Source organism: Danio aesculapii, chromosome 9 (genome assembly GCF_903798145.1).
Source record: "Danio aesculapii chromosome 9, fDanAes4.1, whole genome shotgun sequence".
In the NCBI taxonomy this organism is placed as follows: Eukaryota; Metazoa; Chordata; class Actinopteri; order Cypriniformes; family Danionidae; genus Danio; species Danio aesculapii.
Window position 1 is genome coordinate 24,950,042 of NC_079443.1, and position 60,948 is coordinate 25,010,989.

General features: G+C 35.7%; 1 protein-coding gene across 1 annotated transcript; it reads left to right on the forward strand.

Annotated features, from left to right (window-relative positions):
• The first annotated feature begins 9,871 nt into the window (after positions 1–9,871).
• gypc (glycophorin C (Gerbich blood group)) lies at positions 9,872–44,439 on the forward strand. The gene is made up of 4 exons (XM_056465261.1): positions 9,872–10,076; positions 14,553–14,675; positions 40,670–40,699; positions 43,192–44,439. The coding sequence occupies exons 2-4, from the start codon at positions 14,633–14,635 to the stop codon at positions 43,386–43,388; spliced, it is 270 nt and encodes an 89-aa protein (XP_056321236.1). The 5' UTR covers positions 9,872–10,076; positions 14,553–14,632; the 3' UTR covers positions 43,389–44,439.
• Positions 44,440–60,948: the final 16,509 nt, after the last annotated feature.

Sequence of the window (60,948 nt, forward strand, 5' to 3'; positions counted from 1 at the left end):
ACGCGTGGTGCAGTGCAGTGATTCTGCTCTGCAAATCAAGAGGGAAATGACTTTGTCAGTGAAAGGAAACGGAGGTCAGAGTGTCACCCAGGAGTTAAACTGCCCCTGAGACCCTGCGCAGCACTAATGAAAGGTCTCACCCTCCCTTCATTCCGCAGAACAGCCTCAATATTATTGGTCCCTCTGAGTGAGCACAGAAAGGATTTTAACACATATTGGGAGCAGTCTAGTGTGCAAAACAATCAGAATCTTAGTCTGGGGAAAATGACTTGAAAAATAAAGAATAACTATGCATTTTTTCTGCACTGATAAGCCAAGACGTTTGAATCTATAAGACTCGGTAACAGCAACTGGGTGGTCTTTGGTCTCAACCAAAAAGAGCAACTTGGCCCAGTTTTTACACACTGTCGGGAGGAAATTTCCATTTAAATGATTACTGATCCCTACAGATAGAGGAGGAGAACAGAGGGTTTCTCTGCAAGGTCACAGCTACTCAGCCATGGTGTGTCAAAGAGAACAAACACATGCTGTAATTGATTTGACTGCTTCCCGTGTGGCTAAACTGAAGCTCACAGGTCTGAAGATTTATAACCTAGTGTGGTTGTCACTCACTTGACTAATTATGTTGGATAGTAAATGAAAACATTAGGACCTGATGGACAGGAAGACACCTGTGGTGGGTCTGAATTTTTGCAGACTCAACACTGCCAACATTTTCCCCAGACTAAGATTCTAACAAGACTGTACTGAATAATCAGTAAAAAAGTAATAGATAGCAGTAGGGGCTATGATAACAATAACTTCTAAAATTTATATTGTAATTGTCCTTATATCAGTTTGTGGCCCAATTCACCTATACCACATGTTTTTGGACTTCGGGGAAATCGGAGCACCCGGAGGAAACCCACGCAAACATGGGGGAGAACATACAAACTCCACACAGAAATGCCAACTGACCCAGTAGAGGCTCGAACCAGCGACCTTCTTGCTGTGAGGCAATTGCGCTACCCAGCATGCCAACGTGCTGCCCCTGTTTGAGAAATCATTTATTATAATAATAATAATAATTGTTATTATTATTATTATTATTATTATTATTATTATTATTATTATTATTATTACTATTATTATTATTATTATTATTATTATTATTATTATTATTATTATTATTATTATTATTAAGCACATAGGAATACAGATTTCAGGTCAACTACAAATTAACCAAGGTCAGCAAGACGTCAGCAAGTGTGTGTGTGCGTGTGTGTTTTAAACTGGGTGTTGGAATTGAATGAAGTTATATATGCAGAGAAACATATAAAAGTACTACAGGTATAACAGTAAAGAACAGTGACAAAGATGATAATAACAGTATTGATAATAAAAAACAATGAGGCTGGAGGATGAAGAAGGAGGTAATAGTAGTGTAAAACACATATTTATTAATTGTGAACCAAACACAAACTCTTGTGAACTAGGCATGGGACGATAACCGTTTTCAAGGTATACTGCGGTTTGGAAAAGTCAAGGTTTTGAAACTGCTGTTCTATAATACCGTTCCTAAGGTATATGTAAGATTTGTTTTATTTACTTTTTACTTTACTTTTTTTTTTTTTAGGACAACAGTATCTCCATCAGAAAAGATATCCAAAGATGCCATTTTAAATTGTAAAGAAAGAAATCTGTGTTTTTGAAACTAATAAAAATAGCAGGTCAATGATTCATTTTAATTATTCAGCCTGACATGTTTACTGCTCCAAAATATTTAAAAAATAAAATATATTGTTTTCAAATTGGAAAAAAGTTTTAGTTTTTTACCCTGACTTTTAAAAATAGATATTTTAGAGCAGTAATCACAGTACCGTGAAACCGTGATATTTTTATCCAAGATTATTATACCATCAGAATCTTATACTGGCATGCCTGTTGTGAACCACATGTTGAATATTTTGGTAATTGTCTAATGTAATCTGCATTAAACAATAATTTTCATTTATTTCTATTGCATTGATTTACCAAGAGATTCACTGATTATTTAAGATCAGTTGGAATAGATGATAGAAAAAAAGGTTAAACTGAACAAGTACAGAGAGGCTAGTGAAAAGTCTGATATGAATAGCAATATGAAAAGGTGTCATGAACTAAATGTTTAGACATACTGTAAATGAAACAATTGTGTTGTACTAAAACCATTGAAAAAAAAACACCAGAATGTTTGAACAAAAGTACATTTCGGATGGCCTGTTTAAAATAAGCACTAACAAATTTTGCTTTTGAATATCGCACCAAAAGGAAATAAAAAATAAACTGTAATCAGGCAATTAAAAAAAAGTATTTTGCAATCACAGTTATAAAGCACATCCACACAGTCAAACACAGCTCATCCCAGCTTTGGAAGGAGCAGATTTCTTTTTCATTCCTTTAGCCAGAGTCTGAAGTGTGTGCTTAAAATCATGTCTTGGCTGTTGTTGTCCATCACTGAGCCAAAACAAACAAAATAGATTAGCAGTCACCGGCCTTTAGCCATTTGACTCGCCGCTTATTTACATTCTCCTTTTGTCCCAACAGTTTAGCCCTCAAAGATGCTGAGGAATCTTTATGAGACGGAGAAAGTGAAAATAAATGAGTGTGGAGAGGGATTTAAGAGAATGAACTGAAAAAAATGGACAAGAAGGATAAAGGAAATGCAGACAAAAGGCACGTGATGCAGGGATAATTAATGGGGGAATTGACTATATGCATTAATTCCTTCACAGGGCACAAAGGGTAATAACCTACAAACACATTCAAAGCAAAACTACTGAAAGGTGAATGTGGTGGTGTTTTTAATCAGTTTGGCAAAGGATGAAATCAAGACCCTGTCAAACTATCACTTTCTGTTCAGAAATAGTACAATTCCTGAAGGGAATACACACAACACACATGAATTTAAATGTAAATTGAAATGATATTAACCAGCTGAAGAACCTCTTGGTTCTGTGATGAGGAACCAGTGCACCCCCTATTGGGTGTATGATTACAACAAGCTTTTGCATTGTTGCTATTGCTGATGTGTTTTGTGACCTATATTGATCTTTCAGATTCTGTCAATGCTGGAAAGCAGAGAAGCTGATGATAAGTGTTGATGTAATCCTGTACTGAGGTCTTAAGTGTACGTCATTATAGTCTTGTGTTGATAACACTAATAAATTGACTCCCATTAGTTGATTTCCAATACTAATGTCTGTCAATACCCCAAGGACTTCTTTTGTTTCTTATTGTGCTACCTCTTTATGTTGTCAGCAATGCATGCCTGTGGTATATTGTCTTCACTTCTGTTTTTGCCATCAACTTTTCATTTTCCAAAGCCTTCGCAGACCTTAAATTAAACTGTCAGGTTTGTAGTGATTATGGACAAGGTGAGCTGAGAAATTACACTAAAATAAACTTTAGTTCAACCCGGTAAAATATACAGTATGTTTAATTAACTGGAAAATTATTTAACCGGTATTCAAAATGTATACTGTATAACAAATCGAGTTCTGACAAAACAATATTGAAAGTGCTTTGAAAGGTTTGTGGAAGACAAACTTTGAATACATTCTTACATCCTGATTGATTGATTGATTGATTGATTGATTGATTGATTGATTGATTGTTTGATTGATTGTTTGATTGATTGATTGATTGATCAGTTTGATTGATCGATCAGTTTGTTTGGTTGGTTGGTTGGTTGGTTGGCTGGTTAATCACTGATTCAAACAAAAACGAAAATTCTATTATTAATGGCTCACCCTAATGTCATTCCAAACCAAAGTCTGAACACAAATTAAGCTCTTGTTAATAGAATCCGAGTGCTCTCTGGTCCTTTATTGGCCTTACATTTGAAGTGCAGAAGGTACCAAAAACATTCTCAAAACAACCTACGTGTCATCAGTGGTTCAACAATAATTTTATGAAATTACAGGAATACATTGTGTGCTGGAAAATGAAAGTAAATGAAAAGAAAACAACTTAATTCAACAGTTTCTTCTTCCCTTCAGCTTCAATTCAAGACGTGTCTCCATGAGAGCACTACATGTCACGCTGCTGACAGAAATCATTTACACAAAAAGACAATCATATAATTTACCCTAAACACTAAATTCTACATTCAGGTCATTACCAACAACAACATACTGTTAGTAATGTTAAAACGTATTTCAAATAATGAACACCTTGTTGCAGATAGAGAAGTGGCAACATTAATTCTTTGCACAATTTCCCCAGCATTGATTTGTGTCTGTGTGACAGAACGCTTTCACTTGCAGCCAATCAGAGTCTGTCTAAATGCTCTTACCTTAGAGAATGAGGGATCTTATTCTTGGTAATTTCTGTAAACACCCATCTAACTGATGAGAATGACATTCACAGAAACACTACAAAGCTGTTATGATCTCAAAACACTGCTTTTCTGATCTTGTAAACTTGCTGCGCAGAGAATTTCAGTGCTTTGGTGTTTTTTGTCGTTTGTTTGTCTCTTTCTTTCTTTTTTTCTTTACTTTTTAGTGTTTTTAAGCATTTTCAGTTTAATTTTATGGTGTCATATGATTAGCTCAGTGATTAGCACTGTCGGCTTAAAGCAAGAAGGTCACTTGTTCGAGTCCCGGCTGCGTTAGTCGGCATTTCTGTTGTGTGCATGTTCTCCCCGTGTTTGTGTAGGTTTCCTCCAGGGGCTCCTTTTTTCCCCCACAGTCCAAAGACTTGTGGTACAGGGGAATTGAATAAACGAAATTGGCCGTAATGGTGTCACGGTGGCACAGTGGGTAGCACGATCGCCTCACAGCAAGAAGGTCACTAGTTAGAGCCCCAACTGGTTCAGTTGGCATTTCTGTGTGGAGTTTGCATGTTCTCCCCGTGTTCACGTGGGTTTCCTTTGTGTGCTCCGTTTCCCCCACAGTCCAAAGACATGCGGTACTGGTGAATTGAATAAACTAAATTGGCCGTATTATATTGTAAAACATATGCTGGATAAGTTGGCGCTTCATTCCACTGTGGGGACCCCTCAATAATAAAGGGACTAAGTGGAAAAAAAAGAATGAATGAAATTGGCCGTGGTGTATGCGTGTGCATATGAGAGTGTATGGGTGTTTCCCAGAGATGGGTTGCAGCTGGAAGGGCATCCGCTGCTTAAAACATGCTGGATAAGTTGGCGGCTCATTCCGCTGTGGCGACCCCTGATTAATGAAGGAAATAAATGGAAGAATAATGAATGAATGAATGAATAAATTAATTTTCATATTATTCAACTCTATCCAATGTTTTTTTTTGCCGCTTACTGTGCATTATATTTCCAGGAAGCAACACAGTATTTTGCAGACTTTTACCACAGCCAGGCAAGTTTTTTCTTTGACCCTGGGCTATAAATTTACCCTTTCCTTTTCCACTAAAAGTAACGCAGATTTTCGAGTGAAATGATGGTGAGTAAACTATTTATTTTATTTGTTTATTTATTTGTTTGTTTGTTTGTTTGTTTTGTGGTATATATTTAAAGGGGCTCAACTTTCAGTTAATGCTGACCCTTGAATGTGTAAGAAAGGGTGGTAACTACAGCAGTTCTAAACATTATCAGTATATTGGTACACTTCTAGTCAAACCATCCTTCTGCATTCTTATACCAATGAAGTAAATGAGCACAGTTAAAATAGCTAAATATGTGAGAGAGTCTTGCTATTATGTGATTATAATGTATTGCAATATGGAGCAAATAAGTGTTAAAGTTAAATCAAAAGTAATACACAGAAAACCTGAAAATGAAATGGTTTAATAACAATATTTTGCTATGGTTACAACTGAGTTATAAAATAACTGTATAAAATGATAAGTATTACACTTATACTTAACTTATAATATTAATTGTACCCAGATTAAATGTAAAAAAGTTATCTAAGAGAGAGCGAGAACAATTCAGATTTAATTATATGTTATAGAAATTTTATTGTTTGTGCTAGAAATAAAGTTCATTTCGGAAGCCTACAAAATGAGGATTTTCTGGTTATAAAATAAGTTAAGAAAATTGATCGAAGGAAGAGTGAATAAATAATGACTGAGTTTGTTAATTATATATAATTAAAACAAACACTGCAGAAATTGCACATTAGAGTAAATTAAGGTTGTTTGAGTGCCATGATTGTCTGCACAATGATATTTTCTCTCCACAAAGTGACTAATGGCCCCTACTGGACCATCCCTGGCTTCCTCACTGCCATACATTTGCTTGTTGTAAGGTATGCTCGTGTAAGGAAGTCTGAGGTCTCTTAGTCAGACTAATTTATTCTGTGTTAGACTTTCTGTGCTAATGAAGGATATCATTAATTAAGAAGTCTTTAAACAGTTATGACACCACAAGAAGTGCTGCATGTTGAAGACACATTCTCAGTTCATTGACGGAGTTCAGGCAAAGAATAGGATAGCATCTGGTCCATCTAATCCAGAAATGAAAAACAGTTTGCGCAGCATATGTGCTATGCAGCAGTCACGAGTCCCCTCTCATTTTTTAGGAAGGAAAATGACAGCAATTAAAATCCCAGTCTCTTCTGACATAACCGAGTTGAATTCATATCACAATATTACAGTCAATCAAAATGGCACTCCTCAAGATGGGAATGTGACCAGAACTGGTGCGGTATCAACTGGGCTATGAATATTTAAACTGATCGAGGTATATTTGTAGATGGTTATACATTTAATTCAATAATATTTGATTAGACATACTGCTTGGCATGTTGCGGTTTGATGAATAATTAAAGCCCTTATTATGTATTGTCACACCGTGCTTAACGAGCCGAAATAATCCCATTTAAAATTAATTTCTTCATTCAAAGTACATTAAAGTTTCAGTCAGATATTAAAGTCATCATTAAAAATCAAGACCCCTCTTAAATGAAAATGCAAAACAAATCGCAGATGAAAGCTTTAAATATAAAAAGTTAGCATTGATCAAAGCAGGTGAAATGGGATGCATCAGCGTGATCTCATAAGAAAACGTAAGTATATTACGTTTTGTCAGTTTAGTGGCTAATTCACTAGTGGCTAGTTCAGTCGTACGAAATTATACGATTTTAAAAAGGAGGCGTGGCACCTAACCCTACCCCTAAACCCAACCGTCATTGGGGGATGAGCAAATCGAACGAAAATGTACGAATTACATTGTACGAATTCATACGAATTAGCCACTAAATCAAAAAGTAACGAATGGCCGTGAGATTGTGTTGGATGCACATCCACACTTGAAAGGTTGTTCACAGTGAAAAAAATGTTCTTTGAAACGTTCTTCTCATTAACAAAAAAAATGTTCCTTTAGAAGTGAAATGTTATTTTGGTAAGTGTTTTACCAGTGACAGATCATGTTTGAGGGCTCTTAATGTCTTCAAGATTTCCATTTGCAATTTACATCACAGCTCGGCATAGTTGCTATTGTGGTGTTGTTTTATTTTCAGATTTTTTAGACCAGTAAAAGAAGTAGCAGACCATACGAAATTGTATACAAAAACTATTACTGCACCTCACAGCTTCTTAAAATATTTACCTATTACAGTATGCTGAGAATGGAGGTCAAAGCTTGTATATGTGCAGGATAACACACCTGAATTAACACTCACTGGAAATCCTGCATGCAGATAGGGACAGATGGCTATGCTGCAGTAACTGTTAAATTGTAGCTTATTTTTGTGGGTGTGAGATTGCAGTTGGCCGGTGTGAGGATGAGCAGGTGTGATTGGATGCATTCTTGAAGTTTGTCTAGTCCCTCATCCACGGATTTAGCTTTCCAGTATTGTTTATTAGAGATAATGTAGAGCCAAACCAATTAAAGCTGATTAAATTTGAAGATTTTTTTGTTGTTGTTGTTCAGCAAACTACCAATGACATTGTAAAGGGGAAATAAATTTTTATCTTTTAGATGATAAAATGACAATTGTACACAATAACAAAGGTTTTAAGACGGTTATAATCATATTCAGACATCACAATACCAATGTTTTACTTTTAGAAGACTTAAAGAAAGCAACATTTGGTGCAATAACCCACATTTAAATCACATCATTCCTTTTATTTATTCTTAAGTAATATATTACAATATAATGTCACTTAAAAAAGTAACTAAATCGGTTATATTTATGAAAAGTAATGCCAGATGTATTGTTTAGATATATTTAGTTAAAATAAGCTTTTTTACAACTGTAAATTTAAAATAGGTTTAAAATGTACTGTACAGTTAAATGTATTTAAAGTAGAAGTCAGAATTATTAGCCCTCCTGAATTACTAGCCCCCTGTATATTTTTCCCTGATTTCGGTTTAACAGAGAGAGGATTTTTTTTCAATACATTTCTATACATAATAGTTTTAATAACTCATTTCTAATAGCTGATTTTTTTTAATCTTTGCCATAGATGACAGCAAATAATATTTGACTAGATATATTTCAAGATACTAGTATATTCAGCTGAAAGGGCAATTCAATGGCTTAACTAGATTAATTAGGCAAGTCAGTGTAATTAGGCATGTCATTGTATAATATTAGTTTGTCAGCAATTAAGTAAATTATAGCTACAGTGCATATATAAGTACACAAATCTATCTTTTAAATTCATATATTTAATAGGAAGCTATACAATATTATATTTGTGCATATACATTAGATTAGTCAGTACTGAAGCCAAATCTGGAGCTTATCTAACAAAATAACAATACGCTAAAGCTCCAAAAACTAGTACAGCCAAATTTATATGTTATAGAAAAATGTTAAATACAAATTAAAAAAAGAGGAAAAATCGAGAAGCAAAAAAATTGAAATATTTAGTTGAAATTTTGTTGGTTGTATTTTATTTTTGCTTTTAATCCTTGCTCTGTTGATTTTGACTTCAACTGTATATTTATATACAGTTATATATAATATTATATATATATATATATACAGTTGAAGACAGAAGTCAGCCCCCCCTGAGCTATTAGCTCCCTTGTTTATTTTGTCCCCAATTTCTGTTTAACGGAGAGAAGATTTTTTTCAACACATTTCTACACAAAATAGTTTTAATAACTCATCTCTAATAACTCATTTATTTTATTTTTGACATGATGACAGTAAATAATATTTGACAAGATATTTTTCAAGACACTTCTATACAGCTTAAAGTGACATTTAAAGACTTAACTAGTTTAATTAGGTTAACTAGGCGGGTTAGGGTGATTAGGCAAGTTATTGTATAACGATGGTTTGTTCTGTAGACTATCGAAAAATTTATATAGCATAAAGGGGCTGATAATTTTGACCTTAAAATGTTTTTTTAAAAATTAAAACAAATGAAAAGAAATTAAACAAATAAGACTTTCTCCAGAAGAAATAAATTAATTAATGTACTATCAGACATACTGTGAAAATTTCCTTGCTCTGTTAAACATAATTTGGGAAATATTTAAAAAAGAAAAATTAATAAAATGAAATTAGGATGTGAATAAACCAGTTTCTGAAATAAAAAGAAGTGATTGTGATTTAGTTTCTAAAAAGTGCTTTATAATTATTAATTAATCACTCTTTCTGCAATTACTCATTACTTTAGCCCTACTTTAAAAACTTTACAGCAAAAACATATAAATCATAATAACATGTGTTTTGAAAATAGTAAAATGATGCAAGATTTGATAATACATTTGGAACGCTTGCATAACTGTGGCTGCCTGTCTCTGCCTTTCCTCTTCTCAGCCAAACGGTCTTCCTCCTTCCCTGCGCTCTGTCTGACAACAGCTGTGTGTTATTCCATAGGAGGAGTCTGTTCAGTTGTGCCTTATTCAAGAGAAGGAGGAGTCCGTCTAGCCATTGGTGGAGCATAAGAAACCATTAGTAAAGCATATGTTAAGGGTGGAGAGGACTGAAAGGGGAAGTTCACGTGCTGTACATTTAAACTTAACGGATCTAAATACAGCCCTCTGCTATGATTTCTCAAGTTATTTCTATTCAGTTAGAAAGTGAAAGAACAACAGAGTAGTGGACATATTTCTGTTCCTAGAAAAAGAGCAGGAGAGCAGTTTGCAGGCTGTGGGAGAACTTGTTGAGGAAAAGTTGGTGAGTTAGATTTCAGTTTTGTGTTACAAGTAAAACATGCTGTCAGAAAACTGACATATACTTTGCAGATTCAGTTGTTAATGTTGTAGGTAGGTGAGTTAAAGACTTTTTAGCACCACAATTAACAAGTTCTGCTCTTCAGCGGTCCAATGCTACAGTATATCTTTTTTCTGCCCAGCTTTAACTAAGTTTGAACTTTATTTTATGCCTAAAACTGTAGCTTTTATTGTATCTAAAAGAGTGTCTGGTTCTCGACATGGCTGGGAGTAGATTAGAGCTGTTGAGTGACAGAGATGAAACATGCAAGGTCTGCAAATAACCTCTCAACAGTTGTGAGTGACATCTGTCACTGCTAATTTAAGAAGTGCACATAGTCCACTACATATACATATATCACTAGTTCAATAACAGTTGGCACTTTCACAATAAACTCGGATGGTATCTGAATGATATGGACTTCCCAAAAATGGGGGCTTCCTGTTATTCTAAACCTGTACGACTTACTTCGCTTTATAAATAGAAGACAATATATTTTTAACAACCACATTGGACCCCATTTATGTTCTTTGAATTGGCAAAATGTTTAAGAGAATATATACTGTTTTATATAACAGAATAAATGGACTTCCTATAGTTTTGGAATGACAGAGTGAGTGAATGACAAATTATTATTCCACTAACCCATTATTTTAGTATTATACGGTTATTTTGAATTATAAAAGAAATTAAAACAATTACATTTGGTATGTTAGGTAGCCCAAGTTCTGGGCTGTCAATTGAGGTGCTTTGAAATTGTCTTCTTTCCATGTGTTCTGAGAACTTGTGGCTATATTTTATCATAGTGCTTATATGAGTTTTGAAAAGACATTAACATGTCTCTATTTAAGTTTGTCTTGGATTTGGATTTAAGATCGTATTTTCTTTTTAGTTTTAATTTTGAATCTGTCACTGTATTTCATCAAAGCATTAATGAAAAATGGCTATGACCTTTATACAGTTAGATTAAAGTTTCTTTGCTGTAAATATTACAATAAACGCAAGTGTACACAAAAGTTATAGTGGAGTGAAGTTGGCATTAACACTGCAGCCTTTTAAAAATGGAGGACTAAAACATAAACACGCTTAAAACGTGCTTTACTCAAGTAGATAATTCTCATGAGGGAAGTAAATAACTGATATTAAATTCATGAGTGAAAGTGAAAGCCATCATCACTGTTTGCAAATCATCATTTATGTATGAGAGCTCCTCCCTCCTTTAGTCAAGGACAAAAACATTGTTATCAATGTTTTTCTTTTCATGGTAAAATTAGTGTCGAGCATGTCATTTTTCACAGGAAACATGTTTTTAAATGTGCTGGTGACTTGAATCTTTCTGATTTTTTTTCAGGTGGCAGTAACAACCAAAGTAATCCAATTAAAACAAAACAAAGTAGTTTAGAAATTAATTCATATATAATAAAAATGAAATTACACAGTAATAAAAATTCAAACGCAGAAGAAATGTAGATGTAAAAAAGCATGGAAAGCTGCAGCTGAAATCACTCAGTTGTTAGAAAGCAGTGTAAATGAACATTAGCTGCTTTAGTCCCAACACCTACATTACCAGATGATGAAGATGAAACTAGGGCGGACATTTCAACAATGATCAAAAACCAGCCAAGAAAATAAAGCTGCTAAATTAGTCCAGCCACACAAGGGGCGTCTTGAAGTTGTCATTTCCAAAAAAGACTTATTAAGTGTTAAATACATTTCAACGGTTTATTGCCTTCTTCTTGTGTCATTCCATTGCTACAAATAACCCATTTTTTTGGATTGTTTGGGTATTTTACCAAGATTTGAGTCTAGTTCATGTGCACAGCTCCTTTAGAAGTATATTTACCTGGAAAAAAATCATCGTTATTAATATTTTTACCTCTGTGTCTAGCCTTTTAATTGTGCAAATATTACAAACTAAATTCACAAGAATGCCAGTGTATGAATATACTGCAGAAACATGTCCATTGCTGGATTACAGGAAGGAAGCACAGGGTGTGGACAGTAAGTGAAGGAAATACTGTGAGTGTTTTCTTAGTTTCTCTATGGTGATAAAGCCCAGGGTCAGTAAAGGCCTTTTCCCTTGTTTATTATCTACCAGAAAGTTCAACAAAGGCTAGATAAGAGCCATGGCATTTAATTGAATGTGTTGCAAAAGCACTGTAAAGCATACACATCAGCATATAAGATCTACTGTATAGCTGACAGCTCTTCACAGCGTTTAGCACCTTAACATCTCTATTAGCACTGACCAATATAAGCCCAGGCTTTTTCATTTAATTCAGTTCAGATTTATAAGCTCTCTTCAGTCATGGTCAGCTGATTGCAGTGATGTACACTCGTTTAAATGTTCAGTTGATTTTTGTAAAGTGGCATGAACTGCCTTTTCATTTATTTGGTACTGAGACACTTAACTTTATCAAGCTTTTACATTAAGAATCATAGATAAGATGCTTTTGCAATGCTATTTTGTGTCCTGTTTGTTCATCCTCGTCTCTGTTTGAATAGGTTTGGTGGACTGTAGGATTATTTTAATATAACATATTAACATATTATTATATTATTATTATGATATCATATTAAAACTATTATTAAATGTGAACTGTTCAAAGTGCCTCTATTAAAGTTCATAATTTGGTGTTCCGAGCCCCCAAGAATAGGTTGACAGCCATGCAAGGTCAAAAACTTTCATTGTCTAGCAGTATGCCTTAATTTATCCTTAATTTATTCAATGACTTCCAAATTAATCACTATCAAAGTATTTTTTCTAATTTCTCTTTTTATGTGGCACAAATCTTGGTCCAATGACTCTGACTGGTGTGAGTGGTCTACTGCACTGTAAAAAAAATCTGTTGTTTTACATTTTTTAAGTAAAATAACGGGCGTTAAATTACAGAAACTTACTGGAAATTTTAATTTAAGGACATTTCTCTGATTTAACGGCCGTTATTTTACCTTTTTTTTTTACATTTGTGCATGCAGCAGACTTTGGAAAGGGAATACCCATTTCAATTACTATGGTTTATCAAGTGTTGAAGAGTTTATACAGAGTATGAATAGACAACATGACTTCAATTTTACTTTCTCAATTCAACCCTGAATTTGACAAGGAAGCATTCATTCATTGTCTTTTCTGCTTTGTCCTTTTATTAATCTGGGGGCGCCATAACGGAATGAACCGCCAACTTATACAGCATATGTTTTACGCAGTGGATGCCCTTCACTGGGAAACACTCTCACATGCACACACATACACTACAACCAATTTACTTTATTCAATTCATCTATAGCACATGTCTTTGGACTGTGGGGGAAACTGGAGCACCCGGAGGAAACCCACGCAAACACGGGCAGAACATGCAAAGTCCACACAGAAATGCCTACTGACACAGCGGGGGCTCGAACCAGCGGCCTTCTTGATGTGAGGCGACAGTGCTAACCACTGAGCCACTGTGCAGCCACAAGGATGCATTCTTCAGTAAAAAATATAAAATGCCTATTAGCTAAATACTTTCCTTCAGGTTCAACTGGTCAGTAAATCCAACATTTCACATTCTGTTTGCTGTACTATAGAATTGAAAATGACAGGGTTAGAACACAAGGTCATTCTCTCCTGTGGTAGTGGTCAAAAAAACATTTTAACCATTGATTCTTCTAAAAAGAGAAAGTATTTACCCGGGTCTGCAGAGCAACAAGTGGACAGGTACTCTTCTTGTTTTATGATGTTGTCAGCATTAAATGTCTAGACATCCATTTTAAAAATGAATCGTTTTAATAACTCTGAATTTATTCTTTATTTTGAGAGACAATATCTTTATGCAGGATCCACTTTCAGATTTAATAATTGTGCAGGATATTTTCAATCCCCTAGATGTGTTACAAATGGCGTGAAAGCTAATTTTCAAAAATCCATAGGCACTTTAACTTAAATAAATGCTGTTTAAAGCTTAAATGCTAGGTACAGATTAAGTAATCTGTAATAACAGATAAAGCAATAGTGGCCCCGTAATAAAAAATAGTTACTTAATGCAACATTACTGTTGGATCCAATATCTATATTGCAAACCTGAAAATTGTGCTCTTTTTGTAAACAAATTCACAGTAAAATGAAGTAAACAAAGGACCAAGTTCTTGCTGACTTATCTGAAACTTTGTTAAAACAGAAGTTCATCAACACTTTCCTAACATTGGCTTCAGAAAGATTGGAGAGACTATGTATCCACAACCTTGCACTGCAGAGCATCTTGTTGTCTTTGGAGTCATATTTATCATTTGGTTTCTGTGTCGACCTAAGAAAGTGTAAATATCACTGAATATTCACATTGGGGTTTTGATGATATGAACTGTGACATGCTTTATCTCAGAGCATAAACTAGAAAGGAAACTGTCCTGCTTTTTCCTCCCTCTGTTTCTTTTTCAATTGCCCTTTCTCTCTTGCTGCAGACGCCTCTTCATCCCTGAGAACCCTCTCCCACAGCTGTCCCCCTTAATCTCACTGCCAAATATCCCTTCAAACATCTGGAATGGACGACCAGAATGCACAATCCACTAGCAAAGACAATACTCGTGAGTATTTTGTAGTTTTGTCCACTATACTAAATAAGCGTCTGTGACAACAGAGTGCAGCATTATCAAATGTCTGTGTTTGGATGTGGATTGGTGACATTTAGGACAGCAGACCACTCTGGATTTCACACACTATGTGGAACTGAAACAAGGACTTGTGGTTTGTGTTTGTGGGCAGTGGCATGTAAAAATAAATGATGGATGGAGAGATAGATAAATAGATAGATAGACAGACAGATAGATAGATAGATAGATAGATAGATAGATAGATAGATAGACAGACAGACAGACAGACAGACAGACAGACAGACAGACAGACAGACAGACAGACAGACAGATTAAGTAAGTTCAATCATCTGTACTGTGACTTTTGATTGATATAATGTATGCTTTCTTAATAAAAATACATTAATATCTCTCATGAAATCATACTGACCTCAAAACATTTGGACTGTTCTATTAAAGGACACCTCATATGTTTTCCTGCCCATGTTGTAGAATATCAATAGTAACTGTTGTATCACAAGAAAGTAAATTGGCACAACTGAAATATCAAACCAGTTTGTTGATCTTTAGATGTTCCCAAATCTGTTTGTTGCCCTAGAATTTTAACCACTGGCATAGATCTGCTTGAGTGTGGGTGGGGGGGTGTCGTCGCTCTGAATGTGAGATATGAAATATGTTTACAAGACCAGGAACAGCCAGCTGTGAAAACATAGCCGACAGCATAACAAGCACAGAAAGAGTCAGAATACAGCAAGCCTCTTGATAATCAACTGAAATCAGTATTAGTACACTTTGGGGATTTCTCAGCATGAATGAATTGAGCCAGTTGATAACATCCCTTATTGACACGCACTGTTTACATTGTTTTAGCACCCAGTGGAATTATGTAAATCAGGAAGCAAAACACACACACAAAATTAGTCCTTAGTGCTGTTTGCTTGATGAAAATTTCAAAAGCACAGGCCAGGTCTCAGTTTTGGGAGAAAACAGCAGTGCCTTGGAAGTTATGTTCAATCCATAATGAGGCTAGTCTATATTAACAATTAATAGTTGTTAAAATGCAAATAGGAATTAAAAATGCATCATAAGACTAAATGACAATTAACCGCATGCAACAACCAAGGTGGACAATAACTAAATTATTTGACCTCTTACACTCTTAAAACAAATGTGTTAAAAGCAACACAACTTGTGTCATTTCTTAACACACCTGTGTGTCTAGTAAAGCACCACCCATTTTAAAACGCAAGCAATTATTCTTCTTAACACAAAAAGTGTTTTAAATTATTTAACATAATAAATCACTCAGTTTATGTCATAAATGAGCTTTAAGATTACAAAAAATATATATATAAATATATATATATATATATATATATATATATATATATATATATATATATATATATATATATATATATATATATATAGTTGAGGTCAAAATTATTAGCCCCCTTTGATTTTTCTTTTCTTTTTCTTATTTAAATATTTTGCAAATGATGTTTAACAGAGCAAGCTAATTTTCACAGTATGTCTGATAATATTTTTTTTTTTGGAGAAAGTAATATTTGTTTTATTTCGGCAAGAATAAATAAGTTGGCGGCATTAAAAAAAAAAAACATTTTAAGGTCAAAATTATTAGCCCCTTTAAGCTATATTTGTTTTCGATAGTCTACCCTACCCTTACCCTAACCTGCCTAGTTAACCTAATAAACCTAGTTAAGTCTTTAAATGTCACTTTAAGCTGTATAGAAGTTGCTTGAAAAATATATAAGTGTATATATATATATATATATATATATATATATATATATATATATATATATATATATATATATATGTATATATATATATATATATATATATATACATATATACACACACAGTTGAAGTCAGAATCGGTGATGCGGTGACGCAGTAGGTAGTGCTGTCGCCTCACAACAAGAAGGTCGCTGGTTCGAGCCTCAGCTGGGTCAGTTGCCATTTCTGTGTGGAGCTTGTATGTTCTCCCCGTGTTCATGTGGGTTTCCTCCGGGTGCTCCGGTTTCCCCCACAGTCCAAATATATGCGGTACAGGTGAATTGGGTATGCTAAATCATCCGTAGTGTATGAGTGTTAATGAGTGTGTATGGATGTTTCTCAGAGATGGGTTGCAGCTGGAAGGGCATCCGCTGCGTGAAACATGTGCTCGATAAGTTGGTGGTTCATTTCCCTGTGGCGACCCCAGATTAATAAAGGGGCTAAGCCAAAAAGAAAATGAATAAATGTATGAAGTCAGAATTATTAGCCCACCTTTGATTTTTTCTTTTTTTTTTCTTATTTAAATATTTCCCAAATGATGTTTAACAGAGCAAGGAAATGTTCACGGTATGTCTGATAATATTTTTTTCTTCTGGAGAAAGTCTTAATTTAACTTAGAATAAAAACTGTTTTTAATGTTTTAAAAGCCATTTTAAGGTCAACATTATTAGCCCCTTTAAGCTATATTTTTCCCTGAAAGTCTACAAAACAAACCATCGTTATACAATAACTTGCCTAATTACCCTAACCTGCCAACTTACCTAATTAACCTAGTTAAGCCTTTAAATGTCACTTTAAGCTGTATAGATGTGTCAGGAAAAATATCTACTCAAATATTATTTACTTTCATCATGGTAAATATAAAATAAGTCAGTTATTATAAATAAGGTATTAAAACTAATATGTTTAGAAATGTGCTGAAAAAAAAACTTCTCTAAGTTAAACAGAAATTGGGGAAAAAATAAACAGGAGGGCTAATAATTCAGGGGTGTCAATGATAACAGACACTGACAGGGGTAGCACACTGATCGAAAACATTAATAATATAATAATATAACAAAGATTTTTTTCATTATTGTTTAATTTGTTAGGATAGGACTGTATTTGGCTGAGATACAACTATTAGAATTTCTGTAATCTGAGGGTTCTGAAAAATAAATCTAAATACTGAGAAATTGCCTGTTGAAAAGAAAGTTGAAAAGAAAGTACTGAGAAAGTTGTCTGAATTAAGTTCCTAGCACTGCACGCTACAGATCAGAAATTGAGTCTTGATTCATTTACAGCATAGGAAATGTACTAAATATCTTCAAGGAACATGATCTTTAATATGCTAATGATACTATTGCCAACAATATACCTGGAAAAATGCTTTTGTGCTGCTCTTTATCCCTGCATCTTCCAATAGATGAATTTGACATGTCGGTGAAGCTTGTTAAAATGATTAAAACTGAGAAACAAAAGGATAAATAAACATACATAATAGAAACTGATTTTGTTTTGTACTACAAGAGTAAGTGAGAAAAAACAAACAAGTGAGAGACCTTTGAAAAGAGATTCATGAGAGCCACAAGAAAAATCTTTGAGCTCAAAGTAATGATGAAGCTGTTTGTCATCTTCCCCAACATCTTGTTGCACACTTTTCTGTTTTGCTTTTTTGTCATTCTAAGAGATGCTGTGTGCTTTGTGAATAGTCACTGCGCACGTTGTAAACTGTGACCAGTTGCAAGGTTGTATTTTAGGATCAATTTCCAAAGAACCCAGCAGGTCATCACCTGTTGTGTGTTGGCATAGTGCTGCTTTCAATAAGTTTTTAAGATGCGTCCAGTGTCCCTGAAGGTGGATATGAGTAATACAATCCTGATGTTAAATTATGACTTCCTGATGCGACGGCTAAAGTTTTGAACATTCTACTTTTTTGGCTTATTTTGAAATAACAATAATTAAATGGATCTCAAACAGGGAATGTGATAGACGGAAACATTAGGGAGAAGAATCTTAAGCCCAGAGAAGAAAGGGAACAAATAAAGGAAATAGGACAAGACTTTGCTTTGTTCTTGGAGGAGGATAAAACAATGTTGGAACCAGAGGGGTTGTAGATGTTTTCCAGCAGGACAAATGCTGTGTGAGTGTGTGGATGTCTTCCTCAAAGCAACAAAACAGCAAGCCAGAATGTTGATTTATCTTCTGTTCTGAAACAGCCCTCACATCCAAGTCCCACAGTATCCAGTGAATCTCGCCTCAGTCCAACAGCTGTGTGTGCATTCACCTTGCATTGACACATACCATGACATTGTTTTTAATTAAGAACTGTTAAATGGAGGACAGTCTGCACATCTGTGTTTGTGGCTGTAATAGACCAGCAGAGCTAACTCAAGTATGGATTTTTTTTGTGTTGTAGTTGTTATTGTTGTTGCTGTTGTTATCCTATTCAGTGCAAGGATGGTTATGACTTACAAAATTTGTATTAATAATTTAGATTTAATGATTTAGAATATTTGTTAGTTTAGCTTTTTTTGTCCAGATAATTAAAGAAGATATGATCTGATAAATACAAAAATTAAATACCCCCTAAAAATGTGATCTGTTAATTATCAAACATAAAATATATAGTACATCCTGTCAAATTGGTGCATTGGTCTCATCTGTAAAGAATATAAGCATCCTTTTTCAAGTAGAGAACAAACAAGTATGCACATCTTTTTCTAGCTTTACCAAATGTTAATTAATGTAAGTAGATCAAATATATTCATTTAAATTAGTTGGTAACACTTTAATTATAAACATGTCACGACACGTCTTATGAACACCTCTGAAAGTAAAGGTTTACCAATCAGTTTTCCCCTAATTCAGGCAAGCATAAATACAATAAACACAATGTAGATCATAAGATAATTTAAACAGAGTGCTGTTAACAGCTCTAGAAACTGGTGTGATAGGTAGGTATATACACTTTTCATATATGCAGTTGAAGTCAGATTTATTAGCCCCCTTTGATTTTTTTTCTTTTTTAAATATTTCCCAAATGATTTTTAGCAGAGCAAGGAAATTTTCACAGTATGTCTGATAATATTTTTTCTTCTGGAGAAAGTCCTATTTGTTTTATTTTGGCTAGAATAAAAGCAGCTTTTAATTAAAAAAAAAACATTTTAGGGTCGAAATTATTATCATTATACAGGGTGGGCCATTTATATGGATACACCTTAATAAAATGGGAATGGTTAGTGATATTAAAGTGCTGTTTGTGGCACATTAGTATATGTGAGGGGGCTCAGGAAAGAATAAAGTTACATTAAAATCAAGCACACCATTGTTTTTCTTGTGAAATTCCCAATAAGTTTGATGTATCACATGACCCTCTTCCTATTGAAAAAACAAAAGTTGGATCCAATATGGTTGACTTCAAAATGGCCACCGTGGTCACCACCCATCTTGAAAAGTTTGCCCCCTCACATATACTAATGTGCCACAAACAGGACGTTAATATCACCAACCATTCCCATTTTATTAAGGTGTATCCATATAAATGGCCCACCCTGTACAATGTTTCCTAATTACCCTAACCGGCCTAGTTAACCTAATTAACCTAGTTAGGCCTTTAAATGTCATTTTAAGCTGTGTAGAAGTGTCTTGAAAAATATCAAGTCAAATATTATGTGCTGTCATCATGACAAAGATAAAATAGAATTTTTTTGTTATTAAGAAATGAGTTATTTAAACTATTATGTTTAGAAATGTGTTGAAAAAAATCTTCTCTCCTTTAAGCAGAAATTGGGGAAAAAATAAAAAGGGGGGCTAATAATTCTGACTTCAACTGTATATCTCCCTCCACAGGAATGCTGGAGAATCAGCAGAGGACTTTTTATATTATTGCTGATGGAACCAGGCACTGTTCTCCAGCAGCTGTCTATAATCAACCTCAGTGGGCCTGCAGTCACTTGACTGGCTCATGAGAGCACATGCCCATTAGTAAACTCATTGAAAGGGCTTTTTCTCTCAGAGAATCACTGACTCTCAGCTTGAATGAGAGAATCCGAGAGTGTGATAGAGAAGAGAGAGGGAGAGGGTTTCTTTCGAAGCGAGATGCCTGACATATGGTTGGGTGAGATAGGAGCGTTACCACTTGAGCCTCGAATCCCAGGCAGATGTGACCTCAGGCCATGAAGGAAAGAGAGAGACGGGAAGAAACACCAGATTGTTTGAGGAAATCAGTTGCAGAATAGCAGTGAGAGGGGAATAGTGAATAGCTCTTTAACGGAGGCTCCCACAGGACTGAGAGTGTGTGTGTGTGTGTGGTGTGTGTGTGTGTGTGTGTGTGTGTGTGTGTGTGTGTGTGTGTGTGTGTGTGTGTGTGTGTGTGTGTGTGTGTGTGTGTGTGTGTGCGTGTGCATGTGTGTGTGTCTGTGCATGCGTGCGTGCGTGTGTGTGTGTGTGTGTGTTCAGAATCTCATGACTGGCCCCACAAACAATTGAGCATGAACTCCGTGCTATGGTCATGATGAGTCTCACAGCAGCAGAAGAAGGATGTTCGAAATTTGTTTCTGTTTACAGACTGTATTTGGGTTGGATGCAGTGACGTAAACGTTTGACTATTCAAGTTGTCAAGATGGGTTGGAACTGACAAGATAATATGTTATACTGTAACTGTATTGTAAGGAGTTTTCTTTTGGGGGGAAGGAATGTAGGTTAGCACTTATTTTCTGTACATACTGTACAACAGGGCTTTTCAATTAGTTTGTCATGGGGCCAGTTCCTGAAAAGCATCCCAAATGAGAGGCCGGAGAGATATGACTTACAATATAAGTGATGATACAACAGCAATATAAGAGCCCATTTGCTGTATTTTTGCTCTTAAGACACCCATGTTGGCTTTTTCTACATTAAAACGTTGTATTTTGCACCATTAGTTTAGGAAATCAGTTTAGGAAATTTTTAAGTGTGGTTTACTGCTGCTCAGTAACCAAATACAGCACAAAATAATCGTAAAAACAAACTATAGTCCATTTCTCTATTTTAGAAAAATAAATGAAAAAGTTTTTGATTTAAACATTAGGGATAATTTTACAATGAAAATAAATTACAGAACAATGAATAAATACATAAAAATAAGAATAAATAAAAAATAGTACTTGTCTAATGTTAATTTAGGCTTTATATTAGCTAAGAATTTAAATGAACTGGTGTTATTATCTGTGTTCATACATACATAATCATTTTAATAATTTATAATAATTCGTGTAATGTATCTTTTGTTTACATTGCACTGAAAGTCACAAAGAACTCTCACCGCTAAAGGGTGAGATCATTTCTACTGTGTGCGCCTAGATGGCGCAAGTGCGTCGGTCCGCTTGCGAGCCGCGCGCGCACCGCTCCTAATATGCACACGTCTCCATTGGAAATAATGAACTTGCGTGTGGAAAAGACGCAATATGTGAACGGCCTGCTGCTATAGTTAATCCAATGTGTGTACATATTAGCCTCGGTATAAGCTCGGAACTTTAAACTAGCGCACAGGTGGCATAACTTTATTTAGTTGCAGCAGTTTTGTTCCGTGCAACAGAAACGCGGCGTTGAGAAGCCTTTACAATTAATTAACCGTTATGAATTAAAGCACGGTTAATAGCGAAATTGGCTAATGATTTCATCCCTATTAACGATATCAGTGCATTGCAAAAAAGGCCTTTTCTACAAACATATCCAAATGTTTTCGGCTGCCCGCACCACTCGCTTAATGTTGACTTACTCTCTGCGCAGCCTTCAACTGCAGCTCGTGCTGTATTGAACAGACGCACGTCACTTCTTAACTATAGCGACCGTTTTTCGGCTGAACTAAATTGTTTTTGATGTCTTGGTTACAATATTTGAAGGGCAGGAACAAATTGCCTCGGGGGCTGGGTTTGGACCGGGGGCCGCCAATTGAATAGTCCTGCTGTTTAATGTTCAGTTAGCAACGAACTACTGAAGACAACAAATAAGATTTGTCAACTGCATTTATGAATACTTGTTATATTAAAGAGCTGTGGGATTAAAATGTATCTGCAACTGTACTTTTAACATGTTTAAAGACAACTAAAGAAGTTATTTTGAAGAAAACCAGAGAACTGGACAGCACAGCACTGGTTTGAAACAAGTCAAGAGTGAGTCAATGATGACAGAACTTTGATTTTTGGGTGAACTGTAGACAGGAAGCACAGACAAGGGTCATTTACCAAGTAATGTAAAAGGAAGGATTATCAAGATATTAGAAAAAGCAGTAGAGTAAGATTAGGTTCTTCTTCTGCCTCACATATGCTCTGCTGAAATGCTTGCGGTGTGAAACAGGGCTAATCCTTTACCTGAAGGACAGGCGGATGAAGACGGTAATATCATGTCTGTACTTATAAACTTGCAATGGAAAGTCTAAAAACTTTAAAACCCTTTCTTTACACTTTTGGTTTGGGTCCCTGTGGATATTTCCACATTCCTCTTATCTTCATAGATGTGCACTCTGTCGCCTCCAGTCCTCTTTCTCAATTTGATTTTTCCTCGCCCTCAGCACCACAATCTGATTTCTGGGCCACTGAATAACTGTATCTGTGGCCGAGTGACCTGAGGGTCGTTAGCAATTTCCTTCTCTTACATATTTTTTGCGATTCTCAATCTATTTCTCACACTTTCGCCACTCACAAAGATTAGATGTCCTGGTCCAAAGATGATAGACTGACCTTCTCAAGGGCAAGTGCTGTCTATAGAAATGAATATCATAATAATAATTATGCTGCTTTGATTATGGCACATGGCATTGTGAGATGTCTCCAGTTGATGAATGAAGCCATCTATGCAGCGGAGGCCATTCAGATTCATTGTGTCGCTGCTGAAAGGAATATGTTGGATTTGCTCTTTCTCAAGGGCGATTCACACCAGCTGAGAGTTTAAAGAGTCAAGAGATTTGAGATGCTGACAAAGCCAAGAGACCTGTAATGACCTGAGTTAAAATACAGACATGCTCGGGAACTGGAAAACTGCCATTTCAAATCTATAGCTGCCAACGTACAATACACAAATGACTGATGATGGCCACTTCAAGACAGTGTGTTTTAAAGCTGAATAGGAAGTGAGGGTGTTGCAGAAGTAAAAAGAGAGATGTGAGGCGATGTGATGATGTGGAAGAGCGAGCTGCTGGTGTTTTTAGATGAACAGCTGTTGGGCTGGATCCACTTTCAGTCCAGCATTCTTTCATAAAGTTGGTGGCCATGCTGTTGTTTTTTAGCTTTCATTTATCAAAAAAATTAATAAAAAATTAAAAAACATCCCATAACTTCCACAAAAATATTTAGCAGCACTACTTACGCCAAACTATACTAATGCTAGTACACCAACGATGACAATAACGATAACTAAGATTTCATTTAATACAACTGTGGCTGCATGTGTCTGAAAGCTTAGAAAGCTGATTTGTTGCCTGAAGGCATTTGTGTATAAAGGCTCCTCATTAAAAAAAATATTTCAAGCAAACTTCTGAGACAGATGAATGATTTAAAGGGCATGTATTTTATCCCTTTTTCAAGATTTAACCAGTTAAACTCTAGTGCTATTTTGGGATTTCCGCCTGGATTTTGCCTACCCAAATTTAAAAGCTTCCCAAAGATCCAGAGATGTAAACGCAAAAATTTGGTATCATTTTAAAGAAAACCCTTTGAATTTTCATAAAACACTATTGAAAGTGTTTAAAATAACTGTATATGTTGTCTGTGTTATAATAAACACCTAAAAAAAGAGGCGATTTTTGTATTTTTTTTTTTATAAACTTAAATTTGAAAGTGTACCTTTTAGGTTCTGTGTGGTCTAGCTTGCTGTAATTAATTTTAGTGGTTCCTGCACATGTCTGAAATCATAGGTAAAAAGAAAAATGTCTCTACCGTAATCTATGCAAAAGTTATTGTATTCCAACTGATGAGAGGTTAGAGACCGGTCATTGTTTTCATATTTCACTATTCTTTTGTATAATCAACCATATTAAAAATATGAAAAAGAACCAATGTTCAATACCATGCTCGGGTATCCAAAATACTGTGTATTTAAGTGTAAATAACTTTTGTACAGTAGAATAAAAACCAAAGTGATGCATATGTGCATAATATTTTATCAAAAAATATATAATAATAAGCTTCTACGCTTTCAAATGAAACCACTTAAGGGGGTCTGGTGCAATGCTAGCCCTTTAAATCTTAAAGCGAAATTCGATGACGTCACATCGCACCTGGTCCGCAGAGTTTAACTGGTTAAGATACGTCTTTTGTGTCTCCAGAATGTTCCTGTAAAGTTTCAGCTCAAAACACCCATCAGATTATTTATTATATCTTTCAGAATGTTGAAATGTTCTGCTCTGAAAACCATGTAGCTGTTTGTTGTGGCCTGTGCCTTTTAATGCTAGTTCTCCCCACCCACCATTTTGACATGCCTGTCAGAGTGTGCCTCAATCTCCACCTCGGCTGCATCAGATAAACAGCACAGTGACAGGAAGGAAGCAGATTTCATGTAATGTTTGTGAGAAATACTACAGTAAGAACTTTACAAATGATTATTTGATCTATTTGTTGTGGAGTTAATTCAAGCCTTTCTGCCACGACGAGTCACACACAATGTCGTTACAATCTTCACACACACAGCGGACACACACACACATTAGTGTATGCGTTTAACTTTTCACTGTTTTTGCAGCTTACCAAAGATAATTTTCATCATAGATTCCCTTTAAGTATTTATAACCAAAAAGAGAGAGATTGGGTGATAGATAAGAGAATATTTGCAGAGCAAATGTGAGTAAAGTGCATTGTGACCATGTAGTTTTACTTTGATTTTACATTGATTAATCTCCTTTGTGGAGCCATGCTTTACTCAACCTGAGTGCTCTGCATCACAAGTACAGCATTCATAGTACAACACTAGACACTTTTAACTTGACCTAATCCAACAATAAAGCTAATTTTCCTCATTAGATCATTAGTGGAAATTCTAAGATCTTAAATGGATAGCTGGGATAAGAGAGGTATGTGTATTGTGAGGTTGATATGCAATGTGTGTCATTGTGTAGTCTTTTACTGATGTGATAATGTCAGCAGAGCTGTGCCGTGGTAGGGCAGAATAACATTTCCTCCAGCATCGGTTCCCTTATGAAACTGCCCAGCTCAATAACAGAAATGTGTCCCTCTTTCCTCTCTTCAATGTAACAGCACAAGCTTTCAGCACGTTTCCCACCCTCTCTCCTCCCAGACATGCTGAAATCTCACTCCATTAGTCACATCCATTACTTCTGTTTCCTTCCCTGTCTTCTGTACTCGGCTCATTTTTCTTTTAGGAATGGAGGAAACTAACATGCGCTTTCCTCATTCTGTCTCCTTCATCTCAGCCTGGTGTGGTTATAAATTTAGGACTATAATCACCATTGAGCCCTTGTGTAAAATATGCCTGCACCTGTCCTGGTGGCTGCCCTGTCTGTGTGCTCACCGAGCTGCATGCGTGTTGCATGATGTAAATCGATGCAATAACTTGATGTGATTAACCTCCTTATGCTAGTCTCTATGCTAGAGTACTGCTCTGGCCTACTGACTGCATTTGAATCAGTTTTAATATTAGGTAGCCAACTTCAAATATAATAATTCTCATATGAAAACCCACAAAATTATTAGTAGTTTTTAGTTATTAGTTTCTTAAAGGTGCTGTATGTAAGTTTTTGACTCTTCTAAAGCATAAAAATACCATAATATGTTTGTAGATATTTAAGAAACATGCCAAGTGAACATTCTTGTTTATCTGAAAAGCAATGCTGAAGTCAGATATTCTGCTTTGAAAATGTATTTTCCGTGTCTTTGTTTTGGTCATTTTAACCTGCTGTGGCAAAGGATGTTGTCACTGGCCTGCGGCAGAACTGCATATAAACTTTTCATCACACGCATACATTAAAACACCACACTCCAAACTCACCGTCAGCTGATCACAGGGTGCACACTGTGAATTGTTGAGGACAATTAAACAAAAGGGGTTTATAAAAACCATTTAATATTAAAAGAATTAGTTATGGTGTAAAGCTTTATAGTATGCAAATGGAGTGTAAACATATATCAAAATATTGATCAAAGAAATGTTTATGGATATATTTACCTGATACTTATCTGCTGTGATGGTATGAGCCATTCCATACCAGTCTCCCTTGCTATACAAAGGGCAGGGTGAGCACAGTATGTGGTGGGGTGCAGGAGTAAGGTCGTGGAGTTGTGTGAAGCAGTAAGTTGAATAATTGGATTCCTTTATTTGTAGAAAGAAAACGTTAGCCAAGTGCTACTTGTCTTGTAAATATTTCTTTGTTTTGTTTTGTTTTGCTGGTTATAATTTTTGTGGGGATTTTTTTCACTGAGTACAGTGAAAGACACTTTGCAACACAGTGCTATTTCAACTTTGCCATTTTTTTATTTATTAATAAATTTTTGAAGATTTTGGGACCTGAAAGAAAATAGTGTCCGTGACACCTGCCCAATGCCACTTTAGCTAATTATATTTCAGCACCCTGGCTTGCCTTGATGAAAAATTGCGTATTTCATTCATTCATTTAGAAAGGCTCTCAAAGTATGCGTCTTTGACCGAAATGCGACCACCGGTGAACAGGTGGCAGATTCAGAGTTCCACATGAGGTTAGGAATTGATATAAATTAGGAAGTGATATAAATATTATGAATATAAACATTAGGTGAGCCAGTTACATTGCAACCCCATGTTCTAACAACATGCTTCATGGCGAGATATGCAGTGGTGAGCAATTTGGCTGTTTGCAAATACAGCCATTCAGAAGCACAGAATATGCACTCACTCATGAAATCTCTTTAATACACATTACCCCTTGTTAACATTAATAAAGTGTCACATTTGAATTATAAGGATCTATCTGATATTTTGGTCAAAATTGAGCTTATTTACATTATAGGATGTTTTTTTATAAGTTGTTTACATTTTAAGTCTTTATTTAAAAAACAAATGTTATACACATACTGTTTGCTATATGGAATACAAAAACTTTGAAGCTCAAAATCTCAAAATCATTCAGAACGCAGACAGAACCTTATAATTCCAAGGTGACGAAATGTACATGCTGAATCACTCATGTGCTCAATTTCAAATGGTTTATTTATTTTCAAGATCTGAGGTGAACTAGCTGCTGCTGCTTTCAGTATATGGCAATAAATGTCATATAAAATAGCATTCAAACTAGGGTTGGGCCAATAGACGATGCCATCGTCCATCGCCGATTGTGTGTAACTTATCTTTATTTATTTATGATTTGTTTATGGGTAAAACAAAGACTATGCAGGTCAGGTAGTTGAAACAATAGGCTACAAATAATTAATTCGTTATGAATTAATTAATTATTCATAAATAATTAATTTACCTCCATCTATGATGACGATGCCATCATCCATCACGATGTTTCACATTAGACATCGTACCATGCCAAATTGGGCGACATCGGTCATAGTTTTCTGTTGTTCAGCTGCAAGAAATAGAAGTCTTTTCTAATATAACAATTCAAGGTGTTGGTTAGAACTAAAACTCCTTTTAATTTGGAAAATATTCCTTCTATTGCGTGCTGTTGCTTTTATTTAGAACACGGCACTCGCTCCTGTCCTCAATCTGGCAACCTGCGCTTGAGTTTGTTTTGAACCAGGAGTGCAATACCTAGTTTAACCACTGGGTGTCAAACTTACATACTGCACCTTTAATTTTTGCTCATTCAATTACAAGAAATCAAAAGATTTAAATGGTATAACTGGGAAGATTTGTTTCTTTATAAAATGGTTTGTTGTGTAAGATGTTGTTATTCTTTTATTGCTGTTCTTTTATTGTTATCGTTGTTTAAATAATTTACCTTAAACTTCTTAGGATAATTCTTGTTAAATTAGTGCCTAAACAAGAAATAATTGTAGTAGGATGAGAGAAAATTTCCACAAGCACATTTTGCACTGATAAACAGATAGTGGCTTGGTATGACAATGATTTCTGTATATGCTGTACTAATTATAATATATTTGTACTAATTTTACTGTATTTACTGTACTGTGTCATAGTCAGTTTTTGCTGTGGTTAGTCATCGCATGAGAAGGCTGATGAGCATTTCTTAGCCTTGACACATTTCCTCAATCATCAAGTTTTCTGAAATGATCTTGCAGAGCAATCCCATTCCCAACAATGCAGTGTAGAAATATAGTGACTAGTTTTCTCAAGTCTGATAGAAATGACTATCATAAAACCTGTTTAAGAGGAGGATTTAAAGGTCTGAATAGCCTTGGTGGTGTAGAGAAATCTGAAGAGCTCCTGACCAGTAAATGAGAGATTTATTGATGGACAGCGATGCTTTCACTCAAGGCTGCTTTTTGTGGATCTGTGCATTGCAGACATTGTAAATAACATGTTGATCAATATTTCCTCTTTACAATCTCAAGTCGAATAAGGGGTTACAAGTAATTCTGAGCTTAAGTCATCAATCAGATTACTGTGAAGACAGTGGTTCAGTTGTCTGTTAAAGCTTAAAATTCCCATAGACTCCCAAATATGACCAATATATTCTCATAATCTGTGTTGTGTGTGTTGTGTATACAGATACTGTGCAGATAATTAAATCACACTTGCATTTGTCCATACTCACACATGGTAACTCTTTATAAACACAACTTTTTGGGTAGCCTTTTTTTTTAAGAATCCCGAGGATTTGTTTTGCTTACTAAAGGACTGTGGGAATGAATTCTCATTCTTACCTCCTCTGAAGAACAGAAAGTATGTAAAACAGTGTGAAATCCATTAGTCATTTTTACAGGAAGCTACACAGACTTTTGACTGTGGTGGTCTTATTCTTCCTGACTGTGACTGCTGCACCACAGAAAATGTCTCTAATTAAAATATGTTGATTAACTTGGACCGAGCATTTGTATGGTTTGTTAGAGGTTCATTATAAGCTGAGGATGCTCTGCAGCTCCCTCAGGTTATCATCTATTGTCACTGTCCTCATTGGCAATGGGCTGTTTAAGAGGAAGCTGCTTAGCTTTTAATGCTCCTTCACAGAGTAGGATTTGAGCTTTTATTTTACAACCAGCTGGTTTAAAGCTGAAGTGTGTGGGTTTTTGTAATACAATGTATTTTACTATAATAGTAAGTGGCAGCTGTAAGAAAGCCATTTAAAGTATACTGCTGGTATAGGTGTATTTAAAGTATGCACTGTACTGTACATTCATTAATTATTATTCTTTTCAGCTTAGTCCCTTTATCAATCTCAGGTTGCAACAGCGGAATGAACCACCAACTTATCCATCATATGTTTTATACAGCGGATACTCTTCCAGCTGTAACCCATCACTGGAAAACACCCATACACTCCCATTCACTGTACATGTGATATCTAAACATTGCATCCTGACCAGTGCAGTAATAATTGACAATGAACACATTATCTTTGAGAACAATGAAGAAAATTCTAGGTCTACTCTGATTGGGAATAGGGTTGTGGGGATTGAATCCTCAAATGCTTAAATGTAGCGTTAATAAACTGACACAAAAACATATTTTGTTCCAATATAACTGATGTAAATGACTATGCGTTAGTAAATCAAGACATTGCAAATTATCTTGTACAATAAAATGAAATACAACATTAAATAAACTGTGTAGCCTACAGAATGTGATGAAAGCACTCTCAACATTACCACAATTAAAAGGTCAGATTAATTTTTCATTAATAAAAATCTGACTACACTGCACAAATAATCTCTCAGATCAAATCTGAGCCAGTGTTAATTTCGTTGATGATAAATTTTCCGCATAATTTTCATGACCAACAAGTTTCTTCAGAAGAAAACAAGACAAAAACTACTTAAAATTAATTGATAATGATGACAACTTTAATAAGAATATACTGACATTTTCGTTGATGAATAAAAACAAGAGGAGAATGTGATTGAGGGAAGTTTTCTGTAAAAAATCCAATCAGAATTTTTCATGGTGTGTGATGCATGATCCACAAATGCACATTTGAAAAGTAGCTGGTCCATTCTGAGCATATGCACACTTCATAAATAAGACCATAAATCTGTTGTGATCTATAGTAGTTGGAGATATATATGCCTTTTACATTTCAGAATAGGGATGGTCACAGGAATAATCACATTTGGGGGTCTCCGGCATCTAAAACCTGAAAAACCCTTAGCTGTTTTTAGTATATACTAATACCTTTTTATATAGTTACTTAATTATATATTATATACTACATACAGTTGAAGTCAGAAATATTAGCCCCGCTGTTTTTTCCCCAATTTCTGTTTAACAGAGAGAAGATTTTTTTCAACACATTTCTAAACATAATTGTAGCTACCCGCCGGTTATTAAAACAATCCACGCTTCCAAATACTGATGTCCATATGCGTTTTCTTTATTGAACACCTTGAAAACTAAAAAAAAATTAAACAAACCGAATGTTTTACACAAACACAAATCAAAAGGAACATCAAAATAAACAAATAATATACAACAAAAGTGTAGTTTACCGTATGGGCCTGATAACCGGCTGTAGAATAAGCAGGAGCATTAGACAGGTGCCTGCGTTGAGATCTCACTTTGCTATCCATACAAACTCTCACAGGTTAAATCAATCACACAAGATCATGTGACCTCCGACTCAAGCCAACCGGAAACAAGGAAAATTATAACATAAACCAATAAACACTCAATAATGAAATACAAAACAATAAACAAAATACAAGCTGACCGATCAGCGTCAGCTACAATAATAGTTTTAATAGCTAATTTCTAATAACTGATTTATTTTATCTTTGCCATGATGACAGTAAATAATATTTGACTAGATATTTTTCAAGATACTTCTAAACAGCTTAAAGTGACATTTAAAGGCTTAACTAGGTTAATTAGGTTAACTAGGCAGGTTAGGGTAATTAGCCAAGTTATTGTATAATGATGGTTTGTTCTGTAGACTATTGGGAAAAAATACAGCTTAAAGGGGCTAATAGTTTTGACTTTAAAAGGTTTTTTTTTTATTAAACTGTTTTCATTCTAGCCGAAATAAACCAAATAAGACTTTCTCCAGAAGAAAAAATATTATCAGACATACTGTGAAAATTTCCTTGCTCTGTTAAACATAATTTGGAAAATATTTAAAAAGGAAAAGAAATTCAAAGGGGGCAAATAATTCTGACCTTCAACTGTATATATACAGTAAGAAAAAAGATTATCTGAACGAGATGGCCTTTCAGCTTTCAAGTGCACCTGTCCATTTCTAAACTGCTCTTTTTTTCTAAAGGATATGAATAATAAACAACAGCCATTCATCTGAAAGGTGGAGAGAGAGACAAAAAAGAGAGAGAGGAAAGGAGTGTCTAAGAGAGAGTTTAGCCAGGCGTTTAGTGGCTGTTTTCACTCTCAGTTTGGCACAGGCAGTTGGCCACACTTGAGTGCTTTTCTGACAGACATTGGAGAAGCTGTTAATTCTCTACATGAAACATGAAGGCTTGCCCCGACACTTCATCACCTCCGAGATGAGACAAGCACCTTCATTTATGTGGTTTTGACAATGTACTATAGAGTCTCCCTAGAAAGGTGATGGGTCTTTTGTGCTACATTTTACCGTATTGAAATCAAAGGGAGTGGCAAAATCAATCAACTTAGCATGCAAAGTTCTGCATGCAAATTACAAGCGAAACAGTCTGCTGTTACGCCATTTGATTTCCAAACTGCTGCAATACATGTATTAACCAGCATAATAAAACACTGCCACAGAATGCACTTTTCAGCATCACTCACCAGGCATTTCACTTTGAACAGTTGAATGAACGGTTTATAGCATATATCAATTGCTGCGTGCTTTTCATGAGTCTGGCTTGAATTCCCAGTGCACTGTATGTCTTAAAGCAGACAATTTAGGGCAATTTAGGGCTACTTTAGTCCAGTGTTATCCAGTGTCTATTAGGAAAATGCATACAAGCCACAGCACTGGTGGTTGTCCACGTGAATAAAATGTTCACATCTGAGCTGAATGCCATTGCTTTGGTAGTTCTCCAGTTTGATGAAATTTGGACTGATTTACAGTTTGGGCACTGGGCACAGCAACAATGAGAAATCTGCATTAATTCAAGCTGGAAAATTATCAGCTTAATGTGTTTCCCACCCAAGAACTGAAGGGACTGGAATTCATTTTGGCTCATGGTTTTGCTGCCCATCCTTTCGGGAGACAATTACCAGTGCGCTTCAAAAGCCGGCTTTGGGCAAGATTAGCTCCACTTCTGGGAAGGTGATGAAAGCAAATGTCTTGCTGCTGGGTTTGCTCTGCCCTGGGTCTATGTGGCAGAAGTGAGACAGAGAGAGAGAGAAAGAGAGAGAGGGAGGGAGGAATGCCTTTGGCCCTCATCATCTTTCAGGTCCAACCCATCGGGTTTCATGACAGGCTGTGAAAAAAGAAGAAGCCGTTCTTCAGATCTGGCCACGCAGCACAGATGTCCTCCTCCATGTCACAGCGGCTGGCGGATTTCGCTAACGAGGCTAACGAGGGGACGCCTCCAGGCGAGACAGGCTCCCTCGTGTTTGCATGGCAAATTTAGCCGAGATTTAATCCGTCCTGGGGTGCTGTGGCTCTCGCTGAGTGTGACTTAGAAAGATCTTTTCTAACGGGCTTAACATCCACTATACACACTGCTGCATGAGAAATATAGCCATGATATATTTTAGCCATACAATTTCAAGACTCCCCATCCCACACTTTAAAGTCCATGTGTCAGAGATTTTATGATTTAAAGCCTATAATTAAAATATTTTCTACTACCCTGTGTAGTTCACTCAAAAACGAGCAGTTGCTGCTACTTTCCTCATCCTCTGGGCGTCTAAGGTGTAGGTGACTTTATTTCTTCAGTAGAACATTATAAAGAATATTTTTAGAACCGGTTGAAAGGAAAGATTTGTTCACAAACCTGGCATCACTCAAGACTCTTTGAAGGCTGGAGTAAAGGTAAAAATATTGTAGAGTTCAGTTTTTAGCACAGATTGATCGTTCTGCCTCACAAGACCTCAGTGTAAAGAAGCTATACGCGTATGAATTTAGTTTTGTCTGTATATGTTTTTAATCTTCATTAATGTTCTTCTGAAGAAAAAAAGATCACCTATATTTTAAATAGCCTGGGGGTAAGAAAACACAATAGTATCATGTATTTGCTTTGCAATTTAATATGCAAATGCATTTGTTGACTGATATTCCCTAAACTGTACTAACTAGGTGTAAGTACTTGGTTTTATAGCATCGTGATAGCATTGCTTCATTTGTTTTAGCATCCAAAACAGCAGCAGTGTTAAGTTTGTGACAATTCTGCATATTTAAAAGTGATTATTATTTTTGCAATTCGGCTCTGTGAAGATAATGGTGCAGAAATTACGCACTCCAGCTATTGTGTCCTTCATACACCTTTTGAAGGATCCAGCTGAAACCATAGGATATTTTAGCATTCGTAAAGGTGAACTCACTGGCTGTGTTTGTTGTTGCAATAACAAATGTGCAACTGATGCAAACTCATTGGCTAAAGAATACTCATAATGCACTGTGGCAAAATGAATGGCAAATGACCTCCCATCCATACATCAATTTAAAGATTAATGATAAAGAGGGTACTGAGTCATTTCATACAATGTATTTTTTAAATAAAGTAACAGCAAGCACACACTTTGCAAAAGCAGCAGGTTGCTCTAATGGCACTCTCATGCTTTAAAGGGCACATAGTTTACCTCTTTTTTATGATTTAATATTAATGTGTGCCAGTTCAGGTTCAGTTTAAAACACAATTCAGATTGTTTTATTATAATGTGTTAAAAAGTGTCATGTTGGGGGCGTGTCCACAGTTCGCTGATTTAGGGGTGTGTTGCTTCACATATAGACTAGTTTCGGCTTCCCGCCCAATGTAACAAGGGGGCGGGGCCATGACTTGCTCTGTGTTTGCAACACAGACAGGCAGATTGAAAAGAGGAGGAGAGGATCAGCATTCAGTCATACATGTACGACTCGGACACAGACCAAGCAGAGAGTACAAAATCATATGCGTCTGTACAGTTTTACAGCCAACTGTGTGCTAGTTTCAAGTGCCTAGCTTGTACACAGAAACTAATAACCACGCACACTGAATTAACTTTGACTGAGGCACCGGATGCGCCGCTCGAAGCCGCGACACGGCACACCAGACACTCTCTGTGGCACAGCAGAGACATGAAGTGTCCCGAATCATGGCGCCATGCATTTTTGAATTCTAAACATAGGTTTCTGCAGCAATCCGCGGCGCCCAGCCGCCGACTTGAGTGTACCCCGATAGAAACCTATGTTTAGAATTCTAAAACTGTGCTAGTTAAGATCACAAGGAGCTTCTGGGATCGCGAGAAATGCAAACGGCTGAAGTATAAGGTAGACTCAATGAGAAATACACATGTTTGCAAACCTACCTAAAGATACAACCAATAATTCCGATTAGAGCAATAATGTGGAGAATATTGATCTTGTGTTGAGCCCAATGAGCCTTGCATCTAAAAATAGAGCTAGGGTGTTCCTTTAATGATATCGCTTCGACTCACGCTGAAAATGGCGGACGTGAATCAACAAACTGAGGAAATAATGACGCGCCTGTCAATCAATATTGGTGAGCGGAGGGACCGCTCTCCTATGTAAAGTTGCGGTCAGTTTGAAAACCGCTCCAATTGGTCCACCGTTTTTTATGTTGTTAAATTGAAAAAAAAGCATTGGGTGTGCTTATATCACCCCAATATGACGGTCTATACACCATACATGCACATATGTCTGTCCAAACAGCTTGAAAAGTAGATTTTTTTTACCATAGGTGCCCTTTAAACTCATATTAGTGGACTAATGGAGAGACTGTATATGGGGCACAGATAGTTTCTACAGATGCCAGTCAGTAAGATAAACTGAGACCATTCCAGGGTAAAGAATTTAAAGGAACACTACTACAATGCTATAAGACTACAATTCTACAAAGTTTGTAAAATTTAACGGAACAATACTACTTGTACAATTTTCTGATGAAGAAAAAATGAGAATTTTAAAGTTGTATGTATTGGCAATAGTGCTTTTTTTTAAGCTGCGGTCCAACTGGACTTCTCTCCCCATAGACTTCTATTCATATGCATGCGAATGCATCAGACCAGAAATGCAAGCTCATGCGACAAGTTTCGCAGTTCGCTGCGGTGCAAAGTTCAAGCTTGGTGAACTCAAACCTGCAAAATCACGTCACTGTGTGAGATCAATCGAAGATCAAAACATGACCTCTCTGTACAGAAATTTCAAATATAGACCAATCGCTCGCCTTGTCTAATCATCTTGTTTAATCCCACCCCTTTTCGCAGCGCCGTACTACAGAATTTCGCATTCTCAAACTCGAGTGTGACCGCAGCATGCAGTCTTGGCCTGGACTGTATTTGCAGGACTTGCAAGTTTATTAACCGTTGATTGAATGGAGGAAGATCTGAATGTGAGTCCAGAAGACTAAACGTCTGCAGAAGTCTGGCACATGTCACTAAAGTTTGTTAAATCACAGTCCTCCTTGTTTTAATGGAGTTCTGAGAAAGAGACGCTGTGGAGAGAAAACCTTTTGATTGATTTATAAATCATTCAGAGCCTCTGTGAGTTTTGTCAATTTGAACTTTTCTTTTTTTCTAAAACCAGATAGTTTCTAAAGCACAACTAATTACCGAACTCATACAAGGAGATATTTAAGATCACAAGGATGTTACACCTTCATACACACCGTCATGCCCTTCACATTACCCAAATGTGAATGCTTTGTGTCTTCTTAATTACTCCAAATATAATCGTGCTGTAAACACCAAATCACAATGAGCTTTTAATCACAATGTAACAGGTTATTAGACACTAATGAGGGAGCTTAATTGGTCATGTTTTGGGGGCATCTGCTTGGTCAAACCGGCATTATCCTCTGTTTAAAAATAGTTTGGGGGTCTCACTAGATCCATCTCCATTTTGAAAGCAACATGTTTGATATGCCCGTCCTTCAGTGAAAGTCAAGTCAAGGCAGCAGATGTTGCCTTAGCAATAATTCATGATTATCTTCAATCACTTTCTTTAACGAGCTTTTTGTCCCCATGGTGACAGAGAGAATGAGTCTCGCTGCAATACAGTGGGGGAGACAGCTGTCTATAAAAACAAAGCATCATGAAAGATTCACGTGTGTTATTACAACCCTGGAAGAAAGTCAACAATATGTGTTTTGTGAGGGATCAGTGAAGTGTGGAAGGACGTGATGTACAAAAGAGTTACTTGATTGCACTGCAGCACTACTATGGGGGGAACTTTTATTTTGAAATGCTTTAGAGCTCTAGCTACTTAGAGGGGACATAACCATGAAACAATATTCATCCTTAAAATCAACAGAGGCTATGAGCCGAAATACTAGCGCACAATTAAGAAGAGATTTTTCATTCTTTTTTATTTTTTTTGAAAGTGTACTTTATATCTTCAACCATCTCAGGAGACACTGATATCAAAAACACATAAAAAAAATGCTAATTGACTTGATGTCAATTCACTAACTTGATGTCAAAACGACATCAAATTGACATCTAATATTGGTGTTATGGCCCGTTTCCACTGAGTGATACGGTACTGTACGGTTCGGTTTTGTACGCTTTTATGGCTGTTTCCACTGTCAAAAAGCGTACCGAACCGAACCGTACCGTACCACTTTTTCGGCACCCTTTCGAAAGGGTACCAAACACGAGAAAGGGTACCAAGAGGCGGAGTCACACGCGCAGCTGAACGCTATTGGTTTACAGAGATATGTCATTCGCTTAAGCTACAAGCCAGAATGAAAACAAAAAAGAGTGAAGCGTTAAGAAACAAAGGAGAAGCCGGAAAAAAAGGAGCACATTGTTTTTCAGCAAACATGAACAAAATGCCATGTATAACTAACTTATGTAACATGTGCTGCTGAAGATTACAGACACAGATAAGAGGTATTTACTGACTGTGGGCTATATTTAGTGTTGTTTTGAACCTAAATACTGACGAAATGTCTGCTATATGTAGTTCTTCTGTAGTTGGTAACATATCGAAGACTGTAAGGGGCTGTATGTGTTTATATATGTTCATTTATTTAGTTATTTAATATAATTACAGATGTTACAGTAGGCTGTCTGCAGTTATAATCAACTCATGTTCATTGAGAAGTTAGTAATAAACATTTCTACACAAGTATTTATGTGTATGAAGCATCTGTTTTGTGAGAAGAGCTTCTCATATGATATGTAAGTGACCTGTACAGCTTTATTGTAGACATTTCCTCGAGCGAGAATGACGTCGACTGAAACTCATACACCACGACCACCAAAAGTGTACCCTAGTGGAAACGCAAGCCTGATAAAGGTGACCCATACCAAACTGAACCGTACCGTACTGTACCAGTCAGTGAAAAAGAGCCATTAGTTTTGACATTTTTTACATGTTTTTTGGTTCCAGTGTTATGAATGTAGTTTACATGCATTTTGAGGATTTAAAATCCAGTGTAAATTTGGAGTTGAAGCCTTCAGATAAATAAAAAAAGTTCTGTTTTTTTATTTTTTATTATGAAGATATGAATATATAAAAACAAATGTCATGCTTTAAAAAAATGCTAAAATAAAAACCACTAAATTTCGCTATCTATAATCCATAATAATAACTCCTGTATAGCAGTCCCACAGCATTCTGTCACTCGATGACACTCGAATACCCTGTCAGAAAAGTCTATTGGCTGGGAATGAGCTTTTTACAGTGTCTGCTATAATGTTAATGTTGTTTTTGGTGTGTTTACAGCGATGAATATGGCCACGGTGTTAAATGCACAGTAATCCTGTCTTATTGCCACATTAGATCGTCATGATAACATAATATATGCCTTCAGTGATTTCCTGAAGATAAATAACAAGAAATAAAACAACTGTAATAACTACAGCAGTTGCGATCGTCTGATCTCAAGTAGTAAGAGATTGCGATGACATATGATGACGTGTGCAGGTGCTGTAGTGGTGTCCCATTTCTTAGGGGTAGATTTTGAAGCTAGATTTTGAAGGGTAGGGGTACAAAAATTGAATTGGGATTGGGCCTAAATAAATATTTCATCATGAAATATTTCAATGTATTTTAGTTACCCATCCCATCATAAAGGAGATGCAATAGGACAAGTACCAGACCCACCACCTGTCACAGACATTCTTGTCATACAACTACAATAACAGTACTGGAATTTTAAATTAATAATAATTATTATATTGCATCATGGGGGCGACGCGGTGGAGCAGTAGATAGTGCTGTCGCCTCACAGCAGGAAGTTCACTGGTTCGAGCCTCGGCTGGGTCAGTTGTCATTTCTGTGTGATGTTTGCATGTTCTCCCCGTGTTCGCGTGGGTTGTCTCCGGGTGCTCTGGTTTCCCCCACAAGTCCAAAGACGTGCGCTAAAGGTGAATTGGGTAAGCTGAATTGTCTGTAGTGTATGTGTGTGAACGAGTGTGTATGGATGTTTCCCAGTTATAGGTTGCAGCTGGAAGGGCATCCGGTGTGTAAAACATACGCTGGATAAGTTGGCGGTTCATTCCGCTGAGCGACCCCTGATTAATAAAGGGACTTAGCCGAAAAGAATATGAATGAATAAGTGAATATTACATCATCATATTAGAGCCTCAGCTGTTAAAAAAACACTGTGCCACAGAGCTGCTCTCGATTGTCCATTGCTAGGTGTTTCAGCTAGCTAAACACTCCATATTCAGTAAAATGCTTGTACTGAGAACCACATTTATTTACCACAGTGAGAATGCAAAAGAACCAAACAAGTTAATAATGACATGTTCAAATGTGTGTAAGAGATGTGTCTATTCTGTGTGAAAAACGAAGAAAATTACAGGGAAAGATGAATCATTCTGGTAGCCAGATCTTATTCAAAAACAAACCAGAACAAGCCCATAATCAACAGAAATAAATTCAAAGGTTTTATAGTTCTCATATAAACTAAACATGATAGCAGAGCAGAGCACAATTTTGCTATTTGTTTTATATTTAAAAAAAAGGTAGATATCAAATGCACTCACCACTAGAACATACTATGGTGCTATGATTACCCCACTCTCAGTCATCAGTGTTTCCAGCCTGATCTCACAAGACATTTTACGTTTTGTCAGTTTATTGACTTTCGTACGCGTTCAGTCGTATGAAATTGTACAATTTTAAAAAAGAGGTGTGGCACCTAACCCCACCCCTAAGCCCAAACATCATTGGGGATGAGTAAATCATACTAAATTGTACGAATTAGATCAGACGAATTCATACGAATTAGCCACTAAATTAAAAAGTTACGAATTGCTGTGAGATTGTGTTGGTGTTTCAGCAGTGAATAGCGTTTTGTACACATGTAGTGATAATTTATGGTGTCCACTTTTGTATTTAAATTCAGTTGTCACTATTTAAGCACCACAGTGTGTGTATGCATATATTCTTCCCAAAAATTATGGCTGCATATTATTAAAATATCAGAGAACAAGTGGATATGTGATATGATCATTCTGTTTAAAGTAAATGAAAATATTCATACTGTATACCCAGCTCGTTACACTGTATACCTAAAGAAGATGTTCATGAGACCTCTATAATCATTTATAATGTGACACCTTATGTGACACCTTATGAATATGAAGGAGAATTAACAGATTCTTATGACAAATGTCATTAATGTAATTCGCTCAGTTATGTCATTTTAAATGCAAAGATGACATTGTTTGAGATGTCTTGACATTATCAAGACAACATAACTTGTCATAAACGTGTCATAAACATGATTGTCATGATTGTGTGATGAATATCTTTCTGACCTTTAATTCGGTGGAACAAACTGAATTACATTTTTAATTTGGTCAAATCATTTAAAATTTCTCATGAAAAGTCTTAGTACCATATCATATAATATTATAACAGCATCAACAATATTTGTCTTAACCAAAAGTAGTACAGATTGAATTTGTCAATAACATGAGATCAAAAGTGACAATACTCCGTCAAATATTTTAATATCATAAATGTTTTTCATTATCAAGTCAATTTTGCTTAATCAAAATATTTTCTTTTTATCCCAAAGGGGGACCTTATTTTGAAGCCATAGTTGGAGGTAAGTGTTTAAAAACTTTTAGACTTTTTTCTTTTTACCTTTAATTTAAAAATATACATTCACTATTTCTACTTGATTTGACCCTTGAATGTATTTTCATTGCTGTAACAAAATAGCCAAGGCTCCATAAAAGTGTTGTAAGCCTTAATAAATCATAGAGACCATTTACATGATAGACGTTTAGGTCTAGACACAGTTGTTTTTAAGCCAGTCGTCTGAGCTGTAAATGTCTTGTGGCAGTTCAAAACCTTTCACTACTAACAACTTCAGGCAGCATATGGGGAAAATATCCATTTTGATTACTATGTAGTCCTAGCTGACTATTTGATGCTTTAAAGAGCTCTCCAAGTCAAAACTGTGCTCTGATAAAATTGCTAAGGTACTGTAATGAAGTAAGTATTACCAATATGTTACTGGGAAAAGTAAATTCATTCATTCCAAATGCACGGCTGTAAGTGGAGAAAGATGCTTTTTGCCTCTAGAGCGTGTAGTAACCAGAACATTTTGAGAATAGCACTTTGATGATGGTCAGAGAGGCTTGGATGATTTTTGTACAAATGAGAGGTAATTTGTCCACAAGATGTTTCCTGGCCTCAGAAGATCTCTGGCTGTGCTAAAAATAAATAAATAAATGAAGTACCAGACCCGCAGTTGTCTAACTTTAGCTCATTTACACGTGAATAATCAGTGTGTGGGTTTGTTCTTATGCACAGAAATAATTGGAATCAGTAAACCTCAGCAGGGTTCTAATGATACTTGCCATCAAATCCTTTTTCAGGCAACTGCTTTTGAATACCAGGATACAACTAGTATATTTCATTGTTTAATTTAGTTTGTTAGCACTGTATGTTTCACTGTGGTTCTCTACACACAGCATGTTCTGTAGGTTTGCTTTGGATGCTTGACTGTCAGTGTTTTCGTTAGCCAAATTTACACCTGAATTTAACAAACTGTTACCTCATTTCCCTGTCCTCTCACTTTAATATAATGATGGTAAAATGAATATAGCTAAAGATGTGTCAGGAAATACAAATATTCGACAAAAAAAGAAAATGAGTATCTAGGGCTCTGGGACCAAGCATTGAAGGTTTTTCTCTTAATAAAGCCATTCGGTTCAAGTCTTATAACTTTGTGTTTTTCAATTTTGTTTTGGATTTATTATGCTCAACTCAGAGTTTCTAATGTTATTCTCATTGTTGCTGATTGGTTTGTTTTATAGCTTATAATGCTTTAACTAAGACATTTTAAAATCTGTAAGGGAAAAATAATTACTTGTGAAATCAACACTGTCAAAACAGTGTTCAGTCTGATGTAACATAAAACTCTAATGTACATCACTAATGAGAAAAAAAAAAAACCTTAAAAGAACCACAGTAATGCCAACAAAAAATGTAGAGAATTTTGGGAAAGTGACTGTACGGTTATTACCATATAAGTAAAACTTTGTTAACCAGGTCACAGATTTTTACAGCATTTTCTGTCGTTCTTTACCAATGAAACCACAGACTTTTGTAACTGTAATGTACAGTGCTCAGCATAATTGAGTACACCTCATTTAAAAAAAAAATTGTATCCATTTCTCAGTGAATAAAGGCAATGTATTTTGGTGCATTTAAACAAAACAGATTTATTAAACAGATATATTTAATAACATAATATTTTTGTCGCCAAAAATATTTGGAAAGATAATACAATCAAATTCAAGCAAAATATTACAGAAATGAATCACAACCTACAAAATTTCAACTAAATTTTTCCCACTTTTATTTTACTTTTTTTTGATTCCCTTTATTTTTCCTCCTTTTTAAATTTGTATTTAATATTTTTCTAGAACATATACATTTGGGTGTACTAGTTTTTGGACTGTAAGTTATTTTGGTAGATAAGCTCCAGATTTGCCTTCAGTACTGACTAATCTAATGTATATGCACAAATATAATAATGTATAGGCTCCTATTAAAATACGAATTTAAAAGATAAATTTGTGTACTTATATATGCCGAGCACTGTAAGTAACTGATGAGGAAAATTTAAAAAAAGAACCATATTAACTTAAAAAAGACATAAATTAAGTGTCATGCAGTGATTTCTGGGAAAGTTAATTTACTGTACTGTAATTAAGTAAACTTATTATTAACCAGTTTACAGATTTTTACTGTAGCATTTTTTTTCACTTTGGAATTCACAGCCATTATTAGTGTAGCAGATTTACTAAAGTAATTGTTAGGACAAACTCAACTTTTTTTAAGCTTTTAAGTTTTTAAGCTGAGGCAACAAACATAAGTCAACGAAACAGAGAAAACACACAACATATTCAATAACTAAGTTTCAACTTAGAATGTGATGTTGAAAAAGCTAAAATGTGGAATAATGTTTTAGTCAAGCTCAATTAACAGAATTTGCAGAATAAAGTTACCTTTAGCATGAATAAACGTTAAATACAACCTCTGTGTATGTGTGCGTGTGTGTGTGTGTGTGTGTGTGTGTATTAGTTGTCATTACGGCAGTGGTTCTGGTCCTGCTCCTCCTCCTGGCCGTCATTCTGCGATACATGTACCAGCACAAGGGCACATATCATACCAATGAGGCCAAGGGCACAGAGTTTGCAGAGACAGCAGATGCTGCCCTTCGCAGAGACCCGGCCCTGCAGGACGCCGTGGATGAAAGCAAGAAAGAGTATTTCATATGAGACCATAAACAACCCTTTATACGTGCTATATAACAAACTGCTATGCAGGCTCACATGATGCCTTAATACTGTTTGCTGGAGCAGTGACGTGGAGCTGACTGAGCTTCTGCAAACACAAACAAACAAGAGTGATATGAAATTCCTCTATATGTCAATACTGGAGAGTGATTTCATTTATTTCCATCAGATAAACAGGAAATGTTTGAGTTATACGTAGAACAATATGCCAAACTCTTTGTATTCAAAGCCGGCTGTCTGTACAAACATCAGCTGAGGGGAATGTGATGGTGTTCAGGTGAAGAGAAGGACATTTATAGGACTTATTAAACAGTATATGATGGTGAATGGCAAGACGAAAAAAAAAAAACAGTCTACAAGCTTTTATTGACAAACTAGGAAGTCAGGGAAGGTTGGTTTTTGAAGTTTGCCAATTACAATTTCTTACATATAACTTACATCCTAAAATATTCTTTTAAAAATGCCTCTCAGAGCCAATCTTATACATTTTATAAACAACATATTTACTTTAGAAAAGAAAATGACCAGCTTTGTTCGTTTTTTTTTTGTTTGTTTTTTTCGTATAGATTTATTTACTCCCAAAGGGAAATTCACATGTCACAGCAGAGCTCACCATACAATGAAATAAATAAATAAAAATAGGGAAAAAACACACATCCATATTGCACCCCTTGTTTCAAGCAACGAGTAGACACTAGTCCATGTCTATCAATACAGTTTCAGTTATCAATTTACATTTTAGGTGACGCGGTGACGCAGTAGGTAGTGCTGAGCCTCACAGCAAGAAAGTCGCTGGTTTGAGCCATGGCTGGGTCAGTTGCCATTTCTGTGTGGAGTTTGCATGTTCTCCCCGCGTTCCCCTGGGTTTCCTCTGGGTGCTCCGGTTTCCCCCACAAGTCCAAAGACATGTGGTGCAGGTGAATTGGGTATGCTAAAATTCTGTAGTGTATGTGTGTTCCCCAGAGATGGGTTGCAGCTGGAAGGGCATCCGCTGTGTAAAACATACGCTGGATAAGTTGGCGGTTCATTCCGATTTAGCGACCCCGGATTAATAAAGGGACTAAGCCAAAAAGACAATGAATGAGTGAATTTGCCTTTCATAATATGACATTGATTACACAATCTAATCGCTGTTGGTAAAAATGACTTCCTGTATCGCTTCCTACAAATGAATCTTGATCTAAAAGGGTTTGCACAACTTGTACTGCATGTCTTAAAAAGACGATGACAATCATGGTTCAACATACTGACAAATGTGTCCATCATTCGATCATGTGCTGTGTCATCTATAGTGGATAGTTCTCATTCCACAACAGAACCTGCCTTTTTTAAAAGCGTGTTGAGTTTGGAGTTGTTATCTGATTATTTTGATTAGCTGTTCCACTCAGTGTGTAATTCAATAGGCCTGCAGATTAATGTATTGAATTCAACATTTCAAACCACTTTATTTTAACATGGGTTGTATTTTCAGGAGCCTGTCTCGGGACTAGATGAAACTCGTTAGTCATCAGTTTAGGATGAGAACAGGAAGAGTTACTGGTAAAAGAGAAAAACTGTGAGGAAAAGCCAGTGGGTTATTAGAGGCAAAAATCTTACCCTTATTTATGCAAATGTTAGCCATTATGGTTTTATTTTTACTGCTGATTCTGTATGTAATGTCTTGCGGTCGTAAAAAAAAGCTGATTTTTATAAGTGCTAATTGTAAGGCTGATCTAATGAATGGTTGCTTGTAATTAGAAGCAGTAGTAGAGTTAGGCGGTGGAGTGAATAAATAAGAAAAATATCTGCTTCACATGCCTTCAATTTTTAACTTCATGTTTACACATGCCTTTGCAAGAAATAAAAACAGTTATTCTGCTGTTGGTGTCTGTGTGTGTTTTTATTTTCTAATTTGATCAAAATTTATCCACTTGATTTTTTCCTATCTACAGTAAAAGGTATTTTTGTTTCATTTAAAAACTATAATCCAGATAGCACTTTTTGTACAGCAAAAATGAAGGTGACCATAACTATCAAGCAACTAACAGTCTAAAAAAAATTAAATACCCAATATTTAACAATAGTATGTATAAAAATAATAATAATAATAATAATGGGTTGCGGCTGGAAGGGCATCCGCTGCATAAAAAATGTGCTTGATAAGTTGGCGGTTCATTCCGCTGTGGCGACTCCGGATTAATAAAGGGATTAAGCCGAAAAGAAAATGAATAAATGATTAATAATAATGTTTTCATCTACCTGTCATCTCACCCCCTGGCAGAATGTGTGACTGGGATTCCAGAGCTTGTACCTGACCTGAAAAGTTTTCAAATTTACAACAAATGTACAAAGCTTACTACATTACAAAATTTATTTGTTTACTATAATATATAACTGCTAGTTTAGTTAAAGTGATGAAAACTAGTAGATGAAACTCACCTGCACTTGAAGGCTTCTTTTTGTAGAGTTCAGCGGAGGTGCACAGAACAGAGGTGAGACAAATGCTAGCGTTTAAGTGAGAGGGCTTGAAAAACCACCTGTAGGAAACACACACTCTCCTCTCCACACCAGACACTTTTTATAAACACTCCATGTTTCTGGGAGAACAAACAAAAACTTCTAAACCAACTTGTCATGACATCAATACTGTATTTTGGTGATTTGAAGTGTTTCTTTTGTCCTCATTTGTTAGTCGCTTAAATTACATGTAAATGTACTGAATTTTACAATTCAAAATAAATGTTTTATAATAATTGAATCATTATAACCATTTTATAATTTAACAAATAAAATAAGTAAACAAAAAGGGCAGCAGGCAAACCAGTTGAGCACTGGGAATTCTGCTCCTGCTGTTCTTAGATCTGTGATTTGCCATTTTTCATGGTCCATGATCAATAAATCAATAAATCTACCACCACGAGCATGTACCGCTTTTCTCAAATACTATGTCCCCCAAAAACTGACCCAGGTTGAAAATGGAAACTTTATTGGCTTACCTTTAAGTCTTTTTCACACACGTGTAAGACTCAGAATACAATGCAAAACATTTTTATGAGTCTTTCATGGTGCGATTTTGTTTTGAGTTTAACAGCCCCTGTTATTAGAACATTCTGTTAAACATCTCTTTTTTTTGTTTCAGATATAATACAAAGCAGGTTTGGGACAATGCGAGCCAGAGTAAATGATGACAAAATGTACATCTTTGGTTGAAGTATTCCCTTTAAGCTCACAGCAAGATAGAGCTCATGCTGTGCTCCATTTAGTGATTTTTGGATCAAACAACTAGGCCTCGGGCCATTGATAGTTTCAGTTCCTCTACTTGGGGGAGTAATTAGTGCAGGTGTTACGTATTTGACTGGTGCACGGGGAAACAAGAATTTGCAAATAAAATATGAAAATGTTATCTTGCAAACAGTCTGTGTGGTGATGGGAAGCGGGGTGCTCTAAATATGATCAGTGATGTGTTCTGTGATAAATAATTTTTCAATAAAATTTCTTCTGGAAGACTTTTACAAAAAAAAAATGTACACATTATTCAAAGGCCAGTACAGATGCTGATGCAACAAAATGAAAATGCCAGACATTTCGGAGGTGAGCTACACCGCGAGAATCCGACACGAGTGAGAGATATTTTTCTTTTGATTAATTCTTAGCTTCAAGGATGGAGGCTGAAAATAAGCCCTGAGCACCAAATCTCATCTCACCTTCTCAACCCCCTCCTCCTCGTCCAGCACTCTTGATTAATGACACCTCAACACTAAAGCTTTCTGCTCTGGTGTTTTTTTATTTTATTATTATTTTTTTTTATGTTAACAACTGAGAGGACAATTCTGTGTAATGGCTAGACTGCCTGTCATCACTTATATTTTGATAATCAACACTGACACCTCTATGATTAACCATCTGTAAACAGGAGTGAGATGCGAACAAGGACACAATTAACACCTCCCACAATGCTCTGGCATAAACGCTTCTTTCATAGAGTCACATCCCTGGTTGATAACAGTAAACTGTGAGAATGGAGGAAATGTGCTTTACAAAAGTGTCTATCTGTCTGTCTCTCTGTCTGTCTATCTATCTATCTATCTATCTATCTATCTATCTATCTATCTATCTATCTATCTATCTATCTATCTATCTATCTATCCATCCATCCATCCATCCATCCATCCATCCATCCATCCATCCATCCATCCATCTATCTATCTATCTATCTAGCTACCTACCTGCCTGTCCGTCCGTCGGTCCGTCCATCAGTCCATCCATCCGTCCATCCGTCCATCAATCCATCCATCCAACAAAAAAATCCAATAAGTTAGCTTTGACAAACACCAAACCAGCTTCTTTGTTGTTCTGAAAAATGACCAAATGAAAATGAAAAATACATGGTGTCTACGTGATTTGCAGGTCTTTAACAAGAGGTTGGAAGAAATTTTGTTATTTTTATTGCCTGTTTCACACAGTACAACAGAAAGCCAGAGGTGAAAAAGCAAACTTGGCACTTTACAGGCATTAACAACACTGGCTGTCGTTTTCAAGTGAACTTTAAGACCTGGCCTGGCACTCGTCCTCTTGGCAAGTTTACATAGAGGCCTGGAACCACCAGGAGACCCCTTGTTCTCAAAGAGGATTTATTTATTATGAAACACAATGCCACAGTGCACTCCTTTCCTTGAAAGGGATGTGCTTAGACCCTTTTTATGTATCCTTCAAATCAATTAAATTGTACATGATTGTTGGACATACTTGATACAAAAAACACTGCTCTGCGCATGCAATCTGAGGTGGAGTCGTGTAGTAAAAACTACTTTGGGCTTTAGGCCATTAATTTCCAACAAACACACACATTTGTAAATGAGTGTCTTGGAGCATTTCATTTAAACACTGACATTTAAATCTTACATGAGCAAAAAGAGGAAAAGTGATCAACTGAATTTAATGTCAATGCCATTTATTGTTGCCATCATGCAACAAAACAAAATGATAAAATGATTCACTAATATTAACTAGTAACTTTATTATATTATATTATATTATATTATATTATATTATATTATATTATATTATATTATATTATATTATATATTGTTATATTATATATTGTTATATTATATTATATATATTATATTATATATTGTTATATTATATATTGTTATATTATATTATATTATATTATATTATATTATATTATATTATATAGCATTTTTGGTAGCCTTTATTTAATTTGTATATATATTTTTTATTTGTAGTAATATTTATCTGTTTGTTAAGAATGAAGATGTTTTTGAAACAACAAACTCAGATTTGGGGGTTATTTGGCTTTTTTTTTTTATAAACACTGGAAATAACAACCCATTAATAACATCAATCAAGCTTAGGGCCTGAATGTTGGCATTGCTTGGAGAGTTATTGCTCTGTATATACAATATTAATTACAGTAAATAACTGAACTGAACAATTCTGCCTCATATGATTCATTGACAGTTTTAGTTATCACTGAGATAGGAATGATAATTTAAGTTGCTTCGACTTAAAAAATTTTATTGCAAAAATAGTTTAAATGCAGCTAAGCTACTTTTGAAATGTTTTGTTTTTTGAAGTCACTATAGATTATACGCCCAACTCATTGTTTCAGAACCTGCATTTCCATACTGAAACCCATCATCTACATAGGACAGTAAAAACAAGCGAGCACTTTGTTTGAGGCAAGAAGCAATGCAACCCAACCAACCAATATAATAAATAATTTAAACATACGTATAATTGATCATTTACAGTTTTTCTCAGTCGCTTTAGTACATTTCTCAGATCAGAATTGAAACTTGCTAAACAGTAAGTGCATTTCTCAAAACAACATGTACAAATAGCAAAACATCAAGGGTTACTTAATTCTTATTACTAAATTTCTGTGTCAATGAATGTGTCAGTGCCATCAGAATGACAAATCCTCTTGTCATTGTGTGTGGATAAGACAGTCAAATTACTTAGTCATGTTGTCAATATAGCAGTGTACTCTGGAGGGCTGTTCTGATGTAATCTATGGCTTTTTTTGCTGTTTGTACCGTAATTTGTTGACAGATCATGTCATTGTGAAAAAGGAAAGCAGAGCACTGCATAGCACAAAGAAAAATCTAAATAAAAGTAGAAATGTGAACATAGGACAATCTCCTTTGAGATGCACCTTCATTAGAAAAAGTCAAGATTCACCAGGGAGAAGTCTACCAACTGTAGACAGATTTAGAAAAAAAGACTAATAAAAAATATTGAAAAATGCATTATGACAAAATACAATGACAACTCGTTCAGCCATTTTGAATGTAAAGACTTATGCCATCTACAAAGGATTAAATGTTGGAGGAGGTGAGACTATTCAACAGAGACCAAAATAATACATTTAAATCAACACGACATAAGCAATTGATAATGTAGAAAACATCAGAGAATTGCAGATAATTCTTTGCATGGATGTAAAAAGGAATTTGCAGCTTTTTTGATGTGCACAAGTGACACAATGATGTAAAGATTAAACAGGTATTGATAATTTCAATTCTGATCTGAGAAATAAACCAAAATGACTCAGAAAAGCAAGAATAATGGCCACATACCTACGGTATATGCTTTTGCCACTACACATTCATATAGTATGTGGCCATTAGTAGTACAGTCACAGATAAACAAAGCCTCAATACCTATATAGCAAACTTGTTAATCCATGTTATGGTGACAAGTATAAAAGTGAACTGACCCCCCCAAAAAGCAAAATTGTAACCAAATAAGTCTGTTTCTAAACAAAAAAAACATCTACAAGTCTGAAAAAAAAACAGATAAATATCAAAATATTTTGGTATTTCAATACTAATGACAAATGATCAGGGATGTCAGTATTCTCCAGGTTATTTCTAAAGCTTATTTTAATTTGCTCTTGATTCTGTGAAAGGATGTTACTCTGCCTTGGAAGTCAGTCTGAAAGCCGTTTCCCTATTGGAGTTTCCCTCATACAGACACACACAGTCTGTGAAGTGACCGACTGACTGTACAGCGAGACAGCAAGACACCTGCCTGCAAATCCTCTGATGGAAACCTCAAAGCTTTGTGTTTGCGCCGCATTTCAACTGAGAAAGACTTGTATGACTGAATATAACCGTAATGAACCTCACTGTATGCCTTTACAAAGCTGAATGAGAGAGTAAGTGAGAGGAAGAGTTCACTAGGACTTCCATTAACCTACTTTCCCTCCTCATTCTGAATTCAGCCATGGGTGCAATGGGATCACACTCTTTCCTCTCTGACATAATGCTCAAAACAACATCCCGTCAGCAGAGACCGCTCCAGATCTGCTCTCTACGTCCAGCTGTGTGTCGTGACAGGGTCAGAGAAGGCTGACATCTGTCCTTCGTGGGGTGGCTTGAGGGAGCTGCCCGCACAACTGGAAATCCAGCAGATATATTTAGACCACGAGGACAAGGTTGTTCATCTTGAAAATGACTGTGACTCTGTGCAACCTTGATGCCCTCTGCAGCTCCACAGGAGAGGTTGGCCTGGCTAAAATCCACAGTCAAGGTGCTTTGAGTCCTCCTGTGTCGAAGGACTTCACTCATGCAGGTGGGTGGAGAGCAGCTCATTGGACAAATTCTTCAGAATGATTTGATTTATTCACTTATTAATTTGTTTGTTCATTCATTAGTCCATCCATCTGTCCTTTGATTTATATATCAATTTATTTATCTAGATGATCAACAGACAAGATAGAAGAAACTCAACTTATAATTTTATTATACTAACAAAAGGGTGTGATTGACTGTATTTCACTTTCCATTGCCTTTTTTAATAGTTGTTTTGTTGTTAGTCTTGCTATTTAAAAATAGTCATAACTTGTTTTTAAATATTAATGGTAACACTTTAAAATAACAGTACATGAATAATGATGTGTTAATACATCCTGATCTCACAAGAAAACGTAAGTATTTTACGTTTTGTCAGTTTAGTGGCTAATTCGTACGAGTTCAGTGGTATGAAATTGTACGATTTTAAAAAGGAGGCGTGGCACCTAACTCCACCCCTAAACCCAACCATCATTGAGGGATGAGCAAATCGTACTAAATTGTACGAATTAGATCATACGAATTCATACGAATTAGCCACTAAATCAAAAAGTTACGAATTGCCGTGAGATTGTGTTGGTAAATATGTAAATTAAACATTGCTTTATTATGAACTAATGATGAGTTAAGACATGCGCTAATCATGAACTAACTTTAACTACAACATGAGTCCATGTCTGAATAACAGCTACCTTAATTACCTGTTAGTACATGATTGTTTGTTAATTAATGTATTAATTACCACATTAGTTTATGCTTAATTCAACCATCCTGAACTCATGACGTTAATGTATAATTATGTCATGACTTTACTTGGAGGGGCACATCATTATTAACCCATTCTTAACTACTCATGAACCCCTTAGTCCTTATGCATGTCCGTTTGGTGCGTCTACACTCAATAACACTAGAAAAGTGTTCTTTCAACATCAACATGAACAGTTTAAACACAGGAGTTGATGAGTAGTTAAGGATGAGTTAATGATGATGTGCCCCTCCAAGTCACAACATAATTATAAATTAACAGCTCATGAGTTCATGTTGGTTACGTTTAGCTTAAGCTGAAATGCTAATTAATACATTAACAACATGAACTAACAAGTAATTAAGATTATGCACACATGAATTCTCGTGACTCGTGGTGTAGTTAAAGTTAGTTCATGAATAACTTGTGCCTTAACTCTTCATTAATTCATAATAAAGTGATGTTTAGTTTACACGTTAAAACTGTTATTGTAAAGTGTTACCACATTACTTTATGCAAGAGCATAGAGAATATCCCTGTCTCCTTGTATTTGCCCTTCACTTTCAATCTGTGGGACTATTATACATGTTTATCATCACCTTGGAATTATAAGGTTCTTTCTGCTCTCTGAATGATTTTGAGATTTTGAGCTTCAAAGTTTTTGCATTCCATATAGCAAACAATATGTGTGTAACATTTGAAATAAAAAAAGTCTGTAAACAACTTATAAAAAAATGTAAACAACTTATAAAAAAACATCCTATAACGTTAATAAGTTGTCAATTTATAAGAATATGTCAATAACTCAATTTTGACAAAAATGTCAGATAGAGCCTTATAATTCTAAGATGACGATAAATTTAATTAGCTGTGTAAAATATTTTGTTTATAATTATTATTATTATTTTTTTTAATTTAAGATAAAATCTAACATACTTTTACATCATTATAATAATATACTTTAGAACAAACACAACTGTAAGCATGTTTGAGATCAACTAAAAAGGTATAATATTAGATACTAGATAAAGTAAATATTGCTGTTTTTAAAAAGTAATAGTTACGATGCAAAATGTGTGAAAGTATTGTTCAATACAGTCTTCATCTTGATACACCAGGAGAGAGATATTCTGTAGAACTGTATATTAATCCTTGTTAGAGCAAACAGTCCACTGCAACTGACTGACTGTCATCAGTGTGCAGTTATTTTCTTTAAATCACAGTAATGATTCCGGTGACAGTCTGGCAGTTTTTATTATGTTTTCAGAAATATAATTCGACAGAAAACACTTAAACATACCCAATGGCCCTTAAAGGACACTTGCTCTATGCCATTTGTAAATGCCTGATGAAATTTCCATATCGAGTCAGCACTCTTTAACAGTGTTAACTCTCATGAGGATACAAACGGCTCACCACAGATCATTAGACAGCGAGGGCATGTATGAAATAACATAAACACAATATGAAAAAGGAAACCGTTTGTAAGCAACACTCCCAAGCTGTTTCCTATACATCCGGACAGGTTTACTCCTGGACAAAGGAAGTTATAGCCATTAAAAGCACTGAGACATCAGCACTAGCATGTGCAGTCATCTCAGCAAAGTCATTACATCCGATGTTTGCTCAGACAAGTAATATGAGGTTTTTGAATGATCAGGTACATGTTCCTAACCTGGTTACAGCATGATATTCCAATATCCAGAGAAAACTGTGCTGCTAAATGCATTTAAGGATTCAGAATTTGGTTTCATGAGCACAAAGATGAGAAAGAAACGATTCCTGACCCCACAAATGACCAGATCCGAACCTATAATGACCATTCTAAAGCAGATTTCCACCTTTAAAAAATATTTTTGAGGAATGGTGGTAAGTTCTGCTACACAAACGACTATTGGACTTTTATGACAGAATTCTATGTACTAAACCATAACCAAAATAATGACAGTCAGTTCTATCATCATTTACTCACTCTCATGCTGTTTCAAATCTGTGTGACTCTTTTTCAGCAGTGAATCAAACCATTTTTAAAAAAAAGAATACAATTACATTGTTGTGGTTACTGCTAATTACGCACTGTAAGTAGGAAGATGGATGGATGGATGGATGGATGGATGGATGGATGGATGGATGGATGGATGGATGGATGGATGGATGGATGGATGGATGGATGGATGGATGGATGGATGGATGGATGGATGGATGGATGGATGGATGGATGGATGGATGGATGGATAGATAGATGGATAGATAGGTAGGTAGATAGATGGATGGATGGATGGAGAGATTGATAGATGGATGGATGGATAGATAGATGGATGAATAGATAGATGGATAGATAGATGGATAGATAGGTAGGTAGATAAATGGATGGATGGATAGAGAGATGGATGGATGGATGGATGGATGGATGGATGGATGGATGAATAGATAGATGGATAGATAGGTAGGTAGATAGATGGATGGATGGATGGATGGATAGAGAGATTGATAGATGGATGGATGGATGGATGGATAGATAGATGGATGAATAGATAGATGGATAGATAGATGGATAGATAGGTAGGTAGATAGATGGATGGATGGATGGATGGATGGATAGAGAGATTGATGGATGGATGGATGGATGGATGGATGGATGGATATTTAGGTGGATTGATGGATGGATGGATAGATAAATGGATGGATAGATAGATGGATGAATAGATAGATGGATAGATAGGTAGGTAGATAGATGGATGGATGGATAGAGAGATTGATGGATGGATGGATGGATGGATGGATGGATGGATGGATGGATACATACATGTTGACAATACAATTATTTCTACACTTTTAAATGTAGAAATGGCAAAATGGTGCAACCATTGTCGGTAAGTCTCACTCCAGTTGGAACTTGATCACAGCCCACTATTTGATGATGCCGACTCTATAGAATTTTTTTTCATATAAAAAGAGCATATTGGAGTTTACAGCAAACAATTCTGACAGAGCTTTCTAAATGTTTCAATATAACAGTAGTCTGCTGCATGCTGCATAATGTAATATGCAGATCAGAAATTGCACTATACAAACTACGTACATTCAGCTTAGTTTTTTTTTTTTTCAGAACAGAGCACTAAAACAGCAAAGATACTACATGCAAACTATATAAGCTATCAGCTGCAATTTATTCCTACTGATTTTCCTCAATAGTGTGTGCAGAGATGTTGTCTTGAAAAATGATGCCATTATATATCTGGAAACTATTCCACTACAGCCTCTTAACATATAACTCAAGGCATCCACCTTCTGACTCGCTGTGCATGAATCACAGGCTCCAGTCTCTCCAAGCACACAATGTGCAGTGAAACCATCTTATAGTTTCAAGCAGAGGATAAATTCTGGAGAAGAAAATGTGTGCAGTCGACTCAAAGCTGATGAGTCAGCCCTGGTCTTCTTATGCGGTGTGTTTAAGAGGGCCATTACAGAGGGGCTGCAAATCCCCATAAGGCACAATTACCTGAATGAGCTGATTTATCTCTGCTCATCACAGACTATTATTCCTTGAATCCAAGAGTCCCAGCCAGGCAAGAAATGCGTCGTATGGAAAAGAGCAGGCGATAGGTTTGTTTATGGGGAAAGTGCTGCTTTATTTGTAATGGGTGGATGTGGATGCACTGGACATTCGGCTCTGTGTGAATACTTCATAAATATCGAGCTAAACAAGCTACATGCTCGTTTAAGTGCTCGTTCGCATTTTTGGACGCAAGCACGCTGTGGCTTTGATATGCCTTCACAGCATTGCATGCTTTGCTCACCTGCAAGTGAATTTAATGAGGCCATTACAGTGAAGAGCTGACATCTCTGTTGTGAAGAGAGGTATTCATGGAAGTAAGATGAAACTGCTGTATCACAGCAATTATTTGTAACCTTTGGATATTGCTTGCGTGAAGCCTGGCATCAAACCAAAGTAATCAGTAAAAGTCTGTAAGCGTTCATCGTTTGCTTTTGGTTTAACATCCCAGCACCATGGCTGAAAAACAAGCTGAAATGACACTGAAAGAGCGCTTTATTGTATGAACTAATGGTCATGCAGAGCTTTGTTAATATTTAATTAGCATTTTATACCGAGGGAGTAAACTTTTTTTATTTATTGTTTTTATTTTTTCAATTAAAAAGCTGAACAGAAAGTGAATGCCCTTAACGTTGTTGCAAAACACTGTGTCTACAACAACCGCTACACTGACCTTGTCAAGACAGGTGCATCATGTTTCTCTTGCCTTGAATTTAAAATGGAGAAATTTACATGCATATCTGAACACTCGAGAAAAAAAAAAGAACCGAAAAGCTGATGGGTGTAACTTGCATCATAAAATAAAGCATGATGTACATGAATCTGCTCGTAATAATAGCTGGAGGTCATTAAATTTACAACAAAGGCAGGAAGGAACGGAAAGAATGAACGGGCGGATTGAAGAACAGACTTAGAAAGCCAGACCAGGTGTGACGCAAAGAGCTCAGGGTGTAAGAGTTTTTTTTCTTCTGTCTTTTTCTTTGACAGAAACAAGACAAAACACGGGGCTCGTAGGGGCCCTTTGTGTCTCGACGGGTAAATGCTTCTGCTCTTTGAAGCAGCTCTACCTTTCAGGTGTTCATTATCCCTCAAAACAAATAGCTCCTTTACACGGACGTTTCTCATTTGTTTAAGACAATATCGTGTAATTAAAATCTAATCAGAGAAAGGAGGGAATCCATGAATATTTAAATCTGTTTGGCTTCTGAATCCTAATGAAATGGTAATTTATGATTGCTCCGGGCTTAATTCTAGCCAGGGAGCAAATTAACTGGATTTCCAGAGATTCCCTTAAGAAACTCACTCTTTTTTTCCCCATTGAGTGTGCTTAACATATGGAAATATGTTTAAAACATCTATTTAAAGCTCAGACAAATAAAACATATGTGAAAGTACTTGCTAATAGGAGCTGAAATATAGGCATTTGTTTTTTTTTTTTTGTTTTAATATCAGTGACATCACAGTCTGAACAAACTGAATTTAAGATTTGACATGAAAGTGCCTCAACATGAAGAGCTTTTGACAAATTCTTCATCTGATAAAAGATAGGTGAGAATACCTGATATGAAATGAAACCTGTTTTCATCATGGCAGCTTAGTTTGACTAACATTGTAGAAAATATCAAAAACAAGGCTTTCAAATCTGGACGCCGAGACATCAAAGAGAGTTACCTGACAGCCTTCTCAAAGGTGACAGAACATCCCATAAAAGCAGACTGACCACCGAAGCAATTACTGCAAGCCAAGTTTTAATGTTCCCATGAGCTGCTAATTGGAATTATCATGGTCTCAAAGATTTTTCTTCCAATTACATCATTTTTACTCAAATGTGGTTTAGAAATTTGACTATCCTTTTAAAGTAATTTTCAAGATCCAGACTCTAAAATAACACACATGTATTATAGATCTTTTGAGAAAAAAATTGTTGCAAATTTATTAAAAATAAAAAACTGAAAAATCACATATCCATAAGTATTCACAGCCTCGAAGCTGTGAACCTCTAAATTGAGCTGAGGTACATTCTGTTTCCACTGATCATTCTTGAGATGTTGATTGGAGCAGCAGTTTAATTGGAGTTCACCTGTGGTAAATTCAGTTGATTGGACATGATTTGAAAAGGTATACACCCGTCTATATAAGGTCCCAGGGTTGACAGTGCATGTCAAAACACAAACAGGAATTGGAATTGTCGGTAGACCTCCGAGACAGTAATGTCTCGAGGCACAAGGCTGGGGAAGGTTACAGAAAAATTTCTGCTGCTGTGAAAGTTCCAATGAGCACATCATCCGTAAGTGGAAGATGTTTGGAACCACCAGGACTCTTCCTAGAGCTGGCCGGCCAACTAGGCTGAGTGATCGGGGGAGAAGGGCCTTAGTCAGGGAGGTGATCAATAGCTCAATGGTCACTCTGTTTGAGCTCCAGCATTCTTCTGTGGTGAGAAGAGAACCTTACAGAAGGACAACCATCTGTGCAGCAATCCACCAATCAGGCCTGTATGGTGGAGTGGGCAGACAGACGCCACTCCCCACCTGGAATTTGCCGAAAGGTATCTGAAGGACTCTCGGACCATAAGAAATCAAATTCTCTGGTCTGATGAGACAAAAATTGAACTCGTTGGAGTGAATGCCAGGCGTTACATTTGTAGAAAACAAGGCACCGCTCATCACCAGGCTAATACCATCCTACTACAGTGAAGCATGGTGGTGGCAGCATCATGCTGTGGGGATGCTTTTTTCAGCAGCAGGAACTGGAAGACTAGTCAGAATAGAGGGAAAGATGAATGCAGCAATGTACAGAGACATCTTGAATGAAAACCTGCTTCAGAGTGTTCTTGACCTCTGACTGTGGTGACGGTTCACCTTCCAGCAGGACAATGACCCAAAGCATGCCGCCAAAATATCAATGGAGTGGCTTCACAACAAATGTCCTTGAGTGGCCCAGCCAGAGCCCTGACCGAAATCCTATTGAACATCTCTGGAGAGATCTGAAAATGGCTGTACACTGTCGCTTCCTATGCAACCTGATAGAGCTTGAGAAGTACTGCAAAGAGGAATGGGCAAAAATTCCCAAAGACAGGTGTGACAAGCTTGTGGCATCATGTTTAAAAAGACTTGAGACTGTAGTTGCTGCCAAAGGTGCATCAACAAAGTATTGAGCAAAGGCTGTGAATACTTCACTATGTGTGATTTTTCAGGGTTTTTATTTTTAGTAAATTTTCAACAATTTCCAAAAAATCTTTCTTCACATTGTCATTATGGGGTATTGTGTGTGTGTGTGTGTGTGTGTGTGTGTGTGTGTATATATGTGTATATATATATATATATATATATATATATATATATATATATATATATATATATATATATATATATATACACACACACACACACACACACACACACACACATCCCTGTGTTTTTTTTTTTTTTTTGCACTTGTGAAAAATTTTGGGTTCTGTGAGCATGATCACCATTTATTCAACTTGAAAATGACAAAAACACTGTATTATACATGCCATGTCAGGTAGATTGTCATATCACTTTGTTGAGAGTCTCGATATGATGTTGTAAAATGCTCCCGAAAGCCTATAGATTAATACACACACTTATGAACGTTCTATGAAAGTTTGATGATCACATTAGTTTATCCGCATAAGATATGCTTTTATCACTAGTTTCTGCTTCTTCACTTTGGATCCAATTCTGTGTCATTTAAGATGAATAATAGCATCCCCTACTGTAAAACACTAAAGTGATGATTTCAGTCAATGACAAAAACAAAGGTAAAATATTTCTAGTGTCCAGTGAAAATTAACAATAGCCCTGTTTCGCAAAATGTTGCCAGTGTTCACGTCTTGTCAATCAATACTGTTAAAAGGTATACTGGTACTCAACAAATCCTGGTTTGGTAGATAGAAGTAGCAGAGGTGGAGCTGTTAGGTGGGTCACTACTGACCTAAGCTGGTCAACCAACTCACAATCATGGTAAAACCTTATTGTAAGTGTGTTCTATAATAAAATTCTCTATAGTATAAAATGTAACTTTTAAAACATAAATATGGAACTTCATTACTTTGTTGACTTAAAAAAAGAGGAAAAAAGGTTACTTTTAAAGCAATTGATAGATATTACACTAAAGGAACTAAATGAACCATGTGCATGGCTATAAAATTTAAGTCAACTTAATAGTTTGAAGTTACATCAGGTTTACTCACTTTAAGTAATGTCAACTTGTCAATTTTTACAGTGAAGATAAACCCCGAATGCCAAATATAATAGTGGGACAGTTAGTAAAACTATGTAGAGGTTATTAAAGCAGCATCAATTATGTATTTGATATATCTTGGTTAAGATCTCTCAAATTTCAAAAAAGTGAGACCGCAATTGTTTTTTTAACTGTAATATAATGCAGAAATAAAAGTGAACATGGATTTTCTATAGACACCCATTTTATGTTAGTCGATAAACGTAAATAAATAAATAAATAAATAAATAAATAAATAAATAAATAAATAAAATGTTTAATTTAAGTGGCTCATTTACATTCTGGCATTTAGGTTTTGTGTTGCCGGCGTTCTCCCTTTATTGCTGTTCACAAATTACCTCACATTGAGATTAAAAACAGAACTTTTGATGAGCTCAGTATAAGTAGTTTAGTTTTTTCAGTTGCAGAATGTTGCAGCTATTTATTCACTAAAAATTGACTAGTAATCGAACTGAGTATATCAGCACTTCTCATCCATGAGAATGCATCAACGGAGAACAAATTTTAGGACTCATTGAGAACCAGCTGGCATTTTTATTTTAATTTGCCTGCAGGTGAAAAAAAAATGGTTTAAATAACTGCTTGATCTATTCCACAACTTCTCTTAAATTAAAATACAAAGGTGTTTAAATAATATAAAAATCATCTTGACTTCATCACCAAGTAAAAGAATACAAACTATAAACTGAAAATTTCGCAACTTCTCTCAGTTGAAAGTGTGGAAGACATCCCAAAATAACCCATGATCACTTCGACAAGTACACAAGCAATCAAAGCAAGCATATCATGTTCTCTCCTCACATGTTAATGATTCATTTTAAACAAGGTGTGAAATCTGATTAAAGTCACATGAGGAAAAACTGAGGGTTGTCAAAAGGAGACCCACTCGTGATGGTCAGACTGTGAAATTGTGGCCCCGGGTTTTCCAGCAGTGTGAAAGCTTCTCTTTAGAGGCACCACAAAAGGTCTTGAACTTCCAAGTGAGGCAGATGTCAAACAGTGATGGGCTATTATCACATCTTCCAGCAAGATCACACTGAAATCACACTTAAATTAAACAAGAAGATTTGGATAAGCATGAAGGCTGAAAGGCAAATAACAAGACCTTGGGCTGTTCAAAATTATTTTCAAACTTAAAACTACTTTGTGTGCTTTGTAGTAATATAATATAATATAATATAATATAATATAATATAATATAATATAATATAATATAATATAATATAATATAATATAATATAATATAATATAATAATTAAGTAGCACAATTACCAGGATCCATTTCAATTCAGAAGTCTGTCCTGGTCACCAAGACTGCAATTATTTCATGCAGTAAAATAATTATTTGTGATTTCAGAACTATTTAAAATGTCATTTATTTAATCTGTTTGAGCAATC

Bases quoted from the DNA above. Each gene is read 5' to 3' on its own strand.
- gypc (XM_056465261.1), top strand. From the start codon at position 14,633: ATGGACGACCAGAATGCACAATCCACTAGCAAAGACAATACTC. The intron at 14,676-40,669 runs GTGAGTATTTTG...TTTATCCCAAAG, and splicing joins CACTAGCAAAGACAATACTC to GGGGACCTTATTTTGAAGCC. The intron at 40,700-43,191 runs GTAAGTGTTTAA...TGTGTGTATTAG, and splicing joins TTTTGAAGCCATAGTTGGAG to TTGTCATTACGGCAGTGGTT.